At 36.4% G+C, this 72,089-nt stretch overlaps 1 protein-coding gene across 2 annotated transcripts; it reads left to right on the top strand.

Moving 5' to 3' along the window:
* Positions 1-16,439: 16,439 nt before the first annotated feature.
* LOC131062615 (zinc finger CCCH domain-containing protein 19) lies at positions 16,440-63,520 on the top strand. 2 transcript variants are annotated; one of them, XR_009110913.2, is made up of 5 exons: positions 16,440-16,779; positions 17,558-17,668; positions 60,107-62,244; positions 62,507-62,833; positions 62,927-63,520. XR_009110913.2 is itself a non-coding variant. In XM_057996320.2 (4 exons), the coding sequence occupies exons 1-3, from the start codon at positions 16,708-16,710 to the stop codon at positions 62,240-62,242; spliced, it is 2,319 nt and encodes a 772-aa protein (XP_057852303.2). In that variant the 5' UTR covers positions 16,440-16,707; the 3' UTR covers positions 62,243-62,244; positions 62,507-63,520. The 2 variants fall into 2 exon arrangements, 1 of the variants encoding a protein (XP_057852303.2); XM_057996320.2 differs by having other exon boundaries at positions 62,507-63,520.
* The last annotated feature ends 8,569 nt before the right edge of the window (positions 63,521-72,089 follow it).

Genomic DNA, 72,089 nt, shown 5'->3' with positions numbered 1-72,089 from the left:
TTCATGCCTTGATTTCCATAGATAAATTTATTAATCCACATAATAAAAATCATTAGAAAATTACTATTTATATTTAACATTAAAAACCACTTTAAAAATATTTTATTTAATAAACTAAATTCACGACACATAACAATGTATACTGCGAAGGGTACAGGGTCACGCGGGGGCCAAGACCAACCCGCAATAGTGTTGCTGCCGAGACAGCAGACACTACCTGGCAGTAGTACTGCTGTCGACCGGTAGTACTGCTATCGACCGGTAGTGTTGCTGTTGACTGGTAGCACTCCTACCAATCGGTAGCAGTCCTACCGACCGGTAGTGCTGCTACTGCGTAGTAGTACTGCCGATTGGTAGTACTGCTACTTGCGGGTAGCAGACACTACTGACCTACGTGGTGGGACTAGCCCGCCACGGGGTAAGGAAATGTCCACAAACAAAATAATACATGCTTCAAAAGCATTTAAAATCAACATGCCACAAAACCATTTAAACATGAAAACGATTCATTCTCTAATCTTTTCATGGGCACACACACACACAGTGCCAAGATCCAAATTTCAAAGGGATGTTTACCAATAAGGTAAATGGTGAAATAAAATCACACAAGAACCCAATAGATAACGATTTAGGCAACAATAGAAGAGGTAATTCTAGAAGTTGATTTTCAAGAACACAAAAACATACATCAAATAGAGAAATGAACCATTTCTTTCCTATAAGCAAACATATGATATAAGCTTCACAAAATCAACAATAACAGGCATTCCTTCTTCCATTCCAATCATTCCACAAGAATTTACAAGGAGATTTGCATCTTTTCAACATGAAGGAAGCAACTGAAAATTTCAAAAATAAATTTAAAACAAGAAGAGATCATCCAACCTTGAAGCAAACTAGCAAGCAAAATGATGGAGAATCCCAATCCTTGCAAAACAAATCGAATTCTAGCTCCTCCTTCAGAATGGTTTTCCAGATTTCTTTCCAAAATTTTTGCCTCCTCTTCCCATGAATTTCCAGGAATATATGGGAAATAATTTCAACCTAAACTTTCTAGGTTAAAATTTTTCTCCACCAATCAGATTAATTTATTTAAAAAGTAAATAGCAATCATGTTTTCTCTTTTCCAAAAACCATTCTTTTCCAACAATTAAAATGAAAAAGTCAAATGGAAAGGTAAAAAGAAAAGCTTTTTATTTTATTTTATATTTCCCAAAATACTTTCCTTCAACATAATCATTTAACACTTAAATGGCTAGGCAATTATTTATTTCCTTCCACAAAATATATTAATGCAACTTTACACAATGAAATAAGCCATTTAACCATTTAATCTAGCAAATCATTAATTTAATTAAATCAATAATCTCATAGCATAATAATTAACTAATTACGCCAACATAAGATAGCATCATCCATTCAATTAAATAACCATTCAGATGAATGAAAGCACACAAAACGAAGAATGATCAAATAACGACTCACAAATGACCAAACCAAAGCACTATGACTCACATACCAAACAGACGGGAAAGACAACCGACTGACAACACTCACACGAGTGTAATTGTGGGTCAATTTAGGGTCCAACAACTATCTCCTCCACTCCCATTGGACATATAAGGCATGCTCAGACCTGTGAAACTAGGTGGAGTCGATACCCCATACCTACCCGATACTTGTACCTGCAATGTCTTGCACCAAATAACCACACGTGCATATAGACAAATATATATATATATATATACACACAGACATGACACACACACAGATGAAGGAGAATCGTGATGTTCCCTGTTTCACCGGAGTGAGTGAAGAAAAATCATCTCCTCGCATCCCATACACATGCAAACATGCAACCCATAAATAACGCATCGCGCATATAAGGTAAGAGTGTCAGCCCATGATAATGATCCATAAAATAACATTAATCATAAGCACTGAGATACTGCATAAAATCATACACCACAAATCCAGATAAAGCATGAAATAACATCACATAAAATGCGAATCAATATATAATAATGTTCCACTGAAGTCAATAAAAAACATACAAAAAGAGTCTGATCAAGGAGGGGTACTACATTCTCCCCCCAAGCCTAGGCTTACTCCTAGAAGCCTAAAACAAATAGGAATAAAGCTCTCTCATCTTCGTTGCATCTTCCCATGTCGTGGAGGTCTCATCACTTGGGTCCCATAGGACCCTTACCTGCTTGATGGTGCGACCGTTGAGGGTCAATTCCCGACGTTGAAGAATGCGCACGGGCTCCATGGAAAGCTGCTCATCCTCAGCCTCCAAAGCATTCCAATCAAGAACATGGGTCACATCAAGATGATAAGGTCAAAGAACAGAAACATGAAAGACATCGTGGATGCGGGATAGACTCGGCGGCAAGGCAAGACGGTAGGCAACAGGTCATATCCTCTCAAGGATCTCAAAAGGGCCTACAAAATGAGGCGCCAACTTAGAACCTTTTCCATAACGGATCAGACTCTTCTGTGGATGCACTCTCAAGAACACACAGTCGCCAACAGAAAACTGACGATCTACTCTATGGGCATCAACATACTTCATCTGCCTATCCTTAGCAGCAACCGGTTGCCCATGATTATGCTCAACCTATTGCTCCATCTCACAAAGCAAATCCGGTCCTAAACGTACCCTATCCTCCAACCAATCCCAACACAAAGGAGTATGACAAGGAAGACCATACAAAGCCTAGAAGGGAGACATGCCTATAGAGCTGTGATATCCATTGTTATAAGAAAACTCCACAAGGCAAAGATATTCCTCCTAGTGCAACTACTGGTCCATAACATACATGCAAAGCATGTCCTCCAAAACCTGATTCACACACTCAGTCTGCTCGTCAGTCTCTGGGTGATAAGCTGAACTGAAGTTCAACTGGGCCCCCAAAGCATGCTGAAGTGAGGTCCACAAGGCTGAAGTAAAGGTAGGGTCTCTATTAGAAATGATCCACCTTGGGATCCCATGCAACCTCACCACATCTTCCAAGAAGACTTGTGCCACCACTACTGCTGTATAAGAAGATCGAATAGGAACAAAATGAGCAACTTTGGTCGATCTATCAATAATGACCATGATGGCATCATGACGACGTGAAGAAATAGGCAACCCCACAATGAAATCCATGGAAATGATATCCCATATCCAATCCGGTATCAAATTCAGCTGTAAAAGCCCTGCAGTGTGCTGATGCTCTGCCTTCACCCATTGACATTCTAAGCACTTTGACACAAAATTAGCAATGTCACGTTTCATACCAGCCCAATGATATATCTGTCTAAGATCTATGTGCATCTTCTTGACACCAGGGTGTGCCAAATAAGGTACACGATTGGCCTCAGTCATGATCAAAACATGAAGACCCTCCAAAGGAGGTACATAGATCCATCCAAGATGTTGAAGAAGACCATCTGACTCAAGAGTATATCCAGAATATCTACCCTCCAATGGTCTTCCAGACTCCGCCATGACTCTAACATCCTAATACCAGGTGTCCTGAGGAAGAACTCCAAGAATTCTCTCACTCAAGTCCACACAAAGGGACAATGCTGCAACCTCATGGCGCCTACTGCTCAAAGCATCCACCACTACATTCTCTTTCCCCTGAATATAACGAACCTTAAAATCATACTCGTAGAGGAATTCCATCCATCTTTGTTGTCAAGCATTCAAGTTCAGCTGCGTGAAAATATACTGCAAACTGCAGTGATCACTATGCAGCTCAAACCAACGCCTCAATAGGAAATGTCTCCATCGAACCAAAGCATGCACTGCAACTGCCAACTCCAAGTCATGAACTGGCTAGTTCAACTCGTGATCCTTGAGTTTGCGAGACTCATAGTCAACCACATGTCCATCTTACATAAGCACCGCACCTATACCTTCTAGAGAGGCATCTGTGCATACCATGAAATCTCTGGATGGATCAGAAACTGCCAAAATCAGAGCATTAACAAGGAGTTCCTTCAAGGTCTGAAAAGCTAATTCGCACTGCTCTGACCAAACAAACTTCTTCCCTTTCCTCTGAAGAGAAGTAATCGGGTGGCCTATCCGAGAAAAGCTCTACACAAAGCGACAGTAATATCCGGCGAAACCCATGAAACTTCGAACCTCAGAAACATTGGTCGATGCTGGCCAGTCGACAATGGCTTGGAACTTAGAAGGATCCACGGATACACCTTCTCTCAAAACTATATGACCAAGATAGCTCACCTCTAACTGGAAGAAATCACACTTTGCCAAATTCACAAAAAGATGATTCTCCCTCAAGCACTACAATACTTGACGCACGTGACCCTCATGCTCTTCCATAGATCTAGAATAAATCAATATGTCATCCAAGAACACAAGGACAAAGTGGTCAAGGTAGGTGCGAAAAACCCCATTCATAAGACTCATGAACACTGAAGGCGCATTCGTCAACCCAAATGGCACCACTGTGAACTCATAGTGACCATAACGAGTACGAAACATTGTCCTATGAATGTCTACATCATGAATGTGCAACTGATGATACCCAGATTTCAAATCTATCTTAGAGAACATCTTGGCTCCCTTTACCTGATTAAAAAGATCATCTATCTGAGGCAATGGATATCGATTCTGGATGGTTACCTTATTCAACTATCGATAGTCAATGCATAACCAAAGAGAACCATCCTTCTTCTTAACGAAGATAACCGACGCACCCCAAGGAGAAACATTGGGGAGAATGAACCCCTTGGCCAACAACTCCTCAACCTGCAACTTCAACTCACTCAACTCCTGAGTAGTCATCTGATATGGTGCTCTCAAAATAGGTTCCGCACCAAGAACCAAGTCAATGCGAAAGTCTATGTCTCGCTTTAGAGGCATACCAGGAATATCCAAAGGAAACACATCAGCATACTCTCAAAGAATAGGGTGACCATCAAGAGCAATTTCTCAACTCTCTTCCTCATCCACATCCTCAAGAGCAACTGCAAAAAGCTGACACCCTTGACGCATGCACCGCCTAAGTTGCATAGCGGAAATCATATGTAAGGATATTGATCACTGAACTCCAATGATCCCCATTCTCCTCCCATGGTCATCTAAACACTCTACTATCTTCACACGACAGTCTACATGAGCAGTGTGAGATGGTAACCAATCCATCCCCAACACAACTCCACAAGACCCCAAAGGAATGACTCGAAGGTCAACTGAAGTGACAAAGGGTCCTAGGTCCAACTCACAATTGGGAGTGAAAGCATCTACAAACACATGCACACTGGTAGCCAACTCTACTTGCCACCTATTTGCCTGCTTAGGAGACATGAGCCCGCACCGCTCCACAATGGATGAAGAAATAAAAAAATCTAAAGGACCAAAATCAAAAGTACAGAGATAGGAATACCACACAACACACTTGTAGTCTCAATCACGGTATGCTCAGCCTGGCAGTCATCTACCGCTGTAAATACTCTATGGGATCTACCTACATCCCCCATTGTTGGCTCTGATGCTACTGGCCTCTGACTACCCGTCTGGTGAGGATGTTGAGGGCACTGAGCAGCTTTATGGCCAAATTGACCACAGGAGAAGCAAGCTCCTCTAACAGGTCCTCTACTCCCAGACGACCCACTGGACTACTAAAAGCTTTCCCCACTAGGGGCCTGAGATGCACCCTGAGAGGACTGCCCTAGAAAGGTCTGCCTACTCCTCTACCAGTTCCTGCTCTTCTGAAACTGAGAGTTGCCACCTTGCTGGCCCTAAGACTGCTTCGGTCTCGATGGCTACTGCTGCTGCTGACCACCCTTAGCGGGTGCCTGAGGACCCCTAAGAGGTGCAGCAGTCTGGGACTGATTCCCTCTCCCTCTAGACCCACTCAAAGGATCACTCCCAAGCTGAACTCTAGACTGGCCTCCATGAGCATGACTAAGGTTCTTCTCCACCGGTCTAGCTTTCGCCATGGCTACCTTTACTGAAGCAGGCTCAAAAACTCTCACTCCTCCACTGATGCGGTCATTAAGACCCCTCAAGAAGTGCTTAACGAGTATAGCCTCGTCATTGTCGATCCCAACATACTGTTTGAGCTCATAGAACCTGTGCTCAAACAAATCTACTGACAACCCAAACTGGCACAGAGCATAGAACTTGTTTGCACATGACTGCCTCCACTAGGGTGAGAGAAATCATGCCCTGAATCTCTCCAGAAAGATCTCCCATGATTCAGTGTTAATGCGCACACTGATCCTCTCCTCCTCTAACTACCACCAGATAGATGTGAAACTCTCGAGACGCATGATAGCACATCCCACCTTGGTGTTTCTACCATATGGATACATGGCAAAACACCGATCTAAACTGATAAGCCAGGTCTCTGCCTCGAGACCGGTACCTTTACTGTCAAAGAAAGGAGGATTGGACCTCATTAGTTCCCTCATGTGCCCCATGTTAGCTGGATCCTGGTCTATTGGGACCTCTCTCCCTCTAGGAGATCTCTCTCTCTCTCTCTCTCTCTCTCTCTCTCTCTTCAAAATTTGCTGATGGGATTCCACTACTTAGGCATGGATGGGCTGATCCACCTTAGGTCTGGGGCCTAGTCTAGCTAGCACCTCCTAAAACATCTACCGTAGCTCTTCCCTTTTGGGAACCTGCTCTCCTGAATGCGGTCCCTCCTTATGAACAAATTGATCCCGATCCACACTCACATGAGTGGGTGGTGGTGAAGGACTATGGCGGTTGGAACCTTGACCCCATCCTCCTCCTCTGCCTCTGGTGTGGCCACCAACATGACCACCTCCCTTGGCTTTCCTAGTCATGACCTAACACTACAAAAGAGAGAAAAGTTCAGATCAAAGGCAAGGAAAGAAGCAATGAAGTCACACCACAAGACCTACACAAAAGGTCAAGGCGAATGGGTTCACTACAAACCCATAGTACCTAGTGTTGAAACATGGGCTCTGATACCAAATGTAATGCCCCGCCAGGAATCCCGAAGGAAAACCCACAACAAGGGTGAAATAATTTTATTTTATTTTTTAAGTATAAACATAATAGGTGCATTAAACACAACATGCACGATAACACAAGCGAAATACTTACACCAGAATTCCTTAAGGGTTACCAACGAAGAATTAAAACCAAAAGATAAATTCCACAATTAAGGTTGATCCAATAATCCATCATTAACTCAATGATTACAAGAAGCCATATGCAATAACATATTACACCATTGAAAGATTGAAAGGATACAATATAATTTCTCTTCAATAAGCATGTACACATAACATAAAGGAAACTGATAAATAACATCCCAATCTTAGGATTACATTGCTTTTCCAATACATGGATTCTCAATATACATATAAGGATGCAACTTAACAAATTACAAGGTTACAAAAGATCATGATACAATGACCACATAGGTCTCCAAATAACAATAATCTCCAAACATGAGATAAGCATGAGCCATGAACCACATAAACACTTGCGAAGCCAATCCTCGCATGAACGTACGAACAAGAACATTTGATGGGAAGTGGCACTACCACCCAACCATGTAATTCCCAAAATGGAATCACCCCACCATGCTAGGAGATAGCTGAGGACCCTCAAGAAAGCAAAAACATGACATGGTCGACAAAACAACATGACTCCATGACAACACCATACGACTCCACAATAATCTAGGTGACTCAACATCACAGACCACAAGTGAACCGACATTACAAACCACGAGTGAACCTAAAGAGAGAGTGTCATCGCATAGTTTATGATGGTTACCATGGTCGGCCTCCATAGGTCCTGGCCCCCATCCTGGGTTATCTTAGTAACCTTTCCCGAACCTCCAGCTCCAACTAAGTCTCATGCAGACCCTACCAGCCTTTCGTGAAAACAAGGTGGTCGGTTTTCCATTCCAAGTCTTCTCACTACATTATGAGCCCTATACAAGCACTCACCTATGCGCAATGTACAATATCTTATTTAATGTTATGAACAACCCACCTAATCAATTAACTAGATTATCACTTATTATCTGACTTTCAACGCGTCATCCTTCCAACCACTTTGGGCACAACCCCCATTTGAAAGCCACTCTCTCAAAGGACACTAAACAAACATGGTCACTCCATGAGGACCCTATAGCGAAGCAGACAACCATAACACCACTATCCAAAAACAAGTGGTCAAAACAAGGACATACTGACTCTTGGTTAACCATAAGGCAAGACACTACATGGTTAAGACAACAAAGTCATCATATATCACTTGGTCAAAGGTACCAAATACGCTACCAAAGGATGACTGAACCACATACCAGAAATAACACAAAATAACTCTTGCAAGGAAAGCTAATTTCACTAAGTCCACACTCAGACAATCTTTGAGAAATCAACATCTTAAGCACTTGCAACATCATTGATTAGAAATTAAATAAAACAATCTTTTATGATATTCACATCTATTCATTTTCCAAATCAATATTCCATCAAGATTGAAATTCACATCAAACATTCAACTGAATAAAACATGAAATTCCTAATAGGCATTTAATTCATTTCCAGAATATATCCAAATTAACCAATTTGAATTACTAATTCATGCCTTGATTTTCATAGATAAATTTATTAATCCACATAATAAAAATCATTAGGAAATTACTCTTTATATTTAACATTAAAAAACCACTTTAAAAATATTTCATTTAAAAAACTAAATTCACGGCACATAACAATGTATATCGCGAAGGGTACAGGGTCACATGGGGGCCAAGACCAAACCGCAATAGTGTTGTTGCCAAGATAGCAGACACTACCTGTTGGCAGTATTGATGTCGACCGGTAGCAGGCCTACTGACCGATAGTGTTGCTGCTGATTGGTAGCAGATGCTACCGACCAGTAGCAGTCCTACCAACTGGTAGTGTTGCTACAGCCGATAGCATCCGCTACCAATTGGTAGCGTTGCTACCGCGTAGTAGTACTGTCGACTGGCAGTACTACTACCTACGGGTAGCAGACACTACCAACTTGCATGGTGGGACTAGCCCGCCACGGGGTAAGGAAAGGTCCACAAACAAAATAATACATGCTTCAAAAGCATTTAAAATCAACATGCCACAAAATCGTTTAAACATGAAAATGATTCATTCTCTGATCTTTTCATTGGCACACACACACACACATAGTGCCAAGATCCAAATTTCAAAGGGATGTTTACCAATAAGGTAAATGGTGAAATAAAATCACACAAGAGCCCAATAGATAACGATTTAGGCAACAATAGAAGAGGTAATTTTAGAAGTTTATTTTCAAGAACACAAAAACATACAACAAATAGAGAAATGAACCATTTCTTTCCTATAAGCAAACATATGATATAAGCTTCACAAAATCAACAATAACAGGCATTCCTTCTTCCATTCCAATCATTCCACAAAAATTTACAAGGAGATTTGCATCTTTTCAACACATAGGAAGCAACTGAAAAATTTAAAATTGAATTTAAAACAAGAAGAGATCATCCAACCTTGAAGAAAACTAGCAAGCAAAATGATGGAGAATCCCAATCCTTGCAAAACAAATCGAATTCTAGCTCCTCCTTCAGAATGGTTTTCCAAATTTCTCTCCAAAAGTTATGCCTCCTCTTCCTGTGAATTTCCAGGAATATATGGGGAAAATAATTTCAACCTAAACTTTCTAGGTTGAAAGTTTTCTCCACCAATCAGATTAATTTATTTAAAAAGTAAATAGCAATGAGGTTTTCTCTTTTCCAAAAACCATTCTTTTCCAACAATTAAAATGAAAAAGTCAAATGGAAAGGTAAAAAGAAAAGCTTTTTATTTTATTTTCTATTTCCCAAAATACTTTCCTTCAACATAATCATTTAACACTTAAATGGCTAGGCAATTATTTATTTCCTTCCACAAAATATATTAATGCAACTTTACACAATGAAATAAGCCATTTAACCATTTAATCTAGCAAATCATTAATTTAATTAAATCAATAATCTCAGAGCATAATAATTAACTAATTACGCCAATATAAGATAGCATCATCCATTCAATTAAATAACCATTTAGATGAACGAAAGCACACAAAATAAAGAATGATCAAATGACGACTCACAAATGACCAAACCAAAGCACTATGACTCACATACCAGACAGATGGGAAAGACAACTGATTGACAACACTCACACGAGTGTAACTGCGGGTCAAGTTAGGGTCCAACAACTATCTCCTCCACTCCCATTGGACATATAAGGCACGCTCAGACCTGTGAAACTAGGTGGAGTCGATACCCCGTACCTACCCGGTACTTGTACCTGCAATGTCCTGCACCAAATAACCACACGTGCATATAGACAAAATATATACAGACACAACACGCACACCGATGAAGGAGAATCGTGACGTTCCCTGTCTCACTGGAGTGAGTGAAGAAAAATCATCTCCTCGCATCCCATACACATGCAAACACACAACACATAAATAATGCATCACACATATAAGGTAAGAGTGTCAGTCTATGATAATGATCCATAAAATAACATTAATCATAAGCACTGAGATACTGCATAAAATCATACACCACAAATCCAGATAAAGCATGAAATAACATCACATAAAATGTGAATCAATATACAATAATGTTCCACTGAAGTCAATCAAAAACATACAAAAAGAGTCTGATCAAGGAGGGGTACTACACTTTCTAATATTATAATTATTTTTTAATATATAGAGAAAATTGCATACTCAATTTACTATTATATCTTTCACAATACATGGACAAATGTGCATACACAAATTTTATTTTTAATAAAATTCCTTATAATTTACCCTAATTTGTATACTTTAAACCTCTTTCTAGATTTTAATATGTGACCATTTGCTATTTATATTACATCAATGATATTTTGTTAATGGATAAACATTTTTCCAAAAAATGTTATATCTTATTTTTCTTTACCTTACCTTGTAGTTTCACTTAGGGTCTTGATGAAAATGAAACAAGACTATCTATTTCACATTATTCCCTAATGATCATAATTAAATTTAATATTATACAAAAGATTTTTATGGTAGTGAAAAAAATTTAGTGTTTCAATAATTCAAAATTTGTTAGCTATTGGTGAAATAGATGTGTAAGGTGTATTATGTCAATTTTTTGTTCTTGCAATATGTCGAACTTATGATTACACGATTTTTTTTCAATATACAAATGAATTGTTAAATAATTTTGACCATCAAATTTTTTGGCACATTTCAATCATTTTTTTTGGTTGAAGTAGCTCAAGGTTGATTTTAGTGATTAAAAGGATAAGTATATTTTATAATGCAATTGAATATCTTGTATTTTATCTTTAAAACATCATTATAATGCATTTTATGCTAAGTAGTTAACTAAAACAACAACATGCACAAACACACATTCTAACTTAGCCATCACACTACCATCATTTTCATTGACATATTAGCTAGTGGAAAATCTCCTTATGTGTTAGATGGAATCAAAATATTCTTTCTCTATCCAGCCAATTTGTTGGAGGGTGTTCTTATAGATAGCCTTATGGCACTTCTTGGGCAATTTTATAGATTTGATAGACAAATTGTATCCCTCTCTATTTATGTTGTGCGCTACATGATATCTTTCTACCATGGAGGGAGGTTTGGTTGCCACTTGTGTCTATGCCAAGTAGTCAAGGGACACATAAATTATCCCCATCTAGAATCTTGTCCCTTAGCAAACAATATATGATCAAGGATGACTCACTACACATAATTAAGATAAAATATTCAAGTATTAGGTTAGTTGTATATGCATACAAGTTTGCACAATTTCTCCTCTATCCTAGGCCTTATCAAGATATTTGTAATTTATTAAAAAAAGTCCTAAATTTAATTTGTAGACCACTCTTCTAATACTATAATTTTGAAGCAATTTATTATTTATGAGAAACCAATCTAAACATGATAGTAACCTATCATATTTTACAATCTCAATACAATATATATCTAATTTATCTTGGATTGACATTTGTAGACGTATAAATCTAACCACTTTCTTAAATAAATATTTAATATTTATTTTAACCCCGTCCCTCCTATTAATTAAATCCTATTTAATTGATTTCTTCATTTTCATCTATTTGATTAAATGAATTACTCAATTTATTTAATTAATTTCACCTAAACCTTTTCTAGCCTTTAATTAAATAAATCACTTTATTTAATTAATTCCCCTTTCTTCCTTTTAATTAAATTTACATTTAATTAAATTAACCCTTGCATATAAATAAATCTAATTTATTTATAAAAATCCCCCACTTGTATTTATGCAAGTTGCATCTATTTTAGTTGAAATAAAACATTTAACTTTAATTAAAATTCTTTTTCTCCCACTTGCATTTTCCTACATCTCCCAGTTGCCTCTTAATCCTCTTATAGAGCCTTCTAGATTCTTCTAAACTATCTTAATTGGCCTAATCAACTCCCAATCATACCCTTTCCCTGAATTTGAGGAAGTCACTTCTCAAATCTGGAGGAAAGACTTCTAAATGCATTTAAGACTATATTTCTTCAACAAGCTAACTTGTTGAGTTCCCCCAAATTTGGAAGGACTCTTACAAATTTGTCCCCAAAGTCTTCCAAACCATTAATGGTTAACTCAACCTTCTCCTCATGGTTAGAGTCTTTCTTTCTAACTTAACCCTCATCTAACCCAAAGGTCTTATCAAGCACCCATGGCTTTAACCTTGGTTATCCTATTAAACCTTGCACAAGAGTTTACCCCTTGGGTAAAAGCTTTATCCAATGGATGACCCTAACCTAACCAAAACCTTACCTCCTAAGGTAACCTTCATGTCTCCTTAGGCATTTAACGCCTCTTTCATCTCCTCTCAAGCCACCTCTTGTTGACAATTGTCACCATTTCGTTGGTGAAAATTGGAAACATGGATTGAGTAACTTTCAATCCTAACCACTGTTAACATTATTCAATCTTAATCCTCAATTGCCCTATTTTGCCTATAAATAGAGCTCACATTCCTCATTCTCCATATCCAAGTTTCATGCATCTACAGTATAGTCTAATTTACTAAGCATTTTAGCCTCTCTTTGTTAAAATATCATCATAACATTTAGAAGCATTTTCATATCAATAGTATATCCATGCTAGTATATCATGTTAGGATAATTTAGCAATATCTTTATCATATCACTATCTTCATCTTAGCTTAATCATCATAGCTTTTAACACATAATATAGATCTTAGAATGCATTCATGCATATAGATCATAATATCACTCATTATTAGAGTTGTCATTCCTAAGTCATTTGCTCAATGATCTGAGAGAAAAACATTGGCTTTAGGGATCCTGTGAGCTAGAGAACAATGGGACACCCCTTAGGAAGTTAATCTAGTTTAAATTAGTTTATGCTTGCACTAAGAGTCTCATTGGTATGTAGGTCATTTGATCTCGATTTATTCGTTCTGATCACCACATTTTCTTGCGTACAACATCTAATTGAATACTTTCAAGTATGTAACTATCAAGAGGGGGATAGACTATAAAGAAGTCAATAGCAAGGCCTATATAGTGGAAGAAGTGGAATGCCATGATTCTTTATATATATTTTTTCTCCTTTTTTGTTTCACCTGCTTAGCATGAAATAGAAATATAACTACTAAAAGTTACACAAATTTCAAAATGTTAAATGTGTAGATTTACTCTAAAGAGCTTGAAGTGCATTTCATAGAGTGTGGAGTGCATGCACACCATCCCATACAATATTTCTAACAAGAAAATTAGTGCAACTTTAATTTAGTATTTGAAAAAAGAGTATATCTTTAGAAGCACAAATAGGAATGCTCCACACATTTATTAAATTGTTGAGTTTATGTGGAAATCATAATATATTTATAATTTTTTTAAATAGTTCTTGTGCATGATTTTGTCATGGTTTGCAATATGCCTTAAATGATTTCTTTGAAAGGTCTTAATCATCTTGGAGTTTAATTTCTTATTCTAGAATTGTATTTTGGTCACATCTAAATGTCATGAGGTAGTTGCTACAATTGAAGGCTTGTATATCTTGCCTTTTTTTTTGGAGAGAATTTTTTTTAACGATCTTTTTAGATTTTGTATCTAAGTTGTGGACCTATTTTACTTTTCTCTAAAAATAGTCACATTATATGAAATCAAAAGCTAGCAAGTATTTTGGACTCATATGAACTATCAAAATTAATTCAACTCATGAATAGGAGAAAAAAGATCTCCTTTAACACAATCGAAAAAAATATAAAATACTTGAAAAATTCTAAATTAACAAATATGAGTCATAATAAATATGTTGAATCGATCTGCTTAACTTTGTTATCTAATTAATTGATTAGTTAATAATTATAAATATTATTTTATGTCTTTAGAGGACACATTTTCACTTTGTTCACTATGATAGTTGTTAACTTTGTAAGTCCTCATTGTATAAGTTCCAACATTTCCTTATTTTGACATTTTCTTTTATGAACTTTAAATAATGCCAAGAAAGTCAAGGATTAGAGTTGGGGAGTGTTTAAGGAACTACATTCACATTGAGTTTTAGTTCTCCCATGTTTTTTATATTTTTATTTTATTTTATAACTGACTTTGAGATACATGCACGTTTTATACTAGGATGATAGTGTATGATTGATTGTAACATCTATTAAAATTATGTATTTATTTTTAGTCTCAATTAGAAACACCAAGTGACATGAAATGGTGAGAGTAGGTGTAGAGAATGGAAGAAACTTTTGGATCGACTCAAGTGACATGAAATGATGGAAGTTCACATATCAAGACCTTTTCACTTTTCGTATTTTTTTTACACATAAACGAGTCACCATTTGTGATAGTAATTGAGTTTATATTTTCACTCTTAACCTTCTCTTATTCAGAAATAAACTACAAATTGTGAAGGAAACTAATTTATATTTTATAAATAAAAGAAAAAGGTAATTTTGTCCTTCTATATGTGTTCTCAGGAACAATAGTGAAGAATATACTTCACACCTTTTCTTTCAATGTTCTTACTCTAGGGAGATTTGACACCTTTGGTGGGGGGCATGGAATCATGCTTGTGTTCATGCCACATCTTTTGTTGGTTTTTGAGAGAGTTTGGGTAGACCTCTAGTTAAGACCTCTTTTCTCCGAGTTGCTTGGGTTATTGGTCCTACTTTCATTATCTAGCATCTTTGGTTAGAAATGAATCGAACGATCTTTCAGGATTCAAAAATGGCGAGGGCTCATTTGTGGGGAAAGATCATTTGTAGAGTCTAGGAGACTATTACAATAAAATGTGATCTTTCTATCATAGTGGATCCTAGTGATTTGACTATTATAAGGAATTTGAATTCAGATGTTTATGGTTCTAGCTCTTCTGTAGGTAAAATATCATGATAGACCAAAAAGAAGATTCATAAAGACGGTTGATGGTTTCCTTCTCTTGAAGGAGTTATGAAGATAAACACCGATGGTTCTTCTAGGGGGAATCCTGGACATGTAGGGATTGGTGGCATTGGTAGGGACAATGATGTAGGTGTTGCATTGTTTTTTCTCTATCTATAAAGGGCAACATACTAATAATCTTATGGAGGCTTTGGCTATTCTTTATGTAGTTGAAGAGGTTGTTCCCTTGGTTGAAAAAAAATAAAACTGTGAATCTGATTTACATATTGTGGTGGATATGTTGAATGAGCAAAGGTTGGACAGAGTTAATTGCCAATTAGCCTTAGTGGTTAGGAAGATTTTGAGCTTGTGCCATTCTCTGGAATATAATTATTTTTGTCATATTCCTAAAGAGTGGAACAAAGTGGCTAATTGCCTAGCTAAATGAGCTTATGAGAATATAGAAAGGTGGGATGGAGACTCTTGTCCCCATAGATATTCTGAAACTGTAAAGAAATTAATTATGGAGGATATGAAAATGTACGCTAGTTCTTTTGTGGGGTTCCTATAGGGACTTCTGCTTGATGTTTGTGGGTTGTCTTTTGGTGGGCATGTGACCTTTTGCTTTGTAATTCTTTCTTTGAGTTGAATAAATTTTTACTCCCTTTTATTTGAAAATAAATAAATAAAAAAGATAGTTCTACATTTTAGATTGTATTTTACATTTATACATATCACATAAATTCTTGACCTTTTCTATTTAAAATTTCTCTATCAACATAATCATAGTATTTTAAAATAACACAATGAATGAATAAATTTTAATAACATTCACAAGATCAAACGTAAAAAACCAAAAGAACTAATATTCATTTTCATATTTCTTTTGATGTTAGCTCCTCTATTACATATCTTGACTAAGAGATCCCATTAACAGTAACTAGATTCTTTAGGTCATTCCCACCTCAAGATCAAGGCAAAAAAATCAAGCCTCCATTAAATGTAATTACAGGAGCAAACTAAATACCCCATAGGACAGGTTTAACATATGATTGTGGCATAAACATCTTTCATGTGAAGGGAACTTAGGCGCTGTCCATGTGACCGATGTCTGTTTGCCTTCGCTGCTAACATATTTAGGACTGAAGAAGGTATGTAAACAAGCACTACCAGAATGGCAATAGAGAAGCCCATAAGGTCTAGTGCTTGCAAAGTTCTTCGTCCCTAAGAAACCATTTAATCATTATCGATGCGGTAAGTAGGAAGGGTCGGCTGCCATGGAGGAGGAAGCACAGAAGCGGTATACAGACTGCGTTTATTTCTTAGCATCCCCTTTGACCTGCAAGAAGGTATTATTGTTAATATAGACTGCGTTTATATCTGTCAATTTATTTATTATTTAGTTACAACTCCTGCTCGCTTTCTTATCAAGCTGAATTTTATTTGCACCCACAAAATATAAAGGAACTTGGCTCCGATTGCGATCAGACTAGAGTATCCTTTTTGGTTTTTGAAAATTTGGATGTTTGGAACCCTGCATCTTTAATTGTTAAAGATTCCCATATTTATTTAAAACTTTGGAACCCTTTTGGATTTAGCGTAAACCGTTGCTGTTATTAGCCAATTCAACTATAAAGTGAGCTTTGTAAACAACGTTTTTTTATCTATGGGGATTTGGTCTTTTGGATGGGTAAGGATGGAGTTTTATTTGGTTCTCTAATTTACCCCCTCCATTATGGAGAGAATTTTTTAGCCGGGGTACGGCACAGATTAAGGGCTTAGAAGGCCGAATTATCCCCGGAAGCAGGGCAATGTATGTGAGTGCTTTCGTGAAAATTCGAGGTGTGGTTATATTCCTTCTTTAACACGGTGTGGGGTGCGATTGTACTATGCAAAATAACTAAACATAGGCAATGCTTGAAGAGTAACCTAGATCACGTCTGTAGAGCGAGCCCAATTATCATTTGATCACATCCCTCTGGACCCAGCGTTTTTGAGAGCTTCCTGAATTCTTACTAGTTTTTTGGTTGATGTGCAATTAGAAAAGGAGCATTGCACACACCTAGTTTGATGCCTCGGAGAGATAACTTTTCTGTATTTTTTAAATTAGCGTGTTGTTTAATGCAGGGAATTGAATGTGAATATCGACACAGTGAAAATGCAAGGATCAATCCAAGGCATTGCTGGTACTGGCTTAATGGGAATTGTCTGAATCCACATTGTGCATTTAGACATCCAGTAAGTTGTTTTTGCCTTTATGAAGTTACTAGGATTTTGTGGGTTTACGTAAAAATACAATTTTTGATGCAAATCTAAAATGGCTATTTCTGTGTTTCTAGAGTGTGTCCATTTTTTCTTCACCCTTGTTTGTTATGGTAGTATTTTTTGAATACCATTTTTATTTCTATGCAGAATTTGTAAAATCTTTAAAGAAAAAATGGTAGGGATATTTTTAGAGAAGTGATGAGCACAATAGCACCTATTAATATTTCAAGTCTTCTTTTTCTTCTATATGTACTCTTTTCTAATGCTGCTGTGTTTGGCGTACAATCTGGCACTTAAGTTGTGCACAGAGTACAATTCTTGACCTGTTGAGTGGTGTATCTTGTAAGATCCTTAGAATATTTGAATGCTACTTTTTTAGATTTAACTAGATTAATCTTATATTTTACAAGCTGAAAAAATCAAATTAAAGCAGTTTTGAATTTTGGTTGATTTGGCTTCTAGGTTTATTTTTTTCTGTATAAAATTTTGGCATCTATCGAAGGCACTATTTTTATCATTGAGAATAGAAAACATGTATGTAAAAATAAGTCCTTGAGGAGAGAGACTCCGCAATAATTTAATCCAAACAGGTTCCCAAAACAGATAAACCATTTCTGAATTGTTACAGGACTGCATCAAGAGGGATTGCAACGGCTATATTCATAATGCTAAGAGCTAAAGTGTCCATAACAAATAAAAATGAGCTTGAGAATGGCACCCACACTTAATCTGTAATTTATACCATACCTTTTTTGCTATTTTTGGAAGGTACAAGCAAATCTGCCAGAATTTAATCGCATTGTCTGAAATAAGACTATAAAATAGTATATGAGAGTAAATACATATCCGGGAAAAGCTGAAAATCTCATGGATAGAGCTCTTTATATTCCATAGATTTGCAGTCAAGTCAATACCATGAGAACCATTATTATTTAGCATTTGCATCTATATATTTTTGAAGTTTCTAGGATGTCTAATAAATATTGGCACGTACTCAGCAAAGAGTATTTGCTTTTTGTTTGGGTAGAGGGAATCTATACTAGATTTTGCTGCTGTGCTTGTCAGGTTTTTCTCCATCAGGAATGTTAATTTAAATATATGGTGTAGTCAAACACTTTTGATTTTACATCATAGTTGGGAAATTGGAAGAGATGCACCTATTCAAACAGTTTGTCTATTGTGGGAGTAGGGTGAGATACCTTGAAAATCTGAAAACTTGCATATTTTCTTGATCACTTAACATTTTCTTATGTGTTTGGATGGCTTATAAGCTTTGAGCTGCGCATTTGTGAGTTTTTTACACAAAAAGCCTGGCAACACACAAGTAGACCATGGCCTGATGGAATTATGTTATTTCTTGGTAAAATAATTATGATATGATTCTGAGTTGGGCCAGGCAACCCACCATCTGTAAAGAGAGTTGATTTACCTATATTTGATTGTTTCAGTTGATTGCGAAATGGGTGATTTTACAAATCCTCTGCTGTGCCATTTTTCTGAAAGTGCTTTAAGTTGCTAATCAAGCGTCTTGATACTCAAGTACCTTTTTCATGTCTCTATTAATGTATCTGAAATGGGTTCTTATATTGATATTTCATGGAAATGTATCATGTTGCGTTGAAATTTTTATCATTTATGTAGTAATTGGATACTTGGGTGCCTCCGTCATACCCTGTCATTTATCCGGTGTATCCAATTGTGTTCTGAAATGTATAGTTGAAATAACTCTAGCAATTGTCACACAGACATTTGAAGTACTTTGATCAAGGTACTCAGAATATGCCTAAAAACAAATATCTTACTATAATCCTTCAAAAATATCTTGCAGTAATCTTTTACTTTTTTTGTTTAATATTTGACTTGTGAATGGGCACATACGTCAGAGGTAGCTATAAATTTAACTACTTACTGGGAATACTCAGCACACTTGATTAACTTCTTGAACTTTCAGAAATCTGCCAACATGATAGTAAATCACAAGTAATTTCTCATGTCCTGTGCTCATTACTATTGCTGCTTGTGGTTTTGTCCTCAGTACATGCTGTAAACTGCACCTGCAAGTTTTCATCCCAGGCACCAATGGCTGAAGCTGCATTACCCTCACAAGAAGGTTTCTTGTTTTTGATTTCAAAAGATAATCTCCCTTTTTTCCCAGCACTGCTTGTATTCTCCTTTTAATGTGATGTTCAAGTATGGCAATCACTTCCAAAATTGGAGGTGTCTAACTAACAATTAACCCCTGCAAATTATGACAGCTAACTAATCCATCTCGACCTCCCTTTGCTGAGAAATACTGCAGGTACATCTAGCAATAAGTTCACTAAACAAAAGCAGACCTGATTTTATTAAGTAACTACCTAACTGGCAGACCAAACTAACTGAAATATTTACTCCCCTTTAATTCCCGACCAAGACTTAGTATTCAGTCCATCCGACTATTGATAACTGAAAGTTGTGTGTCTAGTCTAGAAGGGGACATTTCAAGTTCTTTATATTGAATTTGCTTGTCCTCAAGCAAGATAGTGCTGGTTGATCTAGGATATCAGTAGCCCAAGTAGCATCCTCTTCAGGCAAACCTTTTCATTGCACCAGAATTCAGTCCATACACAGTTTTGTAGCTACTTCACTCGAGTTCTAAGTATTTAGGTCTCCAAGAGGGCGCAGCTACTAACTCTATTGTTCTTTTCTTCGACGTGCTTAGTGTCAAAATCGTAGGCTTGTCATTTGCTCACCCATTTTTGTTGCTTGTCATTGAGGTCATGCTGCGATAAGAAAAACCTCAAGCTGTTGTGGTTCATATGAACGACAAGACATTCACAGATATTGTTTGAATGTAGCTAGTGCATGCATAATTACTGACATCTGCTTATCACATACAGAGAAATTACACTTAATCTTTGATAATTTTTGACTTTTAAATGATATGAGTCATCCTTTTTGCATAAGAACAGCTCATAGACCTTCTCTTAAAGCATCACACTCTACCACAAAGGGTAATGCAAAATTGGATATTGCGAGAATGGGGCCAATGCACATTACCCTCTTCAAATTGTCAAATGCATTGTGCTGCTATTGAATAGTGGAAAGCACCCCTTTTGATTAATTCTGTCAATGGCGAGGCTATCTGTGAGAATCCTCTAATAAACCTTCTGTAGTAGCTACAAAGACTCAAGAATCCTCATAATGGTGTCAATGTCCTTGGAGTAGGCCATTCTTGGATGGATTGCACCTTGATTGGATCCATTTCTACACCTGCCTTGTTGATTAAGTACATAATTAATGCCAAGAGGCATTCTACAATGGCAGCGAGGGGTGGAGTGAAATGGTATGAGTATGTTAATGTTAACTTTTATCGTTTAGCTCAAATTTGATAACCATTCACGTGTCAAAATATTAATATTAATTATAAACTTAATATTTTTAAAATAAACATCATATAAAACAAAATAATACCCTCATCAACATTATAAGTTTTAGAATAAGTTTTAGATAGATATATAAATATAAAATAAAAACAAAGATATTTAAAAAAAATCTACTATTTTTTTAATTACAATATTCTTTTAAAAAAATATATTTTATTAGTTTTTATTATTTGATGATTTTTTGAACAATGATAAGAAGTTAAAACTTAAATATAAAAAACTAGATGTGAATAAAAAAATTGTACAAGGGAAAAATAAACAATGTAGATACAATATAATTTAAATATTTTTCTATGTAGTAAATAGTAAATATAATTTAAAGTGAATTAAAATAATTTTAAGGTGAATAAAATAGCTTCAGTTGGTATAGCAGACTGCTGGACCACCTACTTGCAGGCCAATGAATAAACTATCAGCAATTGCCACTTCGAACCTTGCAAACTCATCAACTATCAATTTGAAATGTGCCATCACATTCAGATTAGTTGAGTTATGGGTTGCTCCCCCATCAACGAGTGCCATTATGTTTTGTCTCCCAATCCTTCCTTTAACTTGAAAAGAATGGTACCCTGTTGCCCCTAACAAAAAAGCAATAGTAGCTGGCTGCATTCTCTCTTCAGGTGATTGTATGGCTTCAGTTACTATATTTGTTGGTGAGACCTCATCCTTTTCCACACTCCGTGCTGTTGTACATGACTCAAGCTCCCCCCTGTCATTTGAATACACCTTGATCAAATGGACTTGTCCTTTTTCCAAGCACGTACATGCTAGATCCAATGTTCTGTATAGTTGAAGCATAGCTGTTTTCTTTGCAACTCATTGCAGGTCATGTACCCTGATTGCTGATTTCTAAATGTTTGCCTTGTCCCTTGGAATTTGTTGGGTTGAGAGGGTGCACCTCCTAGTTTTTGTGGAAAAGGTTTATACTAAGTTCTTGTAACGATCCAAGCTTACACCCAAGACAATAATAATAAAAAAATAGGAAGAACAAATATTTTGTGATTCAAGAGTAACATGGAACAAGTCGAATACACTCTTTTGTGCATGAGTTGTCATAGAATCATGTGTGACATGCTTGGCACACACACCAATGCACAACACATGGTGACACAAGTGGAAGACTTAAACCTCCACAGGCCAAAACATTGTAATCAACTCAAGCAATGAGTTTTTGTGGAGAATTGGGGTTCCCATGCCAACTTATGAACCCGTGCAACTTGCCTACTAAGCCTCTCTCTTGGCATCTCAAGATTCAAGAAAAATTGAAACAAACTACACTAGGTAAATTTGTATCTTCGGCTAATAACAATTGTGCACGATTCTTGAGTGAACACCTTGCCAACTGATGACTTTGGGCTTGTTGTGACCTTTTCACACATCACCCCATTGCAAACAATGACCCTCTCTTTCTTGCTTTCTATGTCATGTTAGTTTAGGGTATTGGCAGTAGATGGCAATTTTGAGCTTTCAAGTGTTCTAGTCTCAAGTTTTGATATGATAATGCCTAAGTGCTATTAGGGTTTTTGAATTTTGAATAGGATCAAATGCGTGTAAAATGTTAAATGTCTAGGTGATCCTAATTTTGTCGAAGTTTGGATTTTTGAGCGTGATTGAGTTAAAGTATGTTCAAGTCGGTGATATTTTTGTGCCTAAGCGTCAAGAGGTCCTTTAGAGGTTATTTTCGTGTTCCTAGGAGGTAATTCAAGTCAAAATTGCACTTTGTCTTGATAAAATTCTTATTTTCTTGCTCAAATTTTGATAAATTTGGCTAAGTCCTGATGCGTAATGATGAAATTTGACATGTCTTAAGTGTTTTTGAGTGGGGAAAAAATTAAATTCTTGATGGAAATCCATTAAATTGAAGTCTAAGGGTCAAAAATCCCGATGAGGGGCTTTTTCCCCCAGTTTTGAGCAAATGGCCCATGATTTTCCCCTACTCAAAATCCTAATGGAGGGTGATTTTCCCCCAACTGTCCTGATGGACCACATTTTTCCACCAGGGGGCCCAAATTTTGTCAAAGTGTTGGAAATTGTCTCGATGACCCATGTTTTTCCCCAGACTGAAGTATGAACTTTAATGCGGATGAAATTGCCTATCCAGATGGAGGTCGATTTTCCCTTAGGTCAGTTTGTGAGCAAGTGTGATGAATTTTAGTGTAGATAATTGTCTTGATAGGTGGCGAATTTCCTCCAAGTGTGCTTTATGATGATTTTGATTTGGGTAATCATCCAGATGGGGATCGATTTTCCCCAAAAGGTGAATTTTGGACTTAATGAGCGAAATAAAGTGATTTTTGACATGGATTTTTATCCTGATGAGCCACGGTTTTCCACAGGACAGATTTTTGGATGAATTGAAGTGATTTTTATGCATGAATTTTATCCTGATGGGAATCGATTTTCCCCAAGTGTATTTTGTGATAAGTTATTAGGAATTTTAATGTGGATTTTTATCCAGACATGGTGCGATTTTCCCCAACTAGCCAAATTTGATGAAGTTTGAATAAAAGTCAATTCAATCGGGGTTGAATTTAATTGTTTTTGTATTTGCAACAATTATTTGATAATCAAAAACAATTATTTAATGATTTGCAATGATTAAATATTTTCCTAAGGCAAATTGATTTTCCCCAGGCAAGTTTAAAAGGCAAAGTTTTATCCCACATTGCTTGTTTGGCGAATTGACAAGTTGAAAATTAGTTTGAAAGAGCCCGCCCAGCATTACCAGCATTAAAATAATATTATAAGTGCTGATTGTGACAGTAAAGTGGCAAATTTGGGGCAAGTTAGAGGTTTTCCAGCTGGGTGATTTTGTCCAAGTGTCATTTTGACACCATTTTTGAAGGAAGTTGCAGATTTGAAGAGCTTATTTGCCCAATTGGACTTGGGCGCTGCCATTAAGGGTAGCTACAACAAGTTTGGTGGCTCATTTTGCCACATTTGGCGATTTTTGTTTGGTGGCTCCATTATTGGATGTTGGTGATTTTGTTTGGGAGGTTGATTCCTCCACACTCTGGGCGATTTTCCTTGATATTACTAGGCATCATTGCTGATTGAAGGCTGCAACTACATTCTGATCAGAGTTTTATGCCTTGGCTGGAAGTGGTTTTAACTTTTAACTCCATTGTTGGCTGGAAGCTACATTTTCAGACTTGACTTTTCATCTCCAGCCATCCCACACTTAGGCAATTTTGTTTGGGAGTCATTTTAGTGAGTCTTGGGGACATTTGGTGAGGCTCCCATTGCTGATATAAGTCTGAAACACCATTTCCAGATTTGTCTTCAGACTTAATTATTTACTTCCAGCCTTTTGCTTGTGCTCAAACTTGGCCATCTTCACTTTGGGAAGGTAAAATTCATCAAATACAAGTGTTTCCAATGACTGCAACCTCTCCAAATGACTGATCTTTATAAGTTGCAGGTTGTCTTCAGACTTTGGGCAGCCATTGTTGACCTTGGAAGGGTGTCTTCAAACATTGAAAAGTGAAAAAATCAGACCTTTCACACCCTTTTCCAAGCATTCCAGATTTGTGGTATACTTCCAGACATTTAATTTGATATTTTTTCGAGTATGCTACATTTGTCTTCAGACTTTATTTTGAAATCAGACCTTATACAAGTTTGAAACTTAGGATTTTATGAGGGTTTTAGACCCTATTCTTGTCAAATTTTCATTTTATTTTCAGAATTCATGATGAATATGGATAAAATTCTTGATTTTAGTTCCTAAATTTGTCTAAATCATGAAAAATCAGAACTTACACAATTCTAAAAATAGGCTATTTGCATAATTTTCCATGATATTGACTTCGAGTTTCGTACAGGTACCATGTCTAAATCCGGAATCGGTGTGAGGAAAGAACAATTGAAGATAGTGCAAGAGGAATTCTATCCGGATTCCCAATTGTCCTCCCAATGGAAGGGAATCATTGATACGAACATGGAATTCCTAAACATGGAGCGAATGCAGTAGAGAATGTTTGGAATGAAGAACCAGATTCCTTCTCCCCTTTCCGCCAATATCATGAAGAGTGTCATATACCACGTCGTCGGGTTTCCTCAATCCATACAGTGCAGTGAGCTTCATCTGGAGTGTGCAAGGCATTATGATCCAATTTCCAGGATGATTCGATCTCCCAAAGGGGTAACTCTTGCCTACCTCACTGAGGATCCAATTGCGGAAGTATTTGGAATTCCTCAGAGTGCAGATATGAAAGAAAGAACAACGGATGAGTATGAAGAAAAATATAAAATGAAGGTAGATGTATGCAAGATAATTGTAAACAAAGAATGGATGATTGAACCAAAGCCTAATCATTCCAAGGCACCTAAGAGACTTATGTGTACAGATTTCAAGGATGAATACAATGACCAGATATTCCTGCTCAATCGAGTGATGGGGATGCCTTAGGGTGCTTTATTTGAACGATGGATGTTTTATTTTATCCAAGATTGTACAAGATGAACAATGATCAATTGGGCAAAGATTATTAGCGACAATCTAGATTTTCAATTGAGGAATATGGAGAAGACTAAGTCATTCGACATGACTTCCTATCTTCTATACATACTTGCAAGATTTGTCACATACAAGGGATTAATATGCAAAGGCAAAGTCAGGAATGGACCAGGACAATACAAAAGTTATGAATGCTATCCACAACTCGATATGCATAGAATTGAAGACTACAAAAGGGTGAACGATGCTTTCACCATGTACATTACAAGAATGTTGCAGGGCAGAATCCACAAAAGGTTGTCCAAAGTGGCAACATAGCTAGTTGAGAAATATGGATTGTGGTACATATAGTTTCCCACCTTCACATACTTGCGGATTCAGGGATTCTGATTCACACCTTACAAACTTCCTAGGTATCCTATAGATTGAACAATCCTACTTGAGGTGGTGAGCCAACTTCTGAAATTTGATTTCATCCATAAGGAGAAGCACGTAATAGGGATGAATTTCCTATTGCAATAGGGAAGACTTTGGAGGTGTGCCACGCTATCGCTGCAGCTAGTTCAGTGATTGATGAGTTTGCATTTTATCGCCTTGGAACTTACAAGAGCAGAGACAGATTTGATCCACATAAGAGTGTTGAAAGGATCTAGGGAGAAAGATTCATGCATAAGGTTGACATTGAGGGTTGACCTTGAGGATTACTGGGCTGATCTCATGGATGAACAAGCAGTAAGAAAGAGGATGTGGTCCAAAATGTCAGTTGATTTCATGAGGACATTTGAACTTTTTCTCATTTTAGGCCAAATAGTTGATGATAGTGATCATACTCATCCGCAGTATGAGAACGAAGTGAGCAAACCCATCCTTTTGCCTAATTTGTCACAACCAGAAGTAGTGGATTTGAATGTGCTTATGAGAGAAGTTGTTGATTTCTCCAGAGAATGGGTAGACACGTATATGAACAAATTGATAGATATGGGTGTTTCCTTCACCTATGAGAAAATGAAACAAGAGGAGTCCTCTCTTGAAGATGATCAAAGAACAATTATTGATGTGAGGATTCATGCAGATGAGGAGAGTCATGCTCCTAAACGAAGGAAGAGTATGCCTGGAGAATCCAAGACAAAGGGAAAGGAGATAGTTAGTCAGCAGACAAAGAAGAAGAAGCAAAAAACCCAACACTCCTTTATCTCCCCTTAGTTCCCTATTAGTGAAGGAGGTAGATGTGCTAGAGAAGAGCAAAGAATTTGAACAATGCTCCAATACAATGATTTGGCTAGAAAATATTCAAGAGTTACATGCTACAACAACATCGACACTACGACATGAAGATGAAGAGCAGCCAGGATCTCCCACTGTCCAGTTGGAGGTTAGTTTGGGCAATAATGTTTATGATTTGACTAAAGAAAAGGAGGAAGATGATGATGTTATCTCAGCATTGAGGGGACTTGATCGGGAGATGTGTCTTCATGATGGGATGAAAATTTCCACCATTCTTGATTGGTTGTTGTGGAGCATGGAGAAAAGGAAGAAGATGATAGATACACAACCTATCGATGACATTGATGACTACTTAACCAAGAATGATAAGGAGAAAGAACCAAAGAAGGCTAAGATGTTTTCAAATATTGCTAGAGATGAAACAGGTATGCGGATTGTACAAGTGGCTATCCCGATGGGTGATGTGACTAAAGATGCGGCTACTCCCATGGATTACCAAATTACTTCGATTGCCCTTGGACAGACTACAAAAACGCAAGATTTCCAAGAACTCGATGATACGGTCTGGGCGATCAATGCAAGATTGGATAGGGAGATCGAGAAGAAAAATATTTATCGGGAAGAGAACATAAGCGTAAGGAATATATTGCAGGGATAAGGCGTGAAGATCCCACTTTTGTCTCGCCTATCGCAGTTGATCTTGGACTTCATTTTGATCATGAGGCAGCGAGGAATACACATGTAGAGTTTGGTAAATGGATTGAAGATGTGACAAAGTAGGTGGATGATTTCCTAACTCAGTTTGTCTAGGCATTCGATAGGACGACGATGCTCGCATTCAGGATACAAGATTTAGAGGGAGTTTGGGATGATTTCCAGCCTATACAGGAGAAGACCATCCCCGCCTTAGGGTGCTGAATAAAATTCCAATGTCCTCGTTGATTCATGAGGTTGTTGTGCATGAGAGAGATATCTATGATTTCTAGGGTTGGTATTGTTCATTGGCCATGTGGAAATCTACTTATGAGCATGCACAAAGAGATTGTGCAAAGATGGAAGGATTGATTTAGGAGATTCAATCTAAAATCCTTACATCCATTGAAGAATTGTTAGGGGTAGATGTCAGTGCTTCCAGCGGTCTACACTTAGAGGAGTTGAGAGATAAGATAAAGTTCATGTACTTTCAAAGAATCAAATTGATGATTTGGTTTCTTGCTGATCCATGTCCATAGTTTGCAGAAGCTTATGCCGGATTGGGAGAGTATTTTGGATGCTTGTTCTAATGCGTTGGATGTGATTCATGTTCAGCAGGAGGCTTTGCCTAGCATTACCATGGAGGAATTAGATTCAGTTTTGGCTAGATTCTTGGAATATGCTGCTAGAGAGAGGAATGTAGGCCGAAATCTTCTAGACGATTCCCTATTTGATGACTAGGCGTCATTCCATTGGATCACATGTTGGGGATTCCTTTCTGATGTAAACCCTAATTAGGGCAACTTTAGGGTTGTGTTGGCATGATCTCGACCCTTGATTCTAAATGAAATCTTGGCCATTCATTTCTTTTGAGACCTTATATATACCCCATTGCCTCTCATTTGTAAGAGAGATTTTTGAGAATTGTTGTCTGCATGTTGCAAATTTGAATACGATCATTGAAGTTTGGTGATTTTGTTTAAGTCTTGTATGCATTTGTGGTTCTCATTGCCTCCAAGTTAGATTAGAATTTATTTGAAGCATTTTAGATTAGAATTTATTTCAAGCATTTTAGATTGAATGAAAGAGTTGTTGAATGCATTTGTGTGGAATCCATTTAATCCATACCACTAGCTTCTTGCTGATTGTAAGTTAACCTTGTGTGAGTTGTTGAATGCATTTGTGTGGAATCCATTTAATCCCTATACCACTAGCTTCTTGCTGATTGTAAGTTAACCTTGTGTGTTCAACTGAAATTTTATATGAACTTAACTTCAATTGTTGCACATCCATTTTTATGCATTGTTTTGATGGTGATAATTTGAACATCTATGATATTTACCTTAGATGGTTGCACTAAGCTTGTGTCAAATTGTTCATTTGATGGTGAGACCTTGCTTAGTTGGACTCCATTAAATCGTTCACTATTTCTTGCATTCTAGGTTGTAGATTAGAAATTCCTAAACCCTATTTCCTTTTGTTCTATTTTTTAGAAATCTTTGTTAGAATAGATTGAACGCGAAGTGCAAAATCTTAAGTCATCAGCATATCCTATTCCACATCCATGATATGATAAGCTCAACAAACTCAAACAATTGTGTAAGTACTCGAGTGAAAACAACATATCCCATGAAGCCATTGTGTTACCCACATGTCAAGAATTGACCGTCTTAGTTGATTAGATATTTAGCATTTGAGGTGATTTTGTTCAAGAGAGGGTAAAATACTTTGGTATTTTATTCTGTGTTCGTATGTGCATAAAACACACATCAATAGGGCCTTGGAGTATCTACATTGTGCATTTTAGACTTTATGGTCTAATTTACATTTTGCAAAATATGAAAATTTCAGGCCAAGTTTGACTTGGTATGTTCTCACCTTGGACTTTGTAGGGAAATAACAACATGCATCTCAGACTTCAGAGTGAAAGAAGCTTTCGACACCTTGAAAAATCTCACTCCAAGGCTAAATTCTAATTGTCATGGGAAATACAACTTTGAACTCCAAGCTCCATGTAAATTGGACCATAGACTCAAATTTGCAGCTTGTAGAAAGTTTACAAGTCAAAAGCTAGCAAGTATTGTTTTTGTAAACAATGAGGCATAACTTCATTGTTTATCACGTTGTGTGAAAATGACTCGAACTAAACTTTCAAAGTGCTTATGGGGTCTATATTGGCTGAACAAGATCTCCAAAAAAGGATGTGGTTGCCAAGAAACAAGGTAAAACATGAACTCATGTTTCTAGCATAACTATGCAAGGAGCATCATGATATCAATATCATCGAAGTATGGAAGGAAAATTACATCTACACAACATATAAGAATGAGCATAACATAATATTCCATTTCAAAATGTAATATCTAACAACATAAAACAATAACTGAAAGACTACAAATGAAGCTTCCATCCCAAGAGTAGATGACTTACGACATATTACAAGCTCAATTATGGCTCCACTACAATCAAGTCAATGAGTAATGGAAGTTGTTAAATGCACATTCTCAAGGTCTACCATGTCATTGACAAAGTAATTTTGGCATGTTCTCCAGGCACATCCATGAATTTGGCTAGCCCCAATAGTGGATTGGTGCCAACCAACCATGTGGAACCTTTAGGTCCACACCTTTGAATTGTGAGATTGTTGATTTGGCAATCATACACACACATGTAATAAAAATATGGGGAATGATACATATCATGGCATCATACATACCAATAACTTGCACATTGCAAATCAAGTACATAATGAATTGCAAGAAATAAGGCCTCCATACCAAGAACATACACATTGCAAATCAAGTACATAATGAATTGCAAGAAATAAGGCCTCCAACTGATAATACACAAGATGTTTTAACCACTGCCAAGATCAAGCAATGACTTGGCACATCACACTCAAGTAAGAAGTGACAAGGACATATTAGGAAGCAACATCTCGATGGAAAATAGGAAAAGGACTTGTAAGCATTGGAAATAGATTGTCATTTTGTATGAGTCCATGTAGTGTTTCAACACAAGAAACATCATGCACTATCTTGCACAATTCCACTTAAGCTTTCATGCATGTTACGATCATAGTACTAGTCTTGCATTATTCCACATCAACATTCAATGCAAGCAAAGATCTCAATTTCTTAGTTGAAATTTCATTTTTAAGCATTTGAATATTGGGACATCCTCGTTTCCACAAATACAACATGGTTCCTCTCTTCTCCTAACCCTACATTCAATCCTAGGTCTAAAAAACCCTTTCTCAAAAGTCAAGGCATGGAAAGCAAGGTCAAATTCATTATCCTCACATCTTTCACTCACAAAATTAAGGCATGGAGAATGAGTGCTGAATTTGGGATTTCTGCATCCAATGTTTGGTAGACAAAAAAACAAAAGTCAACCTTAGCTCAAAAGTCAAGGCAAGGAAAACAATGCAAAATTCCATGGTGCATTGCTCAATGATGCATAATCTAAAAGCAATAGGTAGACTATACATCTCATAAAGTAAAACAAACAATCATGGTTCAAATTCTATTTTTTTTTTCTTTTTGAAAGAGTTCAAAACCTCGAAATCCCAAATTTACTATTGATGACATCATCAAGAGCTTGAAAATTATTTTCCAAAATTCCAATGTTCCATGGAGTTTCCTGATGAAGGGATGCAAGTGTAATTAGGAATTTGGAAAACATATCAAAGCCTAGAGTTATGCAACCACAAAACATAACAAGCTATGAAATTGATTGTAATAAACACAATAGAAGAATGGAAAACAAACATCAAAAGCGCAAACCATAACCAATGCTAATGTCTTCTCCATTGACCTCCATTGTTTCTCTTTTTCCTCCAAACGTGTTATGGATCTCACCTACAAGTGCAACTGAGAGCAAAAGGCAAGCAAGATAGCGAAATTGACAACATGAGGATACTTGAGATGTGGTTGAAAAAGAATAAGAAAGAGACCAATTTATAGGCAAATTGGTGAAATTAGCATGAAAGGAGATGAGAAAAGCAATTTGATTTGAAAATGGCAAATTGGATTGAAAAGAGAAGGCTATGACACCTTCTATGTCATGATTTATGACACATTTCCAATGCAATGTGAGAAGACTAAATGCCAAGGCAAGTGTTATGACATGTTGCTATGTCAACACTTATGACACATGAGAGAATCATGCTTCCAACTTATGACAAAGGAAGCATAAAAATAGGAGCAACTAGAGAGGGTTTGATTAGGTGGAAATTAGTTTTGAAAAATTAGCAAAATTAGGTGGAAAAGAGGAATTAGAAAATTAGAAAAATTAGGAAAATAGAAATGAGGAAATCAGGTAACATTAATTAATAAATTCTCATTTATTAATTAATTCACAAAGGGGACAATTAGCCAATTAAATGAAACATTTAATTGTGACAAAAGAGACCTAGGATAAATGAATTTATTTAACCTAGAAGGGAAATGTCAAATAGGATTAAATGAATAAATCATAAAACCCTAGGAGAAAAATTAGAAATGCAAGAATGTCAATTAGGTCATGACAAAATTGAAGAAAATGACATAAGGTCGATCATGATAAAATGATGAAGACTTGATGATTGATAAAGAGTCGATATTGATTGGCAAAGATCAATGACAAAAGACCAATGACAGACTAGTCGCAAATTGATAAGGAATCGACAATTGACAAGGGATCGAAAATGATCGAAAATGATGATAATTGATCAAAGATGATTGAAAATGATAATGACCGAGGACAAAACCCTAATCCGACATCAATTAGCATTGACGATGTCCAATTGACATGATAAGATGATCACGACCAAAGATTGCAATTTGAAAATGATATTGACAAGACCTAATTGCAAATGTGAAAAATGCAATCGAAGGGGAAAGAAGTGCAGAAGAATGACAAGATGTTGATAGATGATAAAGATCAAGTGTGTGACATAGAAGAAATGTTAATAAGATGTGAAAACCCTAAAAGAATGTAATGCAGACATATTAAAGTATGACACCGCAAGCATTGACCATTTTTAGATGCCTACAACGGGGATGGGTTTCGGGGACTAGGGGACCAAGTGCCTCAATTTGGGGATGGTGAGGGGACGACAGGGGGACGGTGGCGGAGTGGTGGTGGGGGCGATTCTGATATAAAAATAGAGGTGAATTGAAATCTTCAATGCAATATAACATCTTTGTGAGTACCCCATGAAAGTCCAACTAGTTTTCATGAAGTTGAAGGTTGCAATCAGTATGTAATCCTTGACCTGGTGGCTGAAAAATAAATTGAATGAATGATTCAATAATCGGATAATCTATTCAACAGTATCCAAGCGTATATAAAGAGATTATAAGGACGACGTTCTAAATTAAGAACAAGTCGTTTAAAGTGAACTACTAAAAAGCTAAACGCTAAATAAAGCTTAAAAGCTAATTAACTAAAAAGAAAAAGCTAAATGCTAAATAAAGCTTAAAAGCTAATTAACTAAAAAGCTAAATGACCATTAAACAAGGAACTAAATATAGGTGACTAAAATATAATTAAATATTCTAATACCCTCCCTTAATGGTCATTCTATCTACTAACTACCCTACAGAAGACACTGCAGGTCTTTTGATCACAAATGAAAAGAACACTCTGCTGCAGTGGAGACCCTCCCTGGATTTGAAAAGTGTTAATGACCAAGAATACCATAATCCATCCAACCTAACGTTGGGTAACCAAACTGAAAATTGAAACCATGATTTTGAGGAAAATTGACAAACCCTTTTGCAGAAGAGTATCAACTCCAAAACTGACTGCAAGATACCACGGTTGCAGATGTTCGCCCTGGCAGGTGCGACCCAAACTAACTGCAACAAAGCACGATTTTGAGGAAAAAACCGTCAAACCTTGAAATAGGAACCCTCGAAAAGAGAATTTACGATTTTGAGGAGAAAATCGAAAAACCAAGAAATCTGAGGTTACAAATCATCGTTTTTGTGGAAAAAAATGGTAAAACCCAGATAACTAAAATCTTATGCGAATATCGCGGATTACAGATGAGATAATTTTTAAGGGAAAATTATAAACCCTGCGAACAATTTTTGAGGAAAAAATCGTGAAAACCCTCCCATGATTTTTTGTGGAAAAAATCAGAAAACAGACAGACAATTTTTCAAGAAAAAATCGTGAAAACCCTGGGACCTGTAAGACGAGTTCTGGCCTAAATCAATCTGATCAAGGCAACGATATTCAAATATCGTGAACATGCACTGTTTCCAGGTGTTGTGACAGTTGTTGAACTTTTGTTTGTGTTCCAACATGATGTTAGTCAAAGATGCCATCACAAAAATGGAGGTTGAACAAGGTCAACCTAGTGAAAGCATGAGACAAAAGAATCTGATTCAAAAATCAGAATTGAAGCAGCTGCACAAAAAATCTGAAACTTGGAGGAGAATTCTGGCACAAATTCCAAGGTGCAAATTTCAAGGTTTGGAAGTGTTGTGACGTTTTCACACATCGCCCCATTGCAAATGGGGACCCTTGCTTTTTTTTGCTTTTTAGGGTTTGTTTTCTAGGTCTTTTAGGGTTTTGTCCGTTAGCCTTTGCATTTTGAGTGTTGCCAAGGGGATCACATGGATAGCAAGTCCGGCTTGATTGATGTCCTGATCTTGAAATTTGGCTAAGTCTGAAAGTCCTGATCCTGAAATTTTGCAAAGTCTGGAATGTCTTGATCCTGAAATTTGACTAAGTCTAGAAACAGAAAAACCTCCAAAAATTAGATTTTGCAATATAGCTCCTGGAGGTCTGAAACCACTCTCAAACATCCTGAAAGTATATATGGAATATAACTTAAAAGTCACTTATACTTAAATGTTATATTCCATAAAATTATCCTGACGGAGAGTTCAAAAGGTCAAATTTTGCTCCTGACCCTTCCTGAGGGTCCAAAGCGAATTACGCTCCTAACCCTCTCAGGAGGTCCAAAGCGAATCTTGCTCCTGACCCTTGCTGAGGGTCCAGAGCGAAATTCATTATAAACTTCGTTTGCCACCTTGATTGAACTTGAAACCTTGTTCCTGGCCTTGAAAATGATCTTACCTTGCCCTGTGAAGTGGTTTGAAACTAAAAGATTGAGCAATTTAGCCTAGATTGTAAAAATCGCTCCTGACCCTTGCTGAGGGTCCAGGGCGAAAATGTTGCTCAAGTTTATTTCTCGCTAATTTTGGTTAACTTGTTTTGTGCAAGGTTTCCCGGAGAGAAGATTGGACGTTACTGGATGCATTTGAAAGTTTGAAAGTTTGAAAAATGGTGAATTTTGGGCAACAAAGAGAAAATCGCTCCTGACCCTCTCTAAAGGCCCAGAGCGAAAATTTCAAAGGCACAATTTTCTTGCAAGGACAAAGCGATTTTATGATTGAAATGAATGAGGAAGGGTGTGTTTTGCCCGTTGAAGATAATTTGGAGGGCTAACAAAAGATGGATAAGCTTGAATTTGCAAAATCGCTCCTGACCCTCTTTGAGGGCCCAGGGCGAAAAACCTAATATCCAACCTTTTTCTCCAAAATTGAGCAAAGCTAAGTTTGCAATTCCGTGAAAGGACCTAGTTGAAACATCTTGAAGAAGTTTTGGAGGTTGAAAAGTGCTAAACTTGAGCAAAAAATGAAAAATCGCTCCTGACCCTCAGTGAAGGTTCAGAACGAAATTTGCATTTTCACCTTTTTTTCCTCACAAAAAAGGTCAAATTTAAAGTGCAACACGTTAACGGGATATCAATTTACCATCCAGGAGATTTTCAAGTTGAAATGTGGAATATTCAAGGCTAAAAATCAAAAGTCGCTCCTCACCCTCAGAGAGGGTCCAGGGCGAAATCCTCATGAAATCTCATTAAGCCTTGTTTTAAAAATTAATATTCTCCAAATTGCATTAGGCTGCTAAAATTGCTAATTTTGAGGCATGTGGAAAATTAAGATTAAATTGACATTAAAATTTTGGCATTTAATAAATTGATTTTAGGCCTTAAAAATTCGAACTTTTATTGTGAAGGCATTTAAAATTAATTTTTATTAAATTAAAATTAAATATAGAGCACACAAGGCCTTATTTTCACTTATTTTGCCAAGTCGGCCCCCCCTTTTTTTGGAAATTTATTTATTTTTAACCTCCTTTTTGCCAAGTCGGCCTAGAGGGAGCAAAGGGGTGAGCGCTCTATATATTGGAGGTGTTTTTCCACAATTCAAATCATTCATTCATCCTTTCCTAAGTGCGAAATTGGAGAGCTATTTGAGGAGCGAAATCCAAAGGTTGAAGTGTGAATTGGAGGAGCGAAATCTAGCTAGAGTGGAGCAAATTTCTACTAAGTGTTGAAGATCAAAGAGGGTGGAGTCTATTCTTTTGAAGTTAGAGGAGGTGCAATTCATCCAAGGGAGAATTTTGATTTAAATTTTGCCTAGCAAAATCCATTTTTTGCATCATTTCTTAGAGTTTAATACTCAAGAGGAGGTATGGCAAAATCATCTTGACACTCTTGTTCAAGGTTTGATTTTTGGACATTTGTTTTGGAAAATCTAAGTATTGCATGGTTAATTAGGAAATGATAACTCTAGATTTATCATGAAGTTTCCTAATTAAAATCTTAAATCTTCCTTTTAAGTCTAATTTCTACGCTTCAAGATATATTACTAATTGTGAAATGTTGTGTAGGTATCAAGATGGTGACTCCAAGGACAGGAGCATCTACAAGTCGGCAGACTCCCATCAAAGAAGATCCGGTCCAGGACAAAGATGATCTCCTCCAGCTCAGTATCATCAAAGAAGATCAAGCAAGGATAAGGGCGACCTCCTCCAGTCTAGCATCGACAAGGACGACCTTCTTTGGTCAAGCATTATTAGGAATGACTTCTTCCAATCCAGCACTCCAAGGTGAGGTACATCAATCATCCTGCACATCAAAGATAGAATAAGTCAGAGCAAGGGTTCGTTGAAGAAGCAGATAGTTTCAGAAGAGTTAATTAAAGATAGCTTCTTAGCATCATCAAATTGAATATCTACCAAGCTACAAGTGTCAGACGAGGTGGCATCCCAGTCATCACTTCTGCAGTCGGTGTGGTCCACCTCAGCATGTCCAGATTCAATGTACCTAACTCATGGGAAATGGCACAAACTTTGATGTACGTACCCCAGCTATCTATTGGTCGAATTTTCCAGAGAAGACATGTGTCCTTAAAATGTAATTTTATCATTGGTCAAGCATTAAATGTTATGTAATGGTTGTAGCAAACCCTAATTAGGGTTTTCATTATTGAATCCTGGCCATTGATCTCAAATTGATCTTAGCCATCGAATTGTATTGTGGGCACTATATAAGCCCCGACTCTTCATTTTGTAAAAGTAGTTAGAGAGTAGTAAGAGAAGGAGTTAGTGAATAGAGAGTAGTTAGAATAGTGAATTAGTCAGTTGATAGACTAGCAATTAGAGTAGAGTAGAGAGAGAAGGCAAAGATTGTTGCCAAGATGTTATTGTAAAAGACTTATAAAACTTCATTGAAGAAATGGTGAAATTTATGGGTCGATTCGATAATTTGCATGGTCTCTATACTTCTCATATTTGATTTCATGTTATTAGATGAGTGGAAGAAATGTGCTTGATTGATGGTGAAATTCGTATATCCATACTACTAGCAGTTTGTTGATTGCAGACTTGCCTTGTGTAGTCAACTGGAATCATTCAGCTTAAGCTTAACTTCAATTGTTGCTTCTTCATTGATATGCATCAGCCTGATGGTGTCTATGCCTGTGGTGATGATTTGAACATCATAAAGCTTTCCTTTGAAGATCGCACTAACCTTGTGGAGATGGTCCTGGGATGTCAAAACAAGACTTAGTTAGAATTTCATCAAAGATCATTCATTGCTCTTACATTCTTAGTGTTAGGATTAGATCCTTTCCTTGCCCTCATCTTTTTTCTTTTTTTTTCGAATCTAAGCTAGTAAAATCTTGTGTTCCAGCAATATTCAAAGCAAATCAGAAGTTTAGTCATCAAGTGTAAGTCCCCTTGTGATTCCAGCAAATCACATCATACCACAGAGAGCTTATCCACACATAGAGATCCTACAGAAATGAACCTTGAAGTCACCTTGATTGATCCTTTTCGTGATATCTTCAGCATTCAGAGGCTTTACTCAAGAGAGGATAAGGTACCCTTGGGTATTTTATTTTGTGTTTGATAGTGTACAAAATACACGTCAACAGGAAGAAACCCAAAAATTAAAATTTTCTGCATACTTCAAACAGCATAAATGGTGCCCAAAAAACAACAAAAATCCCAACGTCCACAGAAATAGCAGAAATTGTGAACTGTTTTTAAATTCCAAGGCAAATTTGCTGGCACAAAATTCGAGGCACATAAAATGAGGCACCCAAAAAAATCTGAGACCAACCCATAAAAGCTCTCGAAAAACCCACCAAGAATCTGAAAATAGAATACACAGATTCGACAACTCAAAAATTGAGGCATGAAAAACGATGCACCCAGAAAAATCTGACGACGACCTAGTTGAGGTCTCGAAAAACCCACCAAGAATCTGCAAGCAAAATAAAATTTTGACTTGAACTGAAGGGTCAAAACCTTAGTCGAAAATTGCAGAAACCCTAGGAAATTTTCAATCTGCAAAAAAAAACTCCAGGTTGCAAGCCAGAAAATCTCCAGAACGCTAACAAAAACATGAAATGCTGCCCAGCACAGGAATTCACCCACGAACTCGAAACCCTAAAAAAGCCCTCAAAAAAGCAAAATTGTTTTTTTTTATCAAAAAACAATTAAAAAAAATCTGGAAAATATTCCAAAAAAAAGGCCATGAATTTTTATTAAAAAATTTGCCAAACTTTAAAGAATCCCATCGACCCGCTTTGATACCATAAAAAATAAATTGAATGAATGATTCAATAATCGGATAATCTATTCAACAATATACACGCGTATATAAAGAGATTGCAAGGACGACGTTCTAAATTAAGAACAAGTCGTTTAAAGTGAACTACTAAAAAGCTAAACGCTAAATAAAGCTTAAAAGCTAATTAACTAAAAAGCAAAAGCTAAATGCTAAATAAAGCTTAAAAGCTAATTAACTAAAAAGCTAAATGACTATTAAACAAGGAAGTAAATATAGGTGACTAAAATATAATTAAATATTCTAATAGTGGCATCCTTGACAGAGGTGGCGAAAGTGGTGGTGCTGTTGGGGGACATTTTTTCCAAGTCTCCAAGCCTTAGAAACATTCCCCTATAGGGGACACAAGCTATGTTACCCCGAGTTTCCGGGACGTTTGTTTTTTGCCTAGACCAGGGGACGGCAGGGGATGTCTAGCTATATATATATATATATATATGAATAATGAAATTTAATAATAGCAAGTAGCAACATAATAAAATTGAGAAGATAAATCATTAAATATTACCTTGGGTTAGGATTGTCTTTCTAAATGTATCTGCATTCAAAATGGAACTTTACTTCTCAGTAAGAAAAATGTGAATACTGGTGAACTTTATTTGTGCTTTCATTATTCGTCAATAGAAAGAAATGCAAGATTTGTCATTTTTTATCCATTTCCTATTTGTAAATGAGAAAACTATTATCTGTTTGTACAGTTATGCATGAATACAACACATCCATCTATGGTCGAGAGCCTATTTTCCCCTGTTCATCATATGCCAAATGGTGAAGCCTCAGCTAATTGTGCCATTGGTGGTTTGTTTTTCTTTTTACTTATGCGTGATTGTCCCATATGATATCGCCGGTGATAATAATAAAGTTAATAAACTTATTAACTTTTCTGCAGACTATAGATTATAAATTACAATTTATTAAATTTATAATTTATTAATTTTTAAATTATAAAATTATTATAATAATAATTATGTATTAATAATTATTAATAAATAATAAATATTATAATATTATATAAGCGATTTTTAAAAAATAAAAAAAAATTACTTTTTTATAAAAAGATTACTTTAACAATCAGGGATCCAAATTTAAAACAAAAAATTAATTGCTCTTAAAATAATAATTTAAATTTTTTTTTTTTAATCGCTGTATGAGCTGGAAACCGCTAGCCGTCCCTGGGGAAAATGTTGACCGTCCTCAAGTTTCCTGGACGGTTTCCAGAAGTTTTCGGGGATCGGGGACGACTGGGAAACGTTTTCGGCCGTCCCCAAGTCCCCGAAATTGGGACGGTTTCCAAAACAGGTGCCTTGAAGCTGGAAACGCGTTTTCGGGTAACATAGGACACAAGTTTTTTTTGGATGTGTCCTGTTGTGACATCTTTACACATCGCCCCATTGCAAATGGGGATCCCCACTTTTCGCTTTTTAGAGTAGAAGTTTTGCCTAATTTCCTAGTGTTTGCCTTTGTCGATGAGAGGGTTTTTGAATTTTGAATAGGATCATGTGTTTAAAATGTCAAAATGTTAGAGTGATCTTGAGTTTTGCCTAAGTCTAGGGGTTGCCTTAGGGTTTTGATTTATTCTTGCTAAGTGTTGCGTTGACATGTGAGCGTTAGCGTGTTTTTGAACGTCCACGTCGATGATTTTTGAGTGCCAAGGTGTTTTAGGACCTTTAGGAGTTGTTTTCTTGCTCCTAGGAAGTTATTTAAGTTGATTTTGCACTTTATCCCGATAGGTTTCCTTGTTTTCACTCAATTTTTTGATGAGTTTGCCTATGTCCATATGAGTTTTATTGAGTTTTAAAGTTTCCTAGTGATTTTGAGTGGAAAAATCATCATTTCCCGGATGGAAATCCATATTCTAAGGGTTAAAAGGTCAAAATTCCACACTAGAGGTGCTTTTCTCCTCATATTCCTGACTACCCATGGTTTTCCCCACTCAAAATCCAGACTGGACACGGATTTCCCTTGGAATCCAGACATGACCCATTTTTCCACCATTGAGAATCCATACTAGGGGTGATTTTCCACCAGGATGATTAAAATTTGTCTAAGTGTTGGGAATTTTGTCTAAGGGTTGATTTTCTCCCAGGGGCAAATTTGTGCAAGTTTGATGAAATTTTGTCAGGATTTTTATCCCAACATGGGGCAATTTCCCCCAAGAGCATTTTAATGATTTTTAATGAGTTTTTATTGGGATTTTTATCCCAACATGGGGCGATTTTCCCCCAAGGGTTAATTTTGATCTAAATTTTGGAATATTTTAAATAAATTGATCCCAAATTTAATTGTTTACAAGTGTTGACGATTATTTAAAAATTAAAAACAATTATTTAATGACTTGCAATGTTTTAAAAAATTAAAAAAATATTATTTTCCAGGCAAGTTGATTTTCCCACAAGTGTAAAAGAGCAAAAGTTTTATCTCACATTGCTTGTGTGGTGAGAACTCAAGGTGAAAACATGTTTAAAGAGAGGTGACCAGCATTAAAATATCATTATATTTGCTGGGTGTGATTGCTAAGTTGCTGACTTGGGTGATTTTCACCAGCTGGACGATTTTGGTGAAGTGTCTACTTGACACATTTGGAGCTGGAAGATAGTTTTGTTGCTTATTTTTTGCCTATTCCCAGCTGGGCAATATTTGTTGGCAGCCATTGGAGCAAGTTTTTGAGAGTAATTTTCAGATTTGGGAGGTGGCGCCATGGTTGAAGTTGGACGATTTTATTTGGGAGGCTGATTCCCCCATATCTTGATGAATTTTGGTAATATTTTTGAGTGTTAAGGGGCTGCCATTATTTTCAGACCTTGCTGGGCGCCATTGCTGGGAGTGATTTGACCTCCATTGTTGGTTGGGAACACATTTTCAGAATTATTCTTCATTGCCCAACTCATCCACACTAAGGTGATTTTGGTTAAGGGCTGTATGGAGGAGTTTTCAGTGCATTTTCAAAGGCTGCTATTGTTGTTACAGTCTGAAACTCCATAGTTGCAAGTTGTCTTCAGACTGATTTTCATTTCCAGCCACTTGCCAACTTGGAAAATTTTACTTGGGCGTCATTTCTTATGGGTTTTTTGGGTCTTATGAGTTTTTTGGGCATCTGGTGGAGCTCCCATTGCTGATCTAAGTCTGAAACTTCACTTTCAGATTTGTCTTCAAACTTAGATATTTTTTACCAGCCCTTTGTTTGTGCCCAAATTTGACAAACTTCACTTTGGGAAGGTGAAATTCATCAAATACAGGTGTTTCCTATGATTGCGACAAGTTTAAATGACTGATTTATTGAAGTTGCAGATTGTCTTCAGACATTGGGCAGCCATTGTTGGACCTTGGAAGGGTGTCTTCAGACTCTAAGAACTAAAAATTAGATTTTTCCACACCCTTTTCCAAGCATTTTCAGAATTGTGGTATACTTCCGGGCACCATTTTTGACATTTTTCTGAGTATATCAGGTGTTGGCAATTGACACTCATTGGAATCATATGTTGTCATTGATGGCAACAAGATTCTATTGAAGGCATATACCGGCATTGGAGTATTCAGGATCATCACTGACACCGACACCGACATCGACATCGACATCCAGCACTTAAGTGAAAACGACATCAGTTTGGATCTGAAAGGTTTTATTTGTAAAATCATTTTGTATAAGGCCGACATTGAATATCTTTTGTATTGTAAGCCGACATAAGGCATATTGTTTGTAAGGGTATATAAGTCAGTCTGCTAGGTCATTTTGATATAGGACAATATATATGACAAGGTAGAAGAACTGTGTAATGCGAAGGATATGTATGAAGGTCATTTGTATGCGAATGTAATATCATGCTATGATCAGTAGATGGTTTGGAAAGCATTCTTGAGGAAAGGAGATACCGGTAGAAGGATTCGGGGTTTATGAACCGGTACAGAACAAAGCTTTAACCGGAACTTTTATTGGCATTGCAGATGCATTTTGTGAGTTCACCATCTTAGCAGAAGCTTGTAGTCAGTGAGACTCTTTTGTGTTGAATAGTGTGCTCTAGGCAGTGTGCCTTCCTGCATGTGCAGACCCCCATGCTATGTAATATCTTTCATATGGCTAGTGAATTGATATTGTGGGTCACAAATCCCATTGTGGTTTTTCCTCTTTGAAGTTTTTCACGTATAAATTCAGTGTATTATGGTGTTCATTCATGTGGCTGGTTTATTTACTTCATGTTATATGTTTCTTCATTTACTGGTTTATATGTGTATGTTATAAAAGGTTAAAATCTTGTGTTATAGGCAAAACACTGATTCACCCCTCCTTCTCAGTGTTCTTGGATTCATTGTATTCCAACACCAGGTTGTCTTCAGACTGAAACTTCATTTCCAGCCACATAGTTGTGCCCAGATGTGACCATTTCTGAGTTTTGAAGGTCAAAATAATTCAAATGCTAGCATGTGACATGGCTGTGACCACTTCCAGCCATTGATTTTCATCATTTTTGGAGCATCTTCAGACTTTTTGGAGCCATTTTCAGACTTTCAGAGCGTGTTCAGACTTAAGAATAAAAAAATCAGACTTCAATACACCATTTTTTGAGTATTTTCAGGCATTGGAGGGCGTATTCAGACTTTGTCCTCAGAAAATCAGACTTTTATTACAACTTTGATATAAAAAATCAGTCACTTTTTGAGTGTTTTCAGACCTCCAAGTGATATCTCCAGATCTGGACATTCGTTTTTGGGCTCCGAATATTTGATTTTCTGAGTTTACATGGGTGTCTTCAGACTTCGCAATTATGATCAGACTTATCATAAGTCTGAAAATCGGTTTTTCTTAAGGAAAATCTTCCACATTTTTTGTATTATCATAGAACAATTACAAACTTATTTTAAATACCAACTCCTTTCTAGCAAGCTTATTACAAATACTAGTTCCTTTCGAGCACCAAACTAGAAACAACAATTGGAAGACCACGGGTTACAACTTAGAAATCCACTTTAAACAATGTGACAAATACAACCAATGGAAGACCAAGAGTCACAACTTAGAATTCCACAAAGATGCTCCTCTTGGGAGTTGAACTTGGGTCTCCACATTGAGAACTCAATGCTTTAACCAATTAAGCTCAATCCCCTGGACAAATCTTTCAGATTTCAATCCGGACCTTCATATTTTCTAGAATTGGTGTTACAATTTTCTAAGATTACCTATCACATGTCGGGACAAATGTCAAGAACAAAGGTTCAAGGACAATGAGTCTGGATGAGGGTCAAATTTCCACTTGAGTACAGAATTACAAAGGAAGGAAGTTGTCCAGATAGGCATCAAATTTCCACCAAGTGAAGAATGGACAAGGATAATGCAGATGGTTTTGAGGAATGATCAGTCCATATGCAGATGAATTTCCCACCAAGGTTGAAGTTAAGTTTATCACATGGGTGTTTGATTCAATGCTTATTTGTTTTGCAGGACTGTTAAGAGGAAAGGAAGCATGATGATCAAGGCTTGAGTTGAAGATGAGGACTAGATCAATCATGAAGAAGACTTCACTTCGATGGTGAACAAATGAAGGAAAGCAAGTTCAAGAAATGAACACAAAGGATTTTACATCAAGCAATCCGGAACTACATTAAGGAATTCCAATATCAAAGTGCGTCAAGGAAAAAAATATTTCAGGATTCCAAGATTGGGAAATTTTCCAAACATAAGGAGGGAATAGTTCATGGAATTCCTTAACATAAGGATGGAATGTAAAGTATCATAAGGGATTCCAAACCTTGTGAAGATGGAGAATGTACAAGGCAAATTGATTAAGTGTGCAAGGCAAGCTGAGGTGGCATCCTAGTCACCATCTGTTCAATCAAAGGGTACCAAGTCAACATTCATTCAAGGAGGGAATAGGTGACACATGACACTACATCAAATATTATTTATCTTACCTACCCTTGTTTCTTATTGGCCAATGTAATGGTGGTTGTACAAACCCTAATTAGGGTTTTATCTTGTAATCTTGGCCATTGATCTTGAATCAATTTGAGCCATTCATTTCTTTTGAGGCTCTATATATACCTCATTGCCTCTCATTTGTAAGAGAGAGTTTTTGTAGAATTGTTGGTATATGCTACAACTATTTGAATCTAAATCATTGTTCAATTGTTGGCGATTTTACTCTTCAAATGTTGTCTTTGCATTCATGGTTCTCAATTCCTCCAAGTTAGATTAGAATTTGTTTTCATGTTTGTTAGATTGAGTGGAAGATCTGTCGAATATATTTATGTGGAATCCTTAATCCATACCACTAGCCTCTTGCCGCTGGTAAGTGCGCCTTGTGTGGTCAACTAGAAATTTGAGTAAGCTTAACTTCAATTATTATGCAACCTTGACAAGCATCAACTTGGATGGTGTCAATGTTTGATGGTGATAGTCTAAAAATCCTTGAGTATACCTTAGACGATTGCAGTAAGCTTGTGTCAATACCTGTTTGTGAGACTTTGCCTAGTTTGATTCCACTAAATTTGTTCATCATTTCCTACATTCCTAGGCCTAGAATTAAGTCCGAAGCTTCATTGCCAATTCCTAAGTTATCGATACCTATCCTGATCCATGATAAGATTGAGCATTCATGTACAACGTAAGTCCCCTTGTGATTCCAGCATTATCACACCAAACTACTGAACTTATCCACACGTCAAGACTTGACATTTCGTAACCTTGGAGTTGTCTCATTTGATCGCGAAGCATAGCATATGAGAGACTTTGTTCAAGAGTGGATAAGATACCTTGGTATTTTATTCCTGTGTTCGCATGTGCATAAAAAACACATCAACACGTCCCTGTGGAACACTACAAAATTCCCAAAATTTCCAAATTTCAAATATACCCTTAGATGTATAAAATGCACAACAAGAAGCTTTTCAACTTATAAGAGGATTTTTGGGAAAATTTTGCCATAGCTTTGGCTTATTTTTTGCAATTCTCAAAAATACATAAATCCTATAACAACGTGGACTGAAAACCATATTCCATCACATGAATTCACTCAATCAATACTAATAGTGAAGAAGCCATATGCATCTAGTGATCCACCTATTGCGGGCTTGGAAAACGAACAATCTTTAATTCAAATGCATAATTTAAATGCGAGAAATACTTTCCAATCAAGCTTGAAACAATTAAGGAAGACATTCCTTTCAAGCATAAACTGTGAGTTGCCACTCACAAGCAAACCCAATCCAAGCCAATCGCATTCTAAAGCAATTTCAAATCCTTTCCTTTCAGTTTTGTAAGAAAAATTTCCAAATGGGCAAGGACAGGGTTTTAAAATGAAAAGTAACATCAAAAGCTTAGTCTTTTTTCTTCTTCTTGATATTCCTTAAACCCCTTTTCATATTTCCTTCCATTTCCTTCTTGAAGGATATTTCAAAGATGGCTTTTCTAAACCAATTAGATGATTAAGATATTTTACAATGCAAATAATTGAATAAGGCTATATAATACAATTAGCCAATTTTTAATATTTTTCCACACAAACAGATATACAATTAGATATTTTCCAAATAAATAATCACCTTTAGGAAAATACTACAATTACCATTTCAAATGCAATGATTTGTTAAAAATAGAACCAGAAAGCGAAAAATCAGATAACAGCAACTAGAAAAACTTATGAGAACAAGGTACACAATAATTATCCTGGGAAAACCCTCCACCTAAGGGTGAAAAACTCAGCCACACAAAGAAAATAATTTATTGAACGCTCAAATTGAATACATAGCTTTCAAGATAAACAGTCAATCATCTAATGATGATCACGACTGGATCATGAATAATAATATATTTTACTGAGACTTCATTCAACTCCTGAAATACAAAAGAGAATCAGACTGACTGAAGATGACAGCAGCATATAATGATCGCCAAAATCCAGCACTCTTTCATGGAAGAACAACAAAAACATAAGAATATTGAATGTCTCGAACCTCACACACTTCGGCATCTATCTAACCCAGGAAATAGAATAACCCGTCCAGAAATAACTCACGATGGAGGGAGATGGAAGACCAAGCATTAATTGTATTGTCAGTTACACAACCGACATCAAGAGAAGCTGCAAACACACGGAATCAATGAACGTTGACACGAAAAAATCCACGAAGAAGAAACTGCTGCCAACTCACACACAGATCGGAGACGGTAAAAGAAGAAGATGAAAAACTTACAGCTAATTGCTGACGAACACATCGAAGGAATAAAACTCTATTTTCCTAAAGCTACACACATTAACACTCCCTCTTAACAAAGGAGACATCATTTACTGATTTTTCAAGTCATGGAGTCTCTCAACATGACAAACACAATTACTACACTCATGTATAAATAAAAAAAATAAAAAATACACAGATTCTCTCAACGTGATAGCATCACGGATTCTCTCAACATGATGTTTATCATGGCTACTTCCATGAGTGAAATAAACACAAGCTCTCATCACAGAGTCACTCAATGTGATGTTGTCATGGAGTCTCTCAACATGACATCCACTATGGTTACTCCCATAAATGGAAAGAGCATCGAGGGCTTTCACCTCAAATTTCTCTGTCACAGAGAAAAATGCATTACAAGGGATTGCACCTCGAACTTCTCCCTCACAGAGAAGAACTCATTAACAACATGAAAAAGATTCATTGAAGCTGAAATTCTTTCTCAGCAAGAGCATCATTCTCCACAATACCAAGCTTGTCTCGAAAATAACAAAACTTCACTCTAGGAAGAGGCTTGGTGAGAATGTCCGCTGTTTGCTCTTCTGTGCAAATGTACTTGAGCTCCATTGTTTTCCTTTGAACCATACCTCTCAAGTAATGATATTTTATTTCCACATGCTTGGTTCTATCATGGAAAACAGGATTAACCGAAAGCTTTATACAACTTTGGCTATTACAAAGAATCATTGTAGGTTCCAAAGGCTGTCCAAACAATCTTGCAAGCAATTTGCGAAGCCACACTGCTTCTCTAGCTGCTGTAGCAGCTACAACATATTCAGCTTCTGCTGTTTTTTGGGCCACACACGATTGCTTCTTGGTGCACTAGGAAATCATAGCTGAACCTAAGCTAAAACAACAACCGGAAGTGCTTTTCTATTGTATTTTGGGCCACACACGATTGCTTCTTGGTGCACCAGGAAATCATAGCTGAACCTAAGCTAAAACAACAACCGGAAGTGCTTTTCTTGTCATGTACACATCTTGCCCAATCTGAATTAGAAAAACCCTGCAATTCCAGACCTTCACAAGAGGTATGTTTCAAGCCATATCCCACTATACCACACATATATCTCAATATATGTTTAGTTGCAACAAAATGAATCTGTCTAGGCTCACACATAAACTGACTAAGAGTGTTAACAACATAACATATGTCAAACCTTGTATTGACCAAATACATCACAGATCCAATCAATTGCCTATACATAGTAGGATCAACTAAATCTGAACTAGCTGCATCCTCATGTAACTTTTTCAGATTTGCTTCCATGGGAGTTGCCATAGACTTGCAATCTAACATACCAACTCTTTTTAAAAGATCAGTGGCATATTTCCCTTGACTCAATATGACTTCATGTGATCTTTGCCACACTTCTAAACCAAGAAAATAATGCATCAAACCAATATCTTTCATCTCGAATTCAGAAACTAACTCTTTCTTACATCTAGCAATGAGGTCATCCTCTCCAGTAAGAAATAAATCATCAATATATATAACTAAAATTAAGGCTTTATCATCAATTACCTTGAAGTAGATATTTGAATCTGCATCATTTTTGAGAAAACCCAAGCTCAACAAATAATGATCAATTCTTTCATACCATGCACGCGGAGCTTGCTTAAGGCCATACAATGCCTTTTTCAATCTGCATACATGTGACTCTTTCTCATAGATCACAAAACCATCTGGCTTCTCAATAAATAACTTCTTCTTCAATTACACCATTCAAGAATGCTATCTTTACATCCATCTGATGTAATTTCCACCCTTTAACAACTGCAATAGCAATAATAGTTCTGATAGAAGTGTATCGAGCTATAGGAACATAGGTCTCCTCATAGTCTATACCTTTCTTTTGAGAAAAACCTCTAGCTACAAATCTAGCTTTATATTTTTCAACACTTCCATCAGCTGCATGTTTAATTTTGGGCCTAGGAACTATGTCCCACACATCATTTTTGATTATGGATTGATACTCTTCCATCATGTCATCCTTCCATACTTGCTGTTTTGAAGCTTCCTCAAAACTTGAAGGCTCAGATGCTATAATATGACTCATCAAAGCAACATTACCTCAAACTTATGAGGTCTTTTACTTTCTCTGAAGGTATACGTGGGGCTGCATATTTTTCAGCCTCTTGCATAGTATGCCTTGCCCACAGAGGTCTTTTTTAATCAGCTGAAGCATTACTTGGATCAGTGGTAGTATCAACAGGATCAACAGGACCAACAAAATCTTCTAACTCTATAGTCTCCCTCTGAATCTCTGAAGGGGAATCCGGGACAGCCATATCCATATCTTGAGAAGGCACAAAATCTTCTCTATCAATTTCCATATTAGATTCTTTAGACCTATTGCAAACTACATCTTTTTAAAAGAAACATCTTTGCTGAACTCAATTTGCTTTTGACCTGGAATGTAAATTCTGTATGCTTTAGGTGATTTACTATAACCAACAAAAATGCCTTTTTTTCCTGAAGGTTCTAACTTATTTCTCTTATCTTTTGGAATATGAATATACACCGGACATCCAAAAATTCCGAGATGACTAATATTTGGTTTAGAACCTGTGAAAGCTTCTTCAGGTGTCATATTGTTTAGAATTTGATGTGGACTACGATTCTGAACATAAACAAGTGTCCTGCAAGCTTCTGCTCGAAGAAATATTTGAAGACCTTGATCGTGGATCATGGCCTTTGTTGCCTCAACATAGACCTATTCTTTCTTTCAACAATTCCATTTTGTTGAGGATTATATGGGACACAAAACTCCCTCTTAATCCCAGCTTCAATACAGAAATTTTGAAACAAACTAGAAGTATATTCCCCTCCATTGTCAGATCTTAAAACTTTGATCCTCTTATCAGACAAATTTTCAACAAGAGCTTTAAATTCTTTAAATCTGGATAGTACTTCATCAGACTCCTTAGATTTTAGAAAATAAATCCATGACTTACAAGAGAAGTCATCAATGAAAGTAACATAATACCAAAAACCACTTAAAGAAGCAACTGACATAGGACCACACAAATCAGAATGAATCAGCTCTAGGACATTTTTTGCTCTATTTTCACTACTATGAGACGAATGTTTAATGTTCTTACCTAGAGCACATCCTTTGCAAATGCCCTCATGATCTTGAATTAGCTTTGGAAGACAGACCACCATCTTCTCCATGGAAGACAAGGTTTTGAAATTTAGATGAGCAAATCTTTTGTGCCACAGTTCACTTGAACTTAATAAATCATGAGCAAAAACTTGAATAGGATGAGCCGAAAATCCATAAAGACTGTCATGGCGTACACCAATCTACGAGCTGTTTTAATGCTTGTGTTTTTCTTCCATGCAAGAACTTTTCCATCAACAAATGCAACATTATAATCTTTATCTTCCAATGCTGAAATGGAAATCAGATTCCTTTTAATTCCAAGAACAAACAGAACATCACTCAAGTGAAGAGGAACACCCAAATCTAAGTGAAATGAAGTTAAATCAACACCCTTCACAGAATAGGAAGCATCATCATCAATGATAACTTGCAAGTGAGAGTCTTTTCCTTTAAGATTAGAGAGGTGCTCACGATAACCTGTAATATGGCAGGAGGCTCCACTATCAATAAGCCATGTATCACTGTCAGTAAGAATATTACTGGAGAGAGTAGAAATAAATAAAAACCCCTCTGAATTTTCACTAGACTCTTTATGAGGAGAAACATTTTCAACATTTGTTGCAGCAATTTGATGTTTGGGTCTCGAAGGACATTCTCTAGCAAAGTGACCAAACTTGTCACATCTGAAGCATTGTACTCTAGAGAGGTCCTTTCTTCTCTTAGATTTCAGGAGCTGAATCAAAATTTCTATCTCTGTTCCTTTTGAAGTTTCTTTTCCTTCCTTTTCTTTTAGACGTATGGGCAGCAAGAACATGATCTTCTTCATAATGAGATTTACGTCCAATTCCTCTTGCCTCCAATCTGCATTCCTCTTGAATGCAATCAGCTCTCAATCGATCAAACTTTGACAATTCATTTCATCCACTAATACCTTGAATGAAAGAGCGAGGAAGGTCATTCATGGCCAGCATAACCAGTTCTTTATCCCCAATAGAATCTCCAATAGCATTGAGCTGATCCTTCAATTTTGTAATCTTCATAAAGAAAGAAACAACAGATTCACCTCTAGACATTTTGATATGAAGAAGTTGACGTCTCAATGATAGAGCTCTACTAGTACTATTGAATTCATACAAACTTTGAAGACACTCGAACATCTCTTTGGCTGAATCCAACTTGGATATAGCAGGTACTAGATGATCCTTGACATAATCAATCTGTATCTTTTTTGCCAAGAAGTTGTTCTTGTTAGTTTATTGTAACTTAGTGAAGAAAATAAATAAGGATTCAAATTCTTATAGGGTTGGGCCCTTCTTCTAGATGTAACGTGTAGTTTAAGCAATTGATGTCTATAGGGCTGGGTCCTATTCCCAAATGTAACGTGTGGACAAGCAATAGAGCTGAGTCCAAAAGGTAACGTGGCACAAATTGCAAGATATGTAGGCCCCAAATTGGGCGCCAAAGTGCAAAGTAGAATATGTAAAATAAAGAATTGGTTAAAGCCGACTTAGAAGACTTAAACATGAATCTTGTATATAAACAAGATTCATTCTACACACAAAAAAATATATATATACTATCCATTGCTAGCCTTATGTGAATAAGCTTTCAAAGAGCAACGAACTATCTTCTTGTGTCAGCGATTCATTCCTAGGAACAGTGAATTGTCTCAGTGGCAGCGAATCATATCCACAATCAGCAAATTCACTCCTATGCTCTGTGAATGATTTGCATGACAACAAACAACAAATCTCGATAGTGCAGATAAGTCTATCAAGCTATTCCTTGTGCCCTAGTTTGGAATCTTCAGTTTGCTGTTCTTATTTATATGTTGCTTCAAGTGCAGTAAGCAAAGTTGTATGCTGATATTGTCTAAGATAAACTTGGATCTTGTTGCTGGGTTTTTCACCTCCAAGAGGAAGGTTTTCCTAGGGTAAACTTGTGTTGTGTGCCCTTTCTATTTGTGTGCTTTGATTCTTGTGACTGCATTATTATTTCCTGCTCATCACTGTTAATTTGATCACGAAATTCAACATGGTATCAGAGCCCTAGGTCTGTATAGAGATTGTAATCAGATTTGTGCTTCCTTCTAACCTGCTGTTCAAAAGTTTAGTCCCCATGGCTTCTTATATCAGGTCTGAAGATAGGTTGGAAGGTCACACAAATTTCTCTTCTTGGAAGGTTAGGATAATGATGGCATTGAATGATCTTGTTGAATATGTTAGCAAGAATGCTAAGGAACCTGAGGGTGCAAGTGAAAAAGAAGATTGGAAGAAGAAGGACTTCCAAGTTCAAAGGATAATAATAGACTTCGTCAAAAATCATTTGGTGCCATCCATCTCCATGAAGAAGTCCACTAGGGAGATGTTCTCTACATTGGAAAAGATGTACGAAGTCAATAATACCAGCTACATCCTTGCCTTAAGGAATCAGCTCTCCTACATCAAATTAGAGAAAGAAGAACCTGTTGCTGCTTACTTCATGAGAATCTCTGAGCTGAGAGATCAGCTTGCCAACATTGGGAAGAGCATTGAAGACAGTGACCTATCTATGACTGCCCTAAATGGTCTTCCTCCCTCTTGGGAACCATTTGTTCAAGGAATTTGTGCCAGAGTTGAGCTTCCTAAGTTTGATCAATTAATGGGAGATTGCATTCAAGAAGAGTCTCGGTTGATTGCGAAAGGAAAAATTAAGAACCCTTATGATGAGCAACATGTCCTCTTGGCTAAGAAGGAAGGCAGCCATTGGAAGAAAAATGATTTCAAGAGAAATAGAGATTTCAGCTTTCCTACCCTTCCTTCAAAGAAAAGACCAAGAGACTTATCCCACATCTGATGCTTTCGATGCAACAAGCGTGGCCACTTTGCAAGGGACTATCAAATTCAGGATGAGCAAGAAGATGCAAACATAAATGAAGTATCAAATCCTCACAATCGTGAAGATTTCCTCTTTTGATCTATTGGTTTGTTGATCCATCCTTAAGTTAAATTCTGTTTTAGATTTAAGCTTGGTTCCAACCTTAAGTCAGAAATTTGTTGTGGATTTATCTTCTAGATAGGGTTTTAGAGGGAGTCCCGTGACATCTTCAAAATACACTTTATTTCAGTAGAATCTTATTGCTGGTTTCTAATCATTGTGATCTATTGCTCTAATGACGGAATTGATAAATTTGTTACTTGATTATTACAAATGTTTTCCTTTATTATATTCTATGTTGAAAATAACAAGTGTTCTGGTTATATTTTATGATACACTGGGTGCATCATCCACCCTCTGTGGAGTGCAAGGTGGCAGTTCTCTTCACCCTCTGCGGAGTGCAAGGTGGCAGTTATTTCTCACCCTCTGCGGAGTGCAAGGTGAGTTCACCCTTTGCGGTGTGCAAGGTGACAGGTTGTTCTTCTCAGTGAAGAAGCTTATGTATCCTCTGCAGTTGTGCATGATTTATGTTGTATGGTTATACAAATCTTTGAGTATTAATTATTGCAGGTGTGCATATGGAAAGGTCTTTGCCATCCTTTGCGAATGTGCATGATGAAAGATCATGGTTTTACATGCAGTGTAAAGTTATGAAGCGTTGGTTTCGTCCTCTGCAGGCATTGCAAGAGGAGATCATGTAAAGGTTCATTGTAATATAATTGCGTGATCAAATCACAAATTGTATATTGATTGTACTATTAGGGCTGGGCCCTAATCTTAAACATTGTAATTATTCATGCCATGGGATTGTCCATGTGAATATGGTTATGTATTTATTTTCCTCCCTAGTTAAGAGGGAGTGTTAGTTTATTGTAACTTAGTGAAGAAAATAAATAAGGATTCAAATCCTTATAGGGCTGGGCCCTTCTTCTTGATGTAACGTGGAGACTCAGCTGGCCCCTTCTTCTAGATGTAACGTGGAGACTCAGCTGGGTCCTATTCACATGTAATGTGTAGTTTAAGCAATTGATGTCTATAGGGCTTGGTCCTATTCCCAAATGTAACGTGTGGACAAGCAATAGGGCTTAGTCCAAAAAGTAACGTGGCACAAATTGCAATATATGTAGGCCCCAAATTGGGCGCCAAAGTGCAAAGTAGAATATGTAAAATAAAGAATTGGTTAAAGTCGACTTGGAAGACTTAAAAAACATGAATCTTGTATATAAACAAGATTCATTCTACACAAAAAAAATAAATATATTATCCATTGCTAGCCTTATGTGAATAAGCTTTCAAAGAGTAGCGAACTATCTTCTTGTGTCAGCGATTCATTCCTAGGAATAGTGAATTGTCTCAGTGGCAGCGAATCATATCCACAGTCAGCAAATTCACTCCTATGCTCTGTGAATGATTTGCATGACAGCAAACAACAAATCTCGATAGTCTCGATAGTGTAGATAAGTCTATCAAGCTATTCCTTGTGCCCTAGTTTGGAATCTTCAGTCTGCTGTTCTTATTTATATGTTGCTTCAAGTGCAGTAAGCAAAGTTGTATGCTGATATTGTCTAAGATAAACTTGGATCTTGTTGCTGGGTTTTTCACCTCCAAGAGGGAGGTTTTTCCAGGGTAAACTTGTGTTGTGTGCCCTTTCTATTTGTGTGCTTTGATTCTTGTGATTGCATTATTATTTCCTGCTCATTACTGTTAATCTGATCACGAAATTCAATAGTTCTTTCTCCATTGTGCTTTCTCAGAATCATCAGAAGGTTCATCTACAACAGATTTCACGTAGTTGAGAAGATTATTCTCCTCAAGCACAATGAGGACTCTAAACTTCCATGAAGTATAATTAGCTGCACCATCCAATCTGTCTTCAACTTTAAGTCCATTCACCATTGTTGAAACTTGAAATACACAAGCTAATATAAAGTAAAGAATATTTCAAAACTAAAGGATTTGGTTCTAGATCTTTTCTTTAGACCCGCTCTGATACCATGTTAAAAATAGAACCAGAAAGCTAAAAATCAGATAACAACAACTAGAAAAACTTATGAGAACAAGATACACAATAATTATCCTGGGAAAACCCTCCACTTGAGGGTGAAAAACCCAGCCACACAAAGAAAATAATTTATTGAATGCTCAAATTGAATACATAGCTTTCAAGATAAATAGTCAATCATCTAACGATGATCACGACTGAATCATAAATAATAATATATTTTATTGAGACTTCATTCAACTCCTGAAACACAAAAGAGAATCAGACTGACTGAAGATGACAGCAGCATATAATGATCACCAAAATCCAGCACTCTTTCACAGAAGAACAGCAAAAACCAAAGTTGCATGGACACGGATATGGTATCCGATATGGATACGGTATCGGATACGGATACGGCTATTTTTTAAGACCCCCAATATGGATACGGCTGGACACATCATTCATAAAAAACACATACACATATATTTAACACAATTTTCTAAGTTATTTGAGGAGATTTTCATTACTTCAAAAGCAATATAGACACATAATTGCTACATAAATAATGATAAGTAGATTTAACATTTTACAATATGCAAAAATAGAAGAGTTGCATTGGAAGATAACCCCAAAAATGGGTCACTGAAATAGAAAAACATTTCATTTGTCTTTCTCATTTGGTGTAGGTTTTGTTAATACCATTTTTAAAAAAAAATTCATTAATGAAGTTTTTTAAAATTAAATTTAGGAAGATTTACATCAATTTTGTTTAAAAGTCAAATCACATTAATATTTAGTATGGTTGGAAATCAAGTATTTTTGGGCATGCGTGGGTACAATATTTGGCATGTATCTATGCTGTATCGGATACGTATCTGTTTCAGAAACAGGAACGGATACGGGGAAACGCGTTCCCGGGGAGGGACAAAGGAGTTTTCGGCAACACTGGCAAAAACATAAGAATATTGAATGTCTCGAACTTCACACACTTCGGCATCTATCTAACCCAGGAAATAGAATAACCCGTCCAGATATAACTCACGATGGAGGAAGATGGAAGACCAAGCATCAAATGTATTGTCAGTTACACAACCGACATCAAGAGAAGCCGCAAACACACGAAATCGATGAACTTTGAAACGGAAGAAATCCACGAAGAAGAAACTGCTGCCAGCTCACAAACAGATCGGAGACGGTAAAAGAAGAAGATGAATAACTTCGAGCTAATTGCTGACGAACACGTCGAAGGAATAAAACTCTATTCTCCTGAAGCTACACACACTAACATGATTTACACATATAATATCACCAAATTGACTAAGTCATGAAGCCCAAACAATCTTTTAATCACAAATGCTTTTTTGAATAACATAGTACTAAAATGCGTAGGGCCACTCCACAATATCAATTAAATTAAATCAATTTCACATTTAAAGCATAAAGGACATTTGCAAATACTTCACTAGTAATGTGGAAATTGATAAGATGCTAACAAAAATCAAACGGTAAAGTAAACACATGTAAAGAGAACACACACTTCATGGGTATATTCACAACACAGTGATCTCGAATTGGTAACGATTTGTAATGTCCCCTTCGCCTCAGTGACCACACGAAAGTTGATTAGCCTATTTCACGTCATCCCAATAGGCTAATTAGGAGATATAAGGGATGATATGCTGGTCACGTCTTTAATTTCTATTGGTGGAGAAATAAAAGGTGGAATAGTATTTTATGGGATATTATATTATTATTTGGTGAGAAACGTTACTTTATGTTATAAAATAAAATTATAAAAGTAAAGGGACTTTATTTATAAAAATGATAATAAAGTCATAAAGTGACTTTATAAGGAGTAAATAAAATATAGTGATTTTTAATCCCACATCGAGAGTGGAAGCTCACCAACAGTTTGGGTAGTCTTTATAAAGGAGCCTCAGTCCTTCTCCAAGGGGATATTATGTGATTGTTTGATATTTCTCCTTAGTTGCTGATGTGACAGTGACAGCCATTTCTGTGGACGAAATCCCTTGGATATTTGTAGGTTGTACAAAACCCAACTCTACTTGTGAGGTGGATTCATTCAGAGTTCATCATTGAGCTTATTTGCAGAAATTTGAGTAGATTTGTGGAAGTTCCAACTAGGGTTTGGACACAACAATAGAGCCATGTTGCAGGTTGAAGGTTACGTGAATTTATATGATATTTTTAGCTTGGGCGACCTCTTGTAGGGCATGTTTGGAAATGATTGCAGAATTGGGTATGTGTTTCATGTAATGTTTGTAAATTTCTGAGTAATTGCGGGGTATCAAAGGCTATTGTAATAAGTGCCAAAATTTACCATTCCAATAGTAATATACAAGGGTTTACAGTTCCATTATAAAAATTCTGTTATTTTCATTTATTGCACGTTCTTATCACTGCATGCACAAGAATATTCAAGATATGAAATAAACACAAAGCATATATCTAAACAAAATCATAAATTCAATCAAAATTCAGACAATAGGATATTTCACAATTTCGATTACGGTTTCATAGGTATCAACAAAATACATCTCACAACTTGAATCGATTGAGATGGAAAACATATACATAATATATTTGCTCAAACTGAACCATTTCAAATAACTACTGTTGGATCTAAAACTCATGCCTTCACATTTAATTAAAACATTAGGCATACTTGCTCTATACAAGATAGTTGAAGTACATCATAAACTCCCAATGTGATATAACATAGATGATATAATATTAATAAACTACATAACTGAAAACCATCTTAAAGTTGCATGATCCAGAAACACAAGTGCAAAAATCGATAATCTTTGAAAGTATAATATTAAACAAGATAATCATAATCAAATAAAATATAGGTATATTGACAACAATGATATTGAAACATTGAATTAGTCCAACGTATACAAATCCACATACACTAGGAACCTCATTGGCAAGTATGATGTAGTATTAGGACACAAAATGAGTCCAAGCATATAATATCAGGATGTATGCATCACATAATACATAGTGGGACAATAGATGCTAATACAAAGGCTTATCGATTACATACATCTATGGCAATATACTTAAGGCATTGACAGCAATAGCTCATCAAGCTCTTCATTCAGAGTATACATGGTAAGGAAACCAATCATGCCACTACACAATAAGCCTCATGAATGCACATATACAATAGATGTAGCTATAATTTTTTTACTTTGTGGGCATACCCAACACACTTGATTGACTTCTTGAGATTTCAGAAATCTTTCAACATGCTGGCAGATCACTAGTAAGTCCCCATTTCTTGCTCTCACTAATGCTGCTGCTGTGTAACCATGATGGCTGCTGGAGATTTTCGCTCTGCTGTAAACTGCCCTTGCGGATTTTGTCCCTGGCACCAATGGCTGAAGTTGTTTCACTCAAAAGAAGGTTTTTGGTTTTTGATTTCAAAAGGTAATCTCTCTATCTTCCCAGCGCTGCCTATATTCTCCCTTTCATGTGATCCTGAAGTTATGACAATCAATTTCATAATTAGAGGTGACTAACCAAGAAACAACTCCCACAAATTACTCATAGTTAACTGACCCATCTCAACCTCCCTTTGCTGAGGATATCTGCAGGGACTTCTAGTAACGAGTTAACTAAACAAAAGCTGCAACCTGGTTTTGTTAACTATGTAATTGGCAGATTGAACTAACTGAAATATCACTCCCTTTCAACTGCTGACCATGGACTTAGTCAATATTCAGTTTTGTCTGACTGATGACTAACTCAGAGCTGTGGATCTAATGATTCTAATCTAAAAGGGGACATTACGATCATGGATTTGCATCTTCTACATTGAAGTTGTGTGTAATTAGTGGATATGGCATAGATACATCTGTGCTTTATCTGGATCATAACTTGATAGGCACAGTCAATTCTTGGCTTCTTGCAATGGATTAAGATCTGGTTTACTACTAGTTTTGACTAATATCTCATATGATTTTCTTATTTTAAACATCAGTAAAACATGATGTCCAGCAGAGATTGAAGCATTTGAAACGTTATTGATTCCATTAAAGTCAGCTAATGCACTAAAATGAATACTAAGCTGTTGTGAATTTAGACTCGGGCATGTATCACTAATACTCCAGCAAAATGAGGTGGAGATTTCATGGTGGTATGTTGTAATATGTCTTACACCACAAAGCATATTATCATCAGCATTCTGTTTATTGATTATCAAATACATTCAAAAGGGGAAGTTAAAGTTTGGATCAGGTATGATGAATAAATAACACAGAGAAAATGATCAGTCTAACTCAAACAAACAAATCAGTTTCCACTATCTACAGGACTACACATGTTATCAATTCACCATTATGGTAATTTTGTTTGTTCAATTTCATTAATATTGATTCTGAGTTGATGAAACAAACACTTCAATTTCAAGGATATAGAATCCAAATGTTTTCTGGGATGACCATTTTTTTGGGAGTCAATGCTGATGAGAAAACCGCAACCTTCCATTATTTGCTCATTTGGAGTGTTTTCACGTGAGTTATATGATGTTTCAAGCATCCTTTCAATATTCACTTCTTTACATGTTTTTGAGCTTTTTGTTGACCAACAGTTAGTGTTGCTTTCCAACTAGAAGGCCCTAAGTGGCCTTGTACAGAGACTTCCATCAGCCACAGGTCTATTATCAGATTCTTTGGGGTGCTAAAATTTAACTTGTCACCACAGTTTTAGTGGACATTAAGAAGGCCTTGACAGACTTCCTGCTAGACAATATTTCTGGTTTTGCTAGAGATGACTGGGATCCCATGGTGCTATGTAATAAGTGTACATGGCATGGGCCGATGCTGTTGCGTATATGTATCAGACTTAAAATCTACTACTGTGCAAGTTGACTAGTGCATTTTGCAATTCATACTCTTCCATGGGATTAAATTTTTTGTTTTGTTTTAGATGCACCAGAGTTAGGTCTTGAAAAAGATTTCTATTGCACTCATTTTGTTTCTGGCATGCAGTCGACTGTAACCTTACCTAGTTTTTTTTTCCCGATTCAAGTTTGTTGCATCCTACCTCTAGTAGACTCTCACTGCCTGCTCATTTTGCGTCAAAATATTTTGTAACCTTCCATCTGCTCTCTTCTTTTGTAGTTCACATAGTTAGCTGCTGCTCCTCTAATTCTTGTCATCAGGGTTTTAACAGGTGCGTGTTAGATGTTTAAAGATGGTGAGATTACTAGCTATGGGTACTAGATAGTATAATATGGTATGCAAGATCCCTTCTAGAGACAAGACCAGATAAAGGATAAATAAATATAATGCCATTTGAATGTGTTATCTGCACTTGGACTTGAAACGAAGTTTTGATATAAAAGCAGTTTGGACTGGGTACTTCTGACTCTAGTTTGCTGTCTAGTTTGTATTAATCCTTATATAAATTTACCCTTGCAGCCACTTGAAGTTCATTCACCAGGGTCAGTGAATGAGTCATCACCAGCATCTGGGAACACAAGCAAGACTAGAGTTCCTTGCTATTTTTTTTTCCAGGGATACTGTGTGAAGGGTGATAAATGCTCTTATATGCATGGTACACCTTTTGGAGGCAATTCAGGTGTTTCAGCTTCACAAAAGACCACAAAGGTGAATGGTACAGGCACAGAACCTCAATCAGTGGAAAAGAAAGATACCAATGGATCTGATAATGCCACGGCTAAACTTGCACCTGTAAGAAGCACAACTACAGAAGGGCAGTTGCCAACTGAGCCTAAATGTATTTCAGAAGTTGGACCTCCACTTTATAACGAAAATACAGATCAGCACACTCCAGAACTTTCTTTGCCTGACCTTGAATATCCGCTTGAAAGTTTACCAGAAGATCCTCCAGTTAATGACATTAATTTTGGCACAAGGTCTGAGATTCACCAGGACCAGCCTACAGATGACTGGCTGGAAAACGATATGGAGAGTGACGAGTGGTTGGAGGAGTCATCACCTGGATTTGATGTATTGGTAGATGATGGACCTGAGCAGCTTGGTTACCAGGATGATGGTGATTACCTCTCAAACTTTGATATGGAGCCAGGAAGAGAACCATTTCTTCTTCGAGAAAGACTAATACCAGCAACAGATGAATTGGCACAGTTTGATTATGAAGGCATGCACGAAGAGTTGGGTTATTTTGAAGGTGGAAGCCAGTTTGCTCACATGACATATGATCAATGTGAAGAACTGGCCCATGAACGTTCTTATGGTCATGTTAACCAGCATAAGCGGAAGAGTTTTGAAGACAGAGATCTGGATGTGGCAGTTTTGTCTGAAAGGAGAGGTTTGCCTATAGAAAAGTATTCTTGTAGGATTGAAAAGGCAGATCTGCGTCACCGTCTCGGTAAGTACAGGAGGGCTGATAGAACACAAATAGGTTGCAAATTCCCAAGGAGATCACATTCAGGTGGTAGGGCTGCTGATTTTCATCATGGGTGCAGGCAACAGGGCAATGAACAAATATATCCTGATACAGTTGCTGTGCGCCATCAAGGTTCAAGAAGTAAAAATGTGCGAACACGCTTCAGGATGCTGTCAGCCATTGACAGTTTCCCTAGAGAGTCATTCAATAATACAGAACCTGACTTTGAACAAAGTCCTGAAAATTTTCTGTCAAGAAGCTCAGTAGCCAGGCAAGGTTCAATTGAGCACTTTAGGGGCGGACATAAGGAAAAGGATAGAGGTAGGATTCATGTGGGTGCTGGTGCCCAGTTAGAATCAAGTGGCTTCAGAAAACATGCCACCAAAATTGATCTAGGAAAGAATGATACGGATTTTGCCAGGCCAAAAACTCTTGAACAAATAAAGGAAGCGAAGAGAAAGGCAGCTTTGCTGAATAATGGACCTAAAATTTGTGACGCTAATGATGAAAGACAAAATTCTGAACAATCTGCAGTATGTGGTTCACAATTTGTTGCTTTGAAGAGTCAAGTTGGAAATAATCTTCCAGGTGAGGAAAGGAAAATAAACTTGGGCAAAGTAATTGTCAATGAATCAATTAAGTTACAATCATTTGAGGGTCCAAAGCCTTTAAGTGCTCTTCTCAAAGCAAAGCAAAAGTCGAGTGATAGTCCTGCAGGAAAATTGCTTTCAAAAGGTAAAGGAGAATTCAGTCAGAAATCAGAGTTGAATGGAAACTCCAAAACTTCAGAAATAGGTGGGAAGTCAACTGTTCTGTCATTGCATTCCCAAAAAGAGGAGGAAGAAGGGGGTTTTGAGCAGGGGCGGAAAGAGACATGTGCACCGATTTCGGATGTTTTGGAGAATAAATCTTCCTGTCTCTCTACGAAGTTTGAATTAGGCAACTCGCCATTCCAGAGTAGTGGAGTGCCAGTGATTACAGAGAATGATAGAAGGGAAAATTTGAGTGTAAATGTAGCAATTAACAGCTTTACAGCTAAAGAAGATACATCCATGCAGCCTCTTAAAATTGAGAATGGAAACAAGCGTTTTGACCATAAGACAGAGCCAAATGGAGATGATTTTGATATTGAGGACGACGAGGATGATGATTTTGCTAAACAGCTTGGCGGCTTTTTTGCCTAAAAGTAAGTGTTTGATATGATTTATGATTACAATGTATCACAAATTTGTTAAATTTTTATGATTTGTATTTATATTCAAGAGAACTGTATTTCATTTTAGTTATTGTTATTGAAGCAGTTGCATTGGACCTAAAATGATTTGTATATGCCCATTTCTAACCAGATGCCCGAAGCTGCTACCTTTATATTGGATGTTGCATTTCAGATCATGTTTTTCTAGAGTTTCCATTTGTATTAAAATTTCAATTCTGTTTTAATATTACAGAGTTTGCTGAGTTACGAGATGTTGCTTCTGTCTACCAATCAAAATAGCAAATGTAACAAAAGAAGAGTTGGTCTTTCTTCTGCAGACACATGGTGAGTCCTTTATGATTCTCTCAATGAGCTTCAAAATGAGGAATGTATAGAATCAATTGACCCATTGAGTATAGTTTACAAGCTATCTCTTGGAGCTATGTAACTTTTAAAGTTGTTGCCCTAGCAATATTGCTTTGGTTGAAGTATTGGGGGCAGAATGGTACTAGTGGTTTTTAGCAATAATCAAGCGTTCTCACCAAGTATAGAGTTGCAAGATGCGGAAACTCATTAATAGGTATAAGTTCCTTAGTCACTTATTCATTATTTTTAAGTCCATGACCATCACCTTTCATGCTGTTGTCAATCATCAATATTTTTGTTTCTGCAGAATAGAAAATATTTTACATTTGGAGATAATTAGGAGATAATACGTGCCCCCAAATTTTAGAGGGATCATTTCTTTTCTATTTCCCCGACGTTTAGCTAAATAATACATGACCACTACCTGTCAATAACATTAGAGGGCTGGTTTTGTACATCTTGAGCCAGAAATGCCTTTAGGCAAGATTCCATTGTTACATTTTATGCTAGTTTCCGAGACCGAGGTGGACTTTTGAAGAATTACATGATTTTGCTTATTGTTTTTACTGGAGAATGCTAGAATTTAGGTGATTTCTGGCATCACCATCTACTTTGCCAGTGACTAGTCTATGTTGACCATTTTTTCGGTTGATCATTAATTATGTACCATACATAATCATGGGCCTTCATGTAATTTGTTAACACTCCTTTACTTTACCAACGATTCAATGTCAAATATCATTGCTGGGGTTGCTGATAATGTCAGATGAATCTGGTGTTTGTTGCTTGGACCTATATACTTATGCTTTCATCTCACATGGTCCCATCACTAAAGTTTATATGGTAGCATAACTGTCTGCTAGTGCAGCGAATAAAATCATGGATCATTTTGATGTTGGTACATTACTCTTGTACAGTACATAGTCATAGTGTAGATGCAATTATTGAAATCCACTTTCCATTTGTGGAGGAAATGCCTGCTATCTTTTTAAGATGAGTGAAGTATTGCACATCATGCACATTGGTTGAGTCAATCATTGCTGCTCTGTTTTTGTTTGTTGGGCCTCTATTGTCATTGCTAAATGTTCAAGTATCTAAATTTCAAAATACGTTGGGGGCTAATTTGTTTTTGGGCTTTTATATCTGGCAAATGTCTTTGGCATGGCAATGGAACTATTAATTTGGCTTGTCAGCAATTTGCGGATTGGCTTTAAAGACCACAATTTTGTACTTCTTTGTGGCAATGGATGTTATCTCAAATAATCTCTATTCGATCAATTCATAAGTACTACGAGAGCTAAAGTTGGTTAACAAACATCTTATTTAGTTTTCAGTTTTTCCTCTTCATGTTCCAGATTGTTCCATTTCACATCCGTAGAAGCAGATATTTTTCATGTTTCAGAAGATATTAACTGATATTGGAGGCAGAACCAAGATTCTCATGGAGAAATAATTATTGCGATTTGTCATATTCATTTAAGTGACGATTGCATGATCCGGGAAATGTATTCAGTACTGACCCAATATTGAAGGCAATTGTCAAATGGGAATCTTGTTTATCTTCATGTTTCATTTTTTCATTTCACGTATGTATGAGCGGATATCATTCATGACGCACAAGAGATTGGCTGAAGGTAAGGGTACTACCAAAGATACTAATTAAGAAGTAAATGGTTGCAATGTGGCGTTTCCATGTAAGAGATGCATGTGGTGCAGTAATGTTGTTGTCAAACGGGTGCGTTGCTGAATAGCAAATTTGCTTTTGTGAAAGGTTGGACATCTATATAAAATCAGTAATGAGTGTTGGTCCTGTTGAATTTATAAGTGATCTTATATGAACTACTATTGCTCTGCTTGGTATATAACCTGTTTGAAATATTGTGTAATTCTTAAAACTGTTTTTATTCCTCTCATTTGCTTAATTCGGATGATGGGCGAACGTAAATTGAATTTTCATTGCATCAAAAGTTTCAATATTTTCATTGACAACACAACACATGTCACTTACGGCCCAAGAGAACCGCATCTCCCCGCCGCTAGCAGCGGAGGGGAAAAGTCTCTGGGACGCCCTGCAGAAGTAAGGGACGTCTCTGGGACATGCCCCTTGTCCCCGAAAGGACTAGGTTTTTTGAAAAGCTCGCCAAAGAAACCCTGCAAAATGCCAAATTACTAGGTTCTTTTTCTTAAAACTGCAGTTGGATGAAGCTGTTTGAAATCATTTGAACGTCTGAAATCGTGCCCATAAATCACGATAAAAATGGCGATTATAACGTTTTCAATCACGACTGTAATAATTTCGCGCTTTTATTCCTGCTATTTATCAGGCAAGTTAGCGGGAAAATCAAAAAGTTTTGTGGACAGCCTGAGTCTCTGCCACTGCCTCTGCTAAACATCATGCGAGGGGCGTCAGTCGCATATCACGTTCACAAATTATTTAGTAAAAAAGCACAGTGAACAAAAATATACATGGACACATAAATTTTATTTATATTTTGATAAAATAATTTTATTTGTAAACATCATTAATATGTTTATATTTAAAAAAACAAATAAATTAAACAATTGTATAAAATAAAATAAAATAAAATAATTTGTTTAGAGCCAAAATAGGGGTGCAAAATAAAAGAGAGGTCCTTCTGAAATAGACATGTTGAATTTTAGGAGAGGCTCCCATTGCTTAGCTTATTTTAAGGAGTAAATTGTGATCTTGACCAATGAATATTGTAATGGTGCGAAAATGATGAGTGATAGATCAAGAGGAAAACTGCCTTTTCTCTCAAAGAGAGATGGGAGTTTCACTATTGATTATCCTTTAAACACTTTTCACCATTACACTAGGAAGAAGGGGATGAGGTAATTCACTAGATTCAATCTCCACATAATGATGATAGATTGATTTCTGAATGAATTGAGAATGTTAGGATGTTCTCCCTTTTCCTTGTTTGAAATGGATAAGATTTTGATTGAATTATGTAATGCAAAAGTGATAAAGAATCGATTATAACTTAAGATCGAGATATGGGATGAAGCTGTGCACCTGGATCCGGCAGTAAAATGTTGAGACGAAGTTGCCCTGTGAATTTGACGAAAAGTTGTCCGAACTATGGTGAGAATGTACACGGTCCTCCGAAAAATCCGCGAAACGAAAAGGGTTTTTCCACCTCTACAAATGAAGCCCGAATCTGAAAGTACAGTTGCGCACCTGCAATTTACACATAAAATAGAGGAAAATGGATTGGGATTGGGGGTTTGCCTTTAAGTCAAACCCCAGGTTTGGAATTAACCAAGTAATGAAAGAAAGTACTTGCAAGTAGATGTAAAAAACTGAATTGTAAATCACCTCAAGGGAGGTTGTAGTAGAAATGTTGATAGAAATGCTTGTGTGGAATTGTATGTTGGAATCGATCTCTTTTTCAATGGTTGAATCCTTGATTTGAATGCAACACCTAGCCTTGAAGGGAGATTTGAGAATGCTCAATGTTGGAAAATGATGCTTGAATGTTTGATCACTTGTGCAACTTGAATCTCTCCAACTTCGACCTATCCAACTTATCCAAATGAGAGCGAATGCCCCCTTAAATACATGTTGGTGGATTTGAATTTTGTTACGGGCCGACATCGGGGAGATTTCCCGCCCAAGGCACAACCCACAAGGCATGCTCTAGGAAGGGTCTTGCCCTAAAATAGACCAGGGATAGTGGCGCCACGCCACGCCATTGTCCTACCCCTTTCTCTAGGGCAAACCGTGGACGAGGTAATGTAGAGGCCAAGGAAGAAGCTGTTTTCGCAAGCCGAGCACTCTCTGGTTTTCGATCAGGTTAGAGGATACGAATTCCCACGCGTGAGGACTTCAATGTAGTTTAATTATATAATTTTGATTTGTTTATTATGCATTGCAAGCTAGTTGCATAAATTCTTAAAAGAGCACAATTTTTCTAACATTTCTCGATATATTAAATTGCATCTCTTTCTTTTGGCATTAAATAAATTTGTTGGTGTAGCAATGTTGGATTACCTATTTTACCAAATACAATCTATTTAGATGTTTTACCAAATATTTTATGCATTATCTATATAATTTTTTTTTTGGTGCAATAAAACATTGGATTACCTATATAATTTTTTTTTATGTTGGTGGAGTGACATTGGATTACCTATCCAATGCAAATATTTTATTAGTTTTAATTGCAATAAAGTTTTTTTATTGGGTGAATATCATTTTACATCCATACTCAAATCAATTCTATCCATACAACAAATTGTTTGGTGCAACAAATGGGAAGATACAAACATATCTTCATTTGTTTTGTATGAAATATCTTCCAGCAAGTATGTACTCCCACTGTGAAAATATGAATGGTAAAGAATTTGTGTAGTCATGACATTTTATTTAATTGTTGTTTGTTTTCAGTCCTTCCTTTTTTCTACAACCTATTTTCAATTATTAAACAACAATTGCTCCACAAAAATAGGAAAAGATTTCAAATCTTCTTTTTCCCTAATTAAAATTTAGATGGGACAATGGGACAATTTTAGTGCTTATTTTTTAGTAGGAAATGGACTTAAGCAGTTGCATGGAGATATGTGATTATTCACCCAATCTTGTATGAGAGCAGTCTTATTTTGTATTTGTTCTCAATGTTTTTCACATTCTAAACTTTTCTGTCACTCTTATCCACTTTTTCATAATTAGCAAAAGACAACACGAGCATTTGTTTTGAAGCATTTGCATTTTTGGAATGAACTTGAATCACATCTATCATAATTGCTTTGTCATCACTTGTCACGTCATGTGTTTGCAATTCATCCTTTAGCTAAGGCTTTTGATCAACCAAATCCACCAATTGTGGGGATGGCACAAGTGAAATTGGAGGAAATTTGGGCAAATGTTCAAGCACCTTCTTGAAATGCTTAGGAGAAGCATCCATAGTGTAACAATGTGGAAGAGCATCTTTACACCAAATAACCTAGACAAGCAACTTTGAGCTTGGGTTTGGAATAATCAGTGGCAATGTCCTATTTTGTAACATCTTTGATAGTTGAAGGGCAAACCTTTGTAATCCAATAATTGTGTCCGTTTGTGACCACCTACTTCGAAGGTGATTTCAGTGGGGAGATATCCATATCAATTAGAATATGGGTGAAGGTTTTGTGAGTGAATTTAGTTGTTTATATCAATTGTTAGAAAATCATCTAAGGAGTTGCCAATAGCTTCGAAGCAAGTCAAACCAAAATGATAGTGGTAGGTTTGGGAGACAGACCCAAGTGGGCTTCATCTGGGATGCAATAGCCTCGTAGATGTGAAAATCAAAGCCTTCTTGAACACTATTATCCTCCCTTTTGCTTGAATTTGTTTTCTAATTTTGATACTATTATGTAACGACTTTCTAAAACATTATATCAGTAGGGATTATTATATATTTTAAAAATTTGACGTGTTTATATTAAAAAATAAATAAAACTTTTCAAGTTAAAAATTAATTTTTATTAAATATATGTAGAATGACTTTATTTTACTTTAGAGTTATTGAAGAAATATCTTAAATATTTCTATGTTAAAAATGTTTAGTTTTGCATAATATTTTTTTTACTTTAAGAGTTATTTATTTTATTTTATTTACACAATGAAACATATACTAAATATATTTAAAAAAAAAAAGAAAAATTGGCCCAATGTTGGCCTTAAATTGTTGTTGCTAATAATTATCATGAGTTTATAGATCACAATTTTTAATGTGTAGGTAAATATTTTAACATCATTAATCTCTCATCCGAAGTGAACCATTTACCCTTCCAAGTTTCTAACCTTGATCTGTAGCTATTCGTAAGAGATTCCCAGTAGTAAATAAAATAAATTAAATAACTCTTAAAGTAAAATTATACTTCAACTTGATCTTGGAAGGATATATTCTTTCTTCACAACTGATGAAATTGACCTCAAGAGACAAATTTGCCAGTAACAATTTTATTGGAGGATGGAGGCATAGGAGGACGAAAGACATTCAATGACCTTTCTTCAGTAACTAGCTGAAGGACTACAATTTGTTTAACATCAAGGCCTTTGTGGTTGATGAACACATGAAACAATCTTGAAGATTCCTCTACTTTCCTCTATGTGCCTTGAGGTTCAATTCCAGGAATCTACTTTCCTCTATGTGCCTTGAGGTTCAATTCCAAATCTGGAATTGAACCTCAAGGCACATAGAGGAAAGTAGATGAATCTTCAAGATTGTTTGATGTGTTCATCAACCACAAATGCCTTGATGTTAAACAAACTTTAGCCCTTCATCTTTACAATTCTTTTATGGAATTGACAATCATAAAATAGGCAGCATCATGGGGAAGTATCATATTCGTTTTGTTTATTTATTTCCTAACTTCTTATGTTATTTTCTTTGATATTTTGCTTTGAATGGATTTGTCTTCATGTAATGCTTATGGTTGAAGGCTCTTACTAACATGATTTCATATTGATTTATAGTAGTCCCCTTTATGTTGCATTTTAGTCCCTATCCAAATTTGATGTTAAGACCTTGGGTAGATGTGTAGTCTCTATCCTTGGTTCCATGGGTAAATGTGTTTTGTCTCTATCCTTGGTTCCATGGGTAAATGTGTTTTGTCTCTATCCTTGGATGAAAGCACTATGGTGAGGCTAGTTCTACCATTGCTTGTCATGAGTAGATGTGTATGTCCCTACTCATACTTTATGATGATATACTAAACATGGTCATCGAGTATTATTGGTCTAGTTATCCCCATTTGGAGAATGATGCAATATGAGTGGGTGGGTGGGTGTTAGGAATATTACCATTTATAAGATCCATATAATGATGATTTCTTAGGTTTGTTAGAGGTCGCTATATAAGTTATTGTATATTAGTGGTACACATATATTGAGTTGTTAAGACAACTCAATATATTTAGGGAGTTCCCTATAATTTAGGAGATTAAACCCCTATATATGTGTAATGTATTTGAGTGGAATGAGGAGCATGAATTATTTTGTGTTTTGTTATCGTAGCTTCTTTTTTATCGTGCACATATTTCCTAATAGTAGTTACAATAAAATTTAAATGTTTTTGTATGTAGTAAATATAATTTTAAGTAAAACAAAATAAAATAAGGTAAATAAAATAGAGGACCAAGAACAAATAAAATATTTCTAAAAGTTTTCGAGCCAGTCAATTTTGGTAGGACCCATAGAACCTTAAACGAATCGAGAGTTGAATCGATGAGAGAAAAAACTAACATATTTATATAGAGCAACTTTTTTAAAATCCATATAAGAATTTCCCATAGATTACCTATCAAAAAAGAATCAAACTAGAATGGATATGACCCCTTGAAACTACTAGCTATATGCCACATCCTTGTAAAAAGATCCTTCAATTTCAAAAATCAAGTGGTCAAAGAAGTAAATGGAGAAGAGAAATTTTAATGCAGCATGAGGGAAAATCAACAAAGTTGTTGGAGAAGAAGAGAGGGAATCAAAATAGAATAAATGTAGGAAACAAGGAGAAATGGGTTGCTGTTAAGGCTATTAAGAGGCATGGTTGTCCATCAAAACACTAAAGGATTTTGTGAAATGCAACTCTATTTATGAAGAGAGGGCTTATGTATGCAAGGGACAACCAATAATTGATAAGGTGTCATTGCCATGGGCTGTTCAAATAGTAAGGCTTCGTTTAAAGAAAAGGAGGAAGAGAAAAGGGAAATGGAGGTGAGGAAGATAGGAGAAGGCATATCCAGGTTGAACAACAAATCCAAAGTCCACAATCTATGACAACCTCCTCTCTGCTTGTGATGGAATGAGAGCTTTCAAATAGGCCATGGACGCCCCTCAAAGCACAATTGGTAGAGTATTTTTCATAGAGAGGGTGTATAGGTGGGAGAAAGAATAGAGATAAATAGGAGAATGATGGTGGGTTGTGTTGGTGTTTTCAATTGATTGTCTTAGAACTCCTAAGAACTAGCCAAATTCTATCAACATGTTTTAAGCTCAGTGGCCAACTAACGAGATTAAATCAAAAGATCGAAAATCTCTTGCACTTTAGGCTCTACTAGACCAAGGGGGTCACCCTTTACAATATTTAAAATAATCACACAAATGTTAGCAATTATTGCAAATAAGTAGACGGTTCTCAATGGGTCTTAACCATGGCAATAAACTTCAACCTTGAATTGGTTCTATTCATGGTTATTTTCTCTTAATTTTGCACAATTGAGAACAATCCCTAAAGCTACTTTACTCCTACAAACAAGAATTTATCATACTAAGGTGTTTTTGAACCCGATTTGAAATCATAAATAGACCAGTGACTAAACCCTAGGGAAATAGAGTCTATATGCAAATCATAAACAAATTGATGTAATAGATTTAACTCAAATTATTTAGACCTTTAATGCTTATGCATTACATAAATGTGTCTAGGATAATCACCACATAATTCTACTTATAGATCCTCACTATTCTCTTAAGATCACAACAATGTGTTAACATAATTTAATTCTTTCCTTAAAAGAAACCCATGAACACATCACACAGTTACAAGGAAATTGCAATGACAAGCCAAAATATGCTTGATATATTGCTTCATATGAAAAATGAGTACAATTTGGAGACAACTCTGTAGTATTTTCATTTCTCTTAAAAAATGAATGAATCTATTACATGAACATACAAACTTTTTGTAACTATTCTCTATGACTCTATCTTAGACACTATTTCATCTCCCCACCCAGTTCAAAATTTTAGAACCTATAAAAATGGTCTTGAATTTCCTTTTATAGAAAACACGGGAGCAAAATAAGCTTCAGAGCGTTGTACACATGTCAATATTTCATTTGACAATTTTCATAATTATAGAATATGCCAAAGGTATCCTTACTTGCATAGAAGACAAGACTCATTTACATTTGCTGAAAGGGAACTTTCAAAACATGAAGCTCGATCATTGTTAACAACTCAACTCCCATTAAGTGTATTGTTGATGTGGAGAGTCTTCAAAATAAATTTTGCTGAAGAGGAAGATACAAACTAGAAATTGACATGTGGCATTTGGAATTTGAAAAGACCAAGGCACCAAAATCTAATTACCCATTGAAATGCAAATAAAATACACGTAGCTCCACCTAATAACCGTAAGGCACCCATGATCTACTTGATCTGACAAGGTCCTTTCTAAAATAAATGAAGTGTTATGTGAGTTTGCATTTGTCTTCATTTCTGCTTTGTGATTTTGAAGTGCTCAAGAAAATTGAATGTCAACAAGAAAATGGAAGAAAACTAAGGAAACAATTGAAAGAATGTTTCACTCTCTGATGCTGTCAAAAGTTGTTGTTGCCAATTGAACATGGTGAAGTCCCCGAGCCATTTATATTCTTGTAGCTGTGGCACATGTGCTATGTGATCTATCCATTTTCTATCTAGCACTACCTTGGCCTCATTGATGAACGTTGTATATCCATTT

This window comes from Cryptomeria japonica, chromosome 6, assembly GCF_030272615.1.
Source record: "Cryptomeria japonica chromosome 6, Sugi_1.0, whole genome shotgun sequence".
Classification (NCBI taxonomy): domain Eukaryota; kingdom Viridiplantae; phylum Streptophyta; class Pinopsida; order Cupressales; family Cupressaceae; genus Cryptomeria; species Cryptomeria japonica.
This window is presented reverse-complemented; position numbering and strand designations above follow the sequence as displayed.

What these genes read in the sequence shown, in the direction of transcription:
- LOC131062615 (XM_057996320.2), top strand. Translation starts at nt 16,708, where the DNA reads ATGGAGGAGGAAGCACAGAAGCGGTATACAGACTGCGTTTATTTCTTA. An exon ending in CCCCTTTGACCTGCAAGAAG is followed by an intron (nt 16,780 to 17,557) that starts GTATTATTGTTA and finishes TGTTTAATGCAG; the next exon opens with GGAATTGAATGTGAATATCG. An exon ending in ATTGTGCATTTAGACATCCA is followed by an intron (nt 17,669 to 60,106) that starts GTAAGTTGTTTT and finishes TTACCCTTGCAG; the next exon opens with CCACTTGAAGTTCATTCACC.